At 51.0% G+C, this 70,266-nt stretch overlaps 3 protein-coding genes and 1 non-coding gene across 4 annotated transcripts; 1 reads left to right on the top strand and 3 right to left on the bottom strand.

The window, feature by feature from the left end:
• The first annotated feature begins 17,100 nt into the window (after nucleotides 1–17,100).
• On the top strand, nucleotides 17,101–18,120 carry GPR55 (G protein-coupled receptor 55). The gene has a single exon (XM_059927458.1). It carries the CDS (start codon nucleotides 17,104–17,106, stop codon nucleotides 18,118–18,120), a length of 1,017 nt encoding a protein of 338 aa, XP_059783441.1. The 5' UTR covers nucleotides 17,101–17,103.
• Nucleotides 18,121–26,567: 8,447 nt separating this feature from the next.
• On the bottom strand, nucleotides 26,568–26,981 carry LOC132368727 (protein FAM136A-like). Its single transcript, XM_059927457.1, is given in 1 exon segment — nucleotides 26,568–26,981. A coding segment is annotated over 1 exon segment (414 nt).
• Nucleotides 26,982–47,672: 20,691 nt separating this feature from the next.
• Nucleotides 47,673–47,745, bottom strand: TRNAG-GCC (transfer RNA glycine (anticodon GCC)). The gene has a single exon. It is a non-coding gene; the product is annotated as a tRNA-Gly (tRNA).
• A 3,454-nt stretch (nucleotides 47,746–51,199) lies between these two features.
• Nucleotides 51,200–63,942, bottom strand: ITM2C (integral membrane protein 2C). Its single transcript, XM_059928916.1, has 6 exons — nucleotides 63,698–63,942; nucleotides 55,923–56,063; nucleotides 53,702–53,890; nucleotides 52,885–52,995; nucleotides 52,167–52,317; nucleotides 51,200–51,646 (listed from the first exon to the last, which is right to left on the bottom strand). Exons 1-6 carry the CDS (start codon nucleotides 63,824–63,826, stop codon nucleotides 51,555–51,557), a joined length of 813 nt encoding a protein of 270 aa, XP_059784899.1. The 5' UTR covers nucleotides 63,827–63,942; the 3' UTR covers nucleotides 51,200–51,554.
• Between the last annotated feature and the right edge of the window lie 6,324 nt (nucleotides 63,943–70,266).

Here is a 70,266-nt window from a genome sequence, read left to right as displayed (position 1 = left end):
TGGGTCATCTTGGGTGCGTTGTGTAACTTCGCACGTCTCTGTTTCCACATCCGTGAATTGGAGGTGCTCACGGGCCCTGCCTCGTGGGGCTTTGTGAGGATGCCGTGAGGTGGTGCAGGTGTGCACTGAGCGCCAGACTCAGCAGGTACAAACCTGGACTCGCGGCTTGATGACCAGGTCCAGCTGTGCTCCTGGCGCACATGTGGGCCCGCGACTCGACCTTGCTGCACCTCAGTTTCCTCGTCTGTAAATGAGGCTAATGATAGTATATGCCTCACAGTTTGTTTGGAGAATGAACTGATTTTATTTATAAGGGCGTAGCCCACGGACCGATCCTCAGGACAGGCTGTGTAAATGGTGGATGGTGCTGTCCTGGCATTCTTGAGGTCTCCTTGAGGGGTGGGGTGTCCAGGGACGGAGACTGAGCTACGAGCGGGGAGTGACTGGGAAGATATTTGATGACAATAAGGAGAGGATGTGGAGGGCACCACAGCTGCGGGCAAGAGGCTCTGGGGACAAAGCGTTTTTGTATGAAAATAGGAGGGTCGGCTTCACCCTTAGAGGGACCTGTCAGGCCCTCGGTATTGGAGAAGCTTTTTTATCTTCCCACTCAGGATTAAAAATTTTTTTAATCAAAATTAATTCAAAGATTTCCAGGAAGGAAATGAACACCATGCTGACTCCAGCTGTAGAGGGGTGAAGATGTACTCGTTATTAATCACTGCAAGATGATTCATGGGAACAGAAGGACATACCGTTATACCCCAATTGACAATTTTCATGCAGCAAAGATAAAAATGTGGGTCAGTGGGGGAGGGTTGGGAAGGAATGAAGTGAGGAGAAAACACTCACAAAAAGTAAGTAGGACAGACATTTAGTAACTAAAGTGTGAAAGAGATTATTACGCTCCCAATGGACACGTGGGCTAAGGACAGAGTGCACTTTATGCAACAGGAAATATGAAGAGTAAAGTATTCCAAAACGGTCCACCATTCCCCCTCTCCATCATGTCCCCGGGAAACATACAGTGTAACTGGGAGCTGTGACCTCTGGCAGGTGTCATGGAGCCCCGGAGGCCAGAGGTGAGAAGCCCCCGGGGCCCAGGCAGGAGGGGGACTGGGGCCCTGGTTGCCAAGCTGGAGGCGGAAAGGCCAGAAAGCTCCCTCCATGGTTCAGCCCAGGACACTCTCCCCCTTGAGGGCCAGACCCCCGAGGGGCCTTGGAGAACCTGGACAAGAAAGCCAGGGGTGGTAACTTGGAGGCATCTACGTTCAGACGCTTCCTCGAAGTGCTGGCCCTGCTTACATAAATCACAGAACCCTTCCTCCCTTGCTGGAGGGGAAGCTTTGGATGTCCATCTTTTCTAGAACCCTGTGGTCTTTACAGCCTTCATGGTGAAGGACCCCTGCGGAATTTCGGCGTCTGCCTTGGAGTCCACCTCATCTGACTCCTGCACCCTCGGGGGACTCCAGCTCGCATTAGGGCCACAAGCAGCAACAGGGAGGACAATTGTGGGGAGCCGGGAGCTCTGAAAAAATGGCCAGAGTCATGACAGGAACCGAAGGGAAAGCCCACACCCAGATATCTGAGCATCCAGAACTTTCTGCCTTAACCTTGCACTACATTTCTAGTGAGAGCCGGAAGGGGCGTGTGGGAGGGGAATGGGTGAATCCTAAAGGGTTGCTGTGCCCTAGTAGGTTCTACTTGCTAGTAAGCGTCTTGACCTTGATGCTGTCAGCTACCCACGTGCCCACTTTCAGGGAGGCTGGATGCTGTCGGTCTCTGTGGGTGCTATTAGGGTTCAGCTGATTTGCCAACAACTAGGGGGCCTGGTGGGGTGGTCCTCAGGGACTTGGTTCAGACCCCCCAGAAAGGGTCTCATTTGTGCTCCAGTGGACTGAGTTAGGCAGGCTAAATGCATAGGTTGAGCTTAGGGACAGATCTGTGGCAGAGCCTGGAGGGGTGGCGCTGAGGCTGCCTCCCTGCCTCTCCGTCCTCAGTTTCTCCTGCCCTCCCCTCTCTGTCCAGGCTGCCTCATGTCTGGGACCCCGTCCCCTTCTATCAGGAAGGTTTCACTCTCCACGTTGCTGCTTTCTTTTTCTCCTGAGAGACCCTTGAGGCAGACATAACGTCAATGGGGGCCGAGGGGTCTCAGCATCATGAAGTACCCGACACTTGCTGGTGCTCTGACCCCTGCTGTCATGCCGACTCCTAAAAGCAGTGTTCTGAGGCAGGTCCTGCTGTCTGTCTTGACCACCACTGCCTGGTAAGGAGTTTGTTGACTGAATGAATGTCTGACCCCCAATTTACAGAAGTTAGGCAACGAGCCAAATTTACAAAGCGGCTGCATGGGGAGTGGTTACTGAGCCCGGCCCGCCTGAGGCTCTCGCTGGAATCAGGCTACCTCTGATGACAATGACCCTTCCCTCAAACCACCCGACACCCCCTTCCCTTCCTGATTCCTTCCTGTTACTGCTGTCGCCCTCACCCCACGCTGACCCTGCCACCCGAGTGGGTCTGTCCTGTGTACAGTTCTTGAACTGCCCCAGCCCGCGGTAGCTGGTCCTGATTTGGCTGGGTGTGAGAAGAAAAGCTCTGGACTAGGTCAGAGCATTCTGTTTTATTGGACAGCTTCCTGTATGACATTCTGATCCAGTGCATACGTTCCCTGGGGCCCCTGAGCACCCCTGCCCCTGCTGCTGTCTGGCCGGCCCTCCAGCCCTTCGACTCTACAGAGAAACCCCCGGATCCCCCCAAACGCCACGCTCCTTCCTCCTCGTGACTGCCCTTTGGCTGTTCTCTGTGCTTCTAGAATCTTCCTCCCCCACCTTGTCCCTCGTCCCTGTTCCCTGAGTAGCTCCCCTGGGCGGGGTTGGGAGGCATCCTACATGGCTCTGACCCAGCACTTACAGCCTGCAATGCACACCTTCCCCCCACCGCCTCCCTCCCCCACAGCGGTGGGCAACTCTGGATGGAGCTGGATGGAGAAGCCGGAGCCATGGGTCGGCCCTGGGCAAGTCCCTGCCTGGTCCGCCCCTAACGAGCCAGCGCACTCTGAGTGTCCCTGAACCACACGTTCCCCTGCCAGGGGTCCGCTCCCTTGATGAGGGTCGTTAGCAAAGTCTTCAAGAAAGGGAGGTGGAAGATGACTTGTGTTTGCATTAAAAGGGAGAAAATAAGGACCCACATATGTGTACATGCTTGTATAGAAACTGTGAAAGAAGCTGTAATCAGCGGCACCCTGAGGGTAGGTGGGTGCTGGCTTTGGGGACAATGCTGGGGCACAGACATTTTACTGTATGTTTACATGTGTATTTGAATCACGTGTATGCATTCCTAATTTAAAATAAAAAGCAACAGTAATAAAACACAGAAATATTCATAAAAAAAAGAAGATAGCCAGAACGGGAGGTGGGTAAGGCTCCCTTTGAGGAGGGCCTGAGCAGTGAGTCCTTCTCTGCGGGCCCCTCAAGGCTGACCCCTTCCCAGAGCTCCCACGCTGCAGGCCCTGGACACCTGCCCATCTCCTCCCTGCTGCTTTCCCCACGGGCTCCTGGCCTCCTGCAGCTTTACCCGGGGTCCCCTGGCCCGGCCGCCTCACCTCGGCTTAGATTGGGCCAGGGGCCTGGGGTGGCCTCGCTTGGGGAAGGACTGCCCGGTGCCCCGCCTCGAGCCCAGGCCGGCTTGGGTTCCATGGCCCGGGGCAGTGAGTGAACTTGGTTCTACCCATAGCACAAGCACGAGTGTGATTGGATCGGAGACGGTGAGAACTTAAAGGGTTCTGTCAAGCTCTTCACGGAATGATGTGGATCCCGTGCCCTGGAGGGCCAGGTGACTTGCCCACAGTCACACACAAGCTATGGTTTATACAGAGACGGAGTTTGCTGGGATAAATCACCCCGACCCACTTTGGAGAGTTTCTATTCCTGTAGATGCCGGAAAGCCCCAGCCTGCCAGGCCTGTAGAAACAGCCTGGGCCTCAGTCTTTCGTGGGATCTCCTAGTCCCTCCTGGGCAGGGAGCAGAATCTGCCAGGCTGCGTTTCAGCCCAGACTTTTCTGAATGTCTGGAATCTGCACGGGTTCCTTGCTGAGAGCCACCTGGGGCCCATGGGCGAGTCTTGGCTCTTCCTGCCCTGGAGATGGGCCGCCCCGGGGAAATTTCTGCTCACAGGGCCCTTTGGAGTGATGCAGCCCAAGGCTGACCCAAATCCCTGTAGAGTCCAGGAGCAGAGAAGCTAGGGCCAAGGAGCAACGTCATGGGCATGCCCTGCTGACCGTCCTTGAAGACACGCAGGCAGGGGCTGAGGTCTCCTAGGCTGGACCTTCCCAACCCACAAGTCCTGAAATATGAAGGTGTCCAGCACCACCTTTTTTTCTGTGGGCAGTAGTTCTGAATCCTAAACCCCAGAAGCGCTGGAAGCCGTGACAGCCCTTTTCAGATGCTGGCTGTCCCTGTGTGACGCCAAGCTCAGAATGTCTGCTGTGTGAGATGGTCCCTCCTCTTCCAAAGGCTTCTCACGCCTCGGCTCAGGCAGTGCCTCTTGACATTTTTTGGGGAAGCTGAGTGAATGTGCAGACCCTCTGAGAGGCCACAAGAGCCTAGAGCCTCTTCCTGGCGACATGCCCCCCACCACAGGCCGCATTCTAGCTGCACTTAGAGAGGAGGGACCCCCACGGAGCCCCTCTCCTGACCCGAGAGAAGAAGCCCCTTGGCCAGGCAAGGCTTCTGTGGAGCTGCTTGAAGAGCATCTGGTCCCACCCCCTCATTTCACAGATGAGGAAGCTGAGCCCCAGAGAGGGAAGTGACTCTCGCCAGAGCAGGCTGGTGACCAAGCTGGGAGGAGAAATGACATCTCACAACTCGCTCAGCTGCACTGGACCCCCTAAAGGTAATAGCCCCCGGGCTGCTCAGAAAACCCGACCCACAGAACCACACACTGACCTTGCTCTCTGGGACTGCGGGCGACTTTCCTGAGGTCAACCGGGCCTCCGGGTCCTGGGCTCTGTCCACACCTGCCCCGATTCGACGGGACTTCCCAGACGGCAGGGGCAGTGGCAGCCCCTGGCAGCCTCCGTGACAGCGGCAGCAGCAGCGGAGGGCTGGTTTGTCCCTGATTGCAGGTGACATTTTCTACGAACCCTCAACTTCCTCCTGATTTGACTCAGGGCTGCAGCGTCTTGCCTGAGTGGGGAAACCTCGCCGTAGGCAGTGCAGGAGCCTTCCCCTTGGGAGCTCGGCTTGCGCGCCACCACCCTCCACTGGCCTGGCTGCCTGCTGCCCCGGAATCTGGCCAGGAAAACACAAAGAGCCCAAGATTACAAACTCCAGGAATCACCCTGCAGCCCCTGAGCGAGGTGCTCACGGCAGGCTAGAGCCATGCTTGGGAGTCTAGGCCAGCCACTTGCCAGCTGTGTAACTTCCCTGGCCTCAGTGTACCTCTCTGGGGAATGGGAGCATTAATAGTTTTTTCCTCACGGGGCTCTGGAGAGCAGTAAGTGATGGAAGTGCTTGTCCCCCCTCCCCACCCCAGTAAGCACCCAGCAAGCTTTGGATACCGTTATGTCTTAGAACTAGATTATTCTCGAACCCTCAGAGAGGCTGGGAGGGAAGATACAGCAGCATGGAGAACCCTGAGGAGTCTAGATCTTTCTTAAGAGTGGCGGTGGAGAACGGGAAGCCAGGAAATGTCTGCAGGACTGGCCTGGGCTGAGCTTTGCGCTCCCGGGGCGGTGGAGCTGGGGCAGAGATGTGCACAGTGCAGCCCAGGGCTCCAGGGGAGGCTTGGTGCTCTCAGGTCTGGCCGCTGTCTCAGCTCCACAGGGAACGCCTGTCACCCTGGAGCTGCCGCAGACCAGGTCGTTAATTCAGTCCCTCTTTCATTTAATAAGTCCTTTTTCACGGACTGTTATATCACCTTCCTGAGGTGGTATAGGGGCACAGGAGGCATGGTCCTTGTCCCGGAGTTGCTTGAGGATGGCAGGACACTCACCCCAATGGCACACAGATGCTGTTAACAGCCCCACCCGGCCACAGCAGGGAAATCATATCAGATGATGCGGTGGATCAGGGAAGTGGATTGGAGGAAGGGATGGGGTTTTTAGGAGGGGAGGTGAGTCTGAGGGTATCAGACTCTGTTGGGTGGTGCCAGGCACTGAAAGGAGTGAGGAAGGGGGTGCTGGGGGTTCCTGGATATAGCGGGTGCCCTTGCTGATGATGACGGTGGGGATGGAGTGAGGGAAAGATGGAGAGATGCAGAATGTGAGTTCCAGTGAGGCCCCTCACTACCTGTTTGATCTTGGGTAGACTCTTTAACTTCTGTGAGCCTCACTGTCTTCATCTGTAAAGTGGGCATAATTATAACAGCATCCCAGGAATGTACCAAGTTCTCTCCTTAGAGCACTTAGCACAGAGGGGCCACATCTCAAGCCCCTGGGCTGGCCCCTGCACTCCCCCAGCCTCAGTTCACCCTCACCAAGCTCAGGGTACAGCTACAGCAAAATTCTGGACTCCCAGAGGTTCTGTCTATGTGCTCCATCCCCCCGTGTTCTGTTCTTTCTTAATCGTGCCCCAGAAGCCCAGCTCACACTGTGGTACTAGTAACAGATAACTGCATCCAAGTAAACGTTTATATTCTAACTGTGGCATTCACCACCGCTCCCTCAGAGGAGATTGGGATTTCAGGCAAGGAACTTGGTCCTGGGGAATGTTCCTCTTCAAACGACGTCCCTCAGGCTGTACCAACTCCGCTCAGCCACAGGCTGGCACTCCCATCTCTGAGTTGGCTCACACCACAGTGCTCCCTGAGGATGAGGGATTCGGCAGCACAAGAGAAGCATCTTCTTAGCCTGCAAACCACCTAAGGTTGCATTTTTCCCGTTGCTGGTGTTTTCTGGAAAATCCAGGACTTTCCAGGAAGGAAGGCTGGCTTGGTCTGAGCCACAGCTGCATTTAGATGCCCCCGCTGTATACACACAGGATCAGGGCTGCCCCGACTGGGATGCTGGGTCCTTGAAGATGTGGGCAGACTGGGCCCTGACAGCTGCAGGAATCACAGCACAGAACGGGGCCGAGTTGGCAGTAAGAGAGCCCCTTGGTGAGGCCACGGGCTCCAGGACCCCAGGGCTGGGCAGTGCTGTTTGGATGAGAGAACCCAGACAGAGGCCCCCAGCCGGAGAGAGGCAGGAGCAGAACAGTGGCCTCTGGACTCCCAGCCCAGTCCTTTATCCTGTACGAGATGTTTTCTCTCCTCTTCACTTAACATTAGAAAACGATATATTGATAGAATATTCTATTTCAGGGTTTAAAAAGAAAACCTCTTATATATGTGAATTTTCTTGACAACATTCTGAATAAACAGATATTCTGCCTTTGCTTGCATACCTCTGGGGACAGAGAGCTCATTACATGGCCGTTTGGTCTGCTCTCCGACTTCTGGTAGCAAGATAGATCTGCTTTTTACAGCACCTGGAAACCGTTCCTTTTGTGGCCCTGTGGAGTCATACAGTGGAGCTTGTTTTGAGCCATGGGGACGCTGATATGTCTATTCTTTTATAGATTATGAACAACCCCAGTCCTTCCTTTATGTTCCCAGTCCCTCCGCACGCAGCCCCGGCAGACAGACAGCCTCTGGTGCCTGCGTGATCAGAGCAGTGCAAGGACCACTTGTCACAGGTCCGCCATGCTCCTCTTCTAGATTTTCCGAGTGTAGCTGGGGTTCACCTCGCTTCTCACTGTCTTCCTGTTTACGAGACTACTTAGGAATTATTTTCCTTTCAGCGGTGACTGCATCTGTGTTTTATATATAAATATTTGTTCCTTTCCAATATTTCAGTAATGTACTTCTGATTTTATGTTTGACACATTACTTAAGAGACTGCTTAAGAGAATGCATAAAAATGCTTATTATATATGGTTACCATCACGGTGCTGCAGCAAATAGCTGTGTTTTCTTATTTGCTGCAGCAGATGGATCTGAGAACAGAAGAGTGGAATTGCCATTGCCTTGGGGTCCTTGGCTGGGCCCAGGAATGGGATGAATTTGTTGAAAGACACTTGTCCTCTCCCCAGGAGAGTGTATTCCCTTGATTTATGACTTAGTCCTCACCAATCTGCTAGTTCTGCCTTATTCATTGGGCTCTAAACAGCTCTGTCTACTTGATCTATGATATTCTAAGAGGGGAGCATTAAGGTCTCTACGTACAATTATATTTCTATTTCTACTTTGTTTTGTATTTCTGCTTGTTCCCATCATGGACTTCTTTGCTATGCTCATTGGAACATAAATTTTATGTATTAATTGTTTATTATAACATTTATCTTGTGGGGTTTCTGTGTTACTCTCTCAGTTGTTTTACTAAAAAAAATTACTTTGTCATATTTCCTTCTTTCCTAGTGTTCTGTGTGCCTGATAATCCATAGATGATCTTATCATTTTACTCTATCTATGCCTTTTTGTTTTTTTGTGTGTTTCTTATTGGCACAAGATGATAGAGATTTAATATTTTATCGGCTTCCCCCTTTGATAAGAAGTATTATAGTTAATATAATTGTTAGGGAATATTATAATTTTTATTATAATTGCTACATTTGTCTAAACCTCCATGGGGTTGCCCGTCTGCTTTCTATATTGAGACATTGCAGTTTTTTTTTCACTTTCAGTGTCTACTGTGAATTTTCTCTTCTTTGTCCCTTTAAAATAGACAATTTAACCTAAATACCCACGTTAGAAAATAGTTAAATTTTAATGTCTACATTTGTTTCTATTAATAGCTCTCTAAACTTTGGGAGAACTGTATTTAAACGTCTTCCCTCCCCTTCACCCACTCTCTGGCACTCAATGTTCATCTGGCATTTTGAGCCTCTTTCATATTCTTCTTTCCTCCTTATGCACAATTTTGATGATGTGATGGCTGACCTGCGGACAGAGGAAACTTTGCTTTTTATCGGGTATCGGGTTCTTGCGGCTGTTCTCCGGTCGCTTAGGTGGCACCTGCTTCCTCACCTGTCCAATTCTCTGTCACTCCATGCTTTGTTCCCAAGTCCCTCTGACACTCCAGGTTGAAATCTTTGACCTGGCAAGATTTATGCCTCATCAGCTGAGCATCTGTTAGTTCAATGCATTCCTTTAAATTCTGTGTAAACTTCCCTTCCACTCCCACCTTGCCTCAAGCACACACCCAGATGTTGCTTCTTTTAAGGGAAAGTCAAAAGCTGTTCTTATTTTTCTTCTTCTTCCCCAGCATTTAATACATTAAACAATTTTTAAATTGTTTTCATATTATTATTAGAAAAATACACACACACACAAAAGAGTGAGATAAAGATAAAAGATTTAAAAATCACCCCCCATCTAACTGTTAGAACGCAACCAATGTTTGGCATTTGGAAACTTTTTCTAGGTATTTTTCCCTATGCGTGGGTTTTTTAAATCATATTTGAAATCATTCTGAATGTATAATTCTGTTGTTTGTGGGTTTCTTATTTAATGTAGTCAGTATAAAGATAACATAGGCAGACAAAAATTTTCCATTGAGTAGATTTACCGTAGCGAAATTAAGCTCTTGTTGACATTTAAATGTGTGTGCGTATTTTTTGCTATCAGAAAAAAATATTAGAGTGAACATATTTCTGTACACATTTTTTCCTTCTTTTGCATAATTTACTTAAGGTAAATTTTTAGAAAGACTAATAAGATTTCTAGGGCTTGTAATATAAGTTATCAACGTCCCAAAGTTGGGTACTTATGTGTATGCTCACCAGCATATTGGTGACTGTTTTACGGAACCCTTGCCAGCTTCTTTGATTATATAAGCAAAAATTTTATTTCTTCGAAAATCTTATGGGAATTATTTGTGTTCTTTGCCTGTTTATCTATTGTGGGTCTTGATATTACACATTTTTTAATATTCTTCATAGAGAAGGAACATCATTTATCTAACCAATTTGTTGTACTTCCTTTCCTCCAGTATATTATTTGATGTTAAACTTTTTTAACAAAAAGAAATTTTCTAATTTTGTGCAGTCAAACCTGTCCTGTCTGTTTTCTGATTCTTTTGCTTTTCAGCCATTCTAAGTTGACAAAGGGCTTTTCTTTCCCTCCACTGGCTTTTATAAATTGACCACTAATCTTTCATCTAGTTTTTCTATGGTTTGATTTTTTTGAAATTTAATTTATTAATGAATTCGGAATTTCTTTTGCTACTTGGTGTGAGACGAGGATCTAAAAGTTGGTTTTTACCCCTGAATTGTTCATTGATAGTCTCAGCATCATTTATTGACTAAGATTTCCACTTGCATTATTGATTCAGGGGAATACCTCATTTCTTCTTCTGGGTTCTGTTAATTGTCTAGCACATTATTTGGAACTTCTGGGTGTTGGCAAGTGTCCAATTTCAACAAGAATGCCTCTTTTTTTTTTTTTTAACCATTAAATGTAAAGTTGGATATTAAAGTGAACAGGTTACTCTTTATCAGGTGTAAGAAGTATCCTTCTATTCCTTCATTTAAATGACTTTTGTGGAAAAACTATCACACAATGAGATGGCTTTTTGTTTTTTGCCGTGATGACGTAACGCACAGTATCAACAAATTTCCTGACATTGAAAAGGCCTTACATTTCTATGGTAAATCTGACTTGGTAAAATGATGATTTATAATTTTAATATACTGAGTTCTATCTGGTAATATTTTAACTCAGATGTTTGCATCTATATTCATACATGCATTTGAGCAATTGTTTTTCTCTTTTGTGCTACATTTGTCAAGTTTTGGTATTTGGGTAAATTAGTTTCATAACAGAAATTCATTATTATTATCTTATGTTCTGAAATTGTTTACAGAGTATGAGAATCATCTCGACCTTGAAATTTAAAATATGCTAGAGCCAAAAAAAATTATGCTAGAAACTGTTTATTCTTTGATAACATTCTCAGTTTCATTTATGGTTGTTGGTCTAATCAATACTACTTGTGTTAACTCCTATTAATTGTAGTAAATTATGTTTTGCCCCTAAATTTTCAACTCCTTCAAGGTTTTTTTGTTTTGTTTTGTTTTGTTTTGTTTTTTTACTTCAAGGTTTTTAAATGGATTAGCACACAAGTAATAAGGTCATTTCTTCTCATTTTTTCTTTCTCCTCTATCTAAGCTTACATTGCCTTCTTATTTCTAGTTAGGATTGAATCATTTTTCTCGATCACAGTTATTAGAAGTATTTGTATTGTTTAGTTTACTCTTTACCCCCTCCCCCTGCCAAAGAACCAGCTTTTAAATTTATTGATTCTGGTATTTTCCTCCTTTCTAATTCATTTATTTCTGCTTTTATCTTTATAAAAATTTTCCTTATTTCTCTATTACTTTTTTGTTCTTTTTTTTTCTAAATGCTCAAGTTGACTGTTTCATTCATTTATTTAGTTTCTTTTTTTTTAAAAAAAGTATTCAAGCTGTTAGGGTTATGTGTTTATCTCTGAGAATAGTTCTGGCTGCATCTGTGAATTTTTTTTTTAAAACAACCAATCCAGGGCTTCCCTGGTGGTGCAGTGGTTAAGAATCCGCCTGCCAATGCAGGGAACATGGGTTCGAGCCCTGGTCCAGGAAGATCCCACATGCCACGGAGCAACTAAGCCCGGGCACCACAACTACTGAGCCTGTGCTCTAGAGCCCGCAAGCCACAACTACTGAGCCCGTGTGCCAAAACTACTGAAGCTTGTGCGCCTAGAGCCCGTGCTCCGCAACAAGAGAAGCCACTGCAATGAGAAACCCATGCACTGCAACGAAGAGCAGCCCCTGCTCACCACAACTAGGGAAAGCCCACGTGCAGCAACGAAGACCCAACACAGCCAAAAATAAATAAATAAATAAATAAATAAATAAACAAACAAACAAACAAACCAATTCAGAAAGTTCTTGTCATTCTTGATTATGTCCCATACATTTTGTTTTATAGTCCTGACTTTGCTTTTTTTAAAAAGCCAATTTTTTTATTTCCTAGGTTTCTGTGTATTGTGGTCAGAGTACATAGCCCACATAATATGTTTTTCTTTTTTTTTTAAAGTTTTTTTTGATGTGGACCATTTTTAAAGTCTTTATTGAATTTGTTACAATATTGCTTCTGTTTTATGTTTTGGTTTTTTGGCCGCTGGGCATGTGGGATCTTAGCTCCCTGACCAGGGATTGAACCTGCACCCTCTGCATTGGAAAGTGAAGTCTTAACCACTGGACCACCAGGGAAGTCCCCAATTTCTGCTTTTCTTTTAATGGAAGGTTTTGTTTTTGCTAGGCAGGTAATTCATCTTGACAACTGTTTCTTGGATACTTGAGAAAAATGTGGATTGCCTATTTATTTAAAATCAAATCTAAGAGCTATTAATTAAATTATATTCATTATACTGTTTATATAATTATATATCCTAATTTACATTTTGCCAACTCGATCTGTTCAAATCTATAGTATATTAAAATCTGACACTACCATATCTTTGCCAATGGCTCTTGAATTTTAACATTCGTACTTTATGTACTTTTAGACAACAACCTTCAGTGCATAAGATTACTATATTTGCCTTTACGATCTTTCTTTCATTAATATAAAATAAACTTTTTAATCCTGATATGTAGTTTTATTGCTAATTCTACAGTGCTAGGTATGAATATTGCCACTCTGACTTTCCTTTTGTTTATATTTGTCCTCTATCTCATCGTGGGACTTTTACTTTGAATATTTCTCTGTCATTAAGTAAGTGTGTCCTTTATAAGCAACAAAGAGTCGAATTTTATTTTGTAATTGAACTGAAAATGTTGGTTAATTTAAAAATTTTGAAATTTTCATATTTATTGCTGTGATTTCTATGCTTAGGTACTTTTTCCCATTCTATTTACTTCCTTGCTATTTTGTCTGACTTCTTTGTTTCTTTTTATCTTTTTTAGTGATTTTGAGGATAAGCATCCTGTTTGTAATAGTCAGTGGTTACTTCAAGGTTTAAAAAAATCGTATGCTTTCTGTAAATTTCATGTTAAAAAAAAAACTGAACAATGACTTTTTTTTATAAATTGTCTTCTTCATTTTTTAAAAATAAATTTATTTATTTATTTTTGGCTGCTTTGGGTCTTCGTTGCTGTGTGCAGGCTTTCTCTTGTCGTGGCGAGCAGGGGTTACTCCTTGCTGCGGTGCACGAGCCTCTCATTGTGGCGGCTTCTCTCGTTGCGGAGCCCGGGCTCTACGCATGCGGGCTCAGTAGTTGTGGCATGCAGGCTCAGTAGCTGTGGCTCACGGGCTTAGTTACTCTGCGGCATGTGGGATCTTCCCCGCCCAGGGCTCGAACCCGCGTCCCCTGCATTGGCAGGCGGATTCCTAACCACTGCACCACCAGGGAAGCCCCAGAACAATGACTTTTAATTTCCTTTTATGGAGTGTTTGCCCCGCCTGTGTTCCAGTACTCTCCACCACCCCGGCCTCCTTCAACTCAAGAACATCTTCCTTCTTTGTTAATTTATCTGAGGTATTACAGCTTGCCTTGTTTTAAAGACATGGATGATCTCTTTTACTGTTTTTTCTTTTAAATCTGTAACTATATTCATCATAGCTTCGTTCTCTTTCCAGTTTCCTGCTTTTAATGCTCAGCTCCAAGCTTTCCCACCTAGATGTTTGCATCCTTTGTGGTTAGATCTCTTGGAGATCTAAAGTTCTGCCTCTTGGAGGCAGTTTTCTCCTGGAAGCCACACATACCTGAGTGTGGCTTTCTATGATCTTCACACCTGAACAGCCACCCAACTGGGCATGAAATTCTTGTGCTCAAATTTTCTCCCTCAAAACTTTTCTGGTGTTAATTATTTTTTCAGAGAGGTTTCCAGGAGACTTGGTTGGTTTGTTCACAGATGTTTGTAAGGTTCTATATTAATGACATTTAAAGGTGTAAGTGGGACATCTGGGAGTGGTTTTCTTTCCAAAAATTTTGCATGAAACGTGGCTCCTCTAATCCAAGTTCTCATCGTCTCTGTTGTTCAGTGCAGCCCCACTTCTCAGACACCAGCTGCTGGTGGGTAACAAAGGTCCTCTCAGGCCCTTCACGTCTATTCACAGACCTGATTTGTTTGACCCATGACCTTTCCCCATTCATTCTATTTCCTTCCTAGTATGAGGCTGGGACCAGGGCCCTGGTGACTGACAGCCCAGCTGGGGCCATGCTCACCTTGGACTGCTTCTAGCTAACAACTGGGTTCCAGGGAAGCACTGGTCCTGGGAGATTCCTGCTAGACGTGGAACTTCTCCAATGGGCAACTTGTGCTTAGGGACCCTCCGTCGACCTGGCCCATCATTCTCAGAGCTGCACTGTGGTCTGAAGCTCTTCCTACCCAATCCTTCCATCCCTCTCTCCTTCCACAGGTGTCAGACTGCTCTGTGGCCTGAGGGGCTCTCCCTGTCCACTCCTGTCCCTTTCCCTTTATCCTTCACAGGCCTTTCCCCTGGTAAATCTGTCAAATGTCTAATATTGTCTAAGCATCTGCTTCTCAGCCTCCCACCCACCCACCTTACAGTGTGATCAGTTGATTGCAGTGGATCCCTGAGTTGGCCGGAACAGGAGTTATCAACAGCCCCAGGCAACGGGTCAAGAGTGGGGAGGTTGCTGGCTCCTCCTACCAAGTAGGTTGGTTTTTACTGGCAGCCCATCTTTGAGAAAAAAATGAGTATTTTATCTCTTGCTGCAGCCCGAAGCCTTTTTATCTTATTCCAGTGAAGTTCCTGATCTTTTTATAAAAAAGATTGTTGAAAAGATGGTTTCCTTGAACTTTCAGAGGGAATTCAGAGGATTAATTTTTTAGAGTCTCTGCTCACTCTACCATTAGCTGGAAGTATTTTTTTCAACCTAATTTCTTTTTGCTAGTCCATAGAATGGTTTTCTAGCTTCAAAAATTACCATTTGAAAAGCTCCCATTTGAAGTCATTAAGGGGACTTCCCTGGTGGTCCAGTGGTTAAGACTTCTCACTCCCATTGCAGGGGGCCTGGGTTCGATCCCTGGTCAGGGAACTAGATCCCACATGCCACAACTAAGAGCCCACCGCAACTGAGACCCGGCACAGCCAAGTAAATAAATAAATAAATATTTTTTAAAAATGAAGTAATTCAGCAACTCAAATGTGACCTTTAGGATGGTCCTGCTGAAGGGCGCTGATAGCTGAGTTTTGTCTCTTTTCCACACAAACACCTGGTACAATCCACTCAGACAAATCCCAGCATCCTAGAATGGATGCTTTCCGTCAGGCCATTTTTCTCTGTTTTTCATCGGTTTGTTGAATTCAGCCATGTTGTGGGCTTGAGTTTGGGTTTATCTTTGAGCATCACCGATTTTTTCTTGGCCACTTCAGTTCTGATCTTTGAATCATCAGCGATGTGCGCTGGGTTCACCCATGGGGTCTGCCTGAGCATGACCCAGCCAAAAACAGATGCCCAAGTTCCTTTTTTTGCAGTCTTGTCGAATCTCTTTAAGCACAAGCTTGTATTTGTTCTTATCTTTGTGGTTCTTGGTTTTCTGCTGTTTCTGATGTTGAAGGTGACTTCTCTGAGCCAAATGAGTCTTCCTCTTTGGTGCTGCGACACCTTTCAGTTAGATCGGATTGGGTCCTTGCCTGTTCTTCTCACCATTTTTGAAACTTATCTTGTCGGTTCCAAACTATTCTAGCTATTTTTTGAGATAGTCTTGTTGGATGGTTCGGCATATTTTGTTGGGAGGGGGTAGCCTGCCAGCTTGCATTTAATTTATTCCAGGCATCCTAGGGTTGGGGCAGTTGCACCTGGGGCTTATGCTGCACAACTTCAGGAGGTGCCATTCACACAGACCACAGGAGTCCGGAGCTTTTGATATGAATAAATACATTTTCCTAGATCTCTCATGACATAAACCTATAAGAAAAGTTAGCGCATAGGAAAATATAGAATTTTTGGAAAACCACCAAATCAAATAATGTATATTACATATTTACTATATAGTGTTCAATGGATGAGAGATATATGTGTTTTTTTGTTTTGTTTTTTGCTAGCAGTTAGAGGGGGTTTTGGAATGGCATTCTCTCTAGGGTCTTAAAAGTACTCAGCTCCTTCCTTCCCAAGGGCTTGTGACTTCCCTCTCTCTGCTGGCTTCCAGCTTCCATCTGCAGCCTTGATCCTCTTGTCCCTGAGCCCAGCTCTAATTTTCTACCCGTCCAAAGACCTTTCTTTGCCTTGAGGAGACCTCAAGCCCTTACTTCATTCCCTCTGGGAATGTTCTTTCTTCCATGTTTCTCCAATTTCTGTTTGGTTTTCTCCTCGGAGAACAAGAGGCTGTAGCAGCTTCAGACTTTATCCTCCCAACTCCAAATCCCAAAGAAAAAGTCCCAACCCCCTTCCTAGAAACCCAAGCAAGAGTTTCATTGCTTTTCATCGCCTCTGGGTCAATTGTTCATCCCTGGACCTATAAATGAACCAGTGACGGTGTCCAGGGGAATGTGCTGCACTGATTGCCACCAGCCCTACATTCGGGGGTGGGGTCAGCTCTGTCCAACCTTCGGGGTGGGGGTGGGGTGGAGCAGAGGGGCAACATATAAAGAGGAGCTGGGTCCTGAAAACAGCACTTGAAGCGGTACAATCTGCAGCTCCAGTCAGCCTTGCCCTAGTTTTCATGTTTCCAGTTCTGTGAAGTTCACTCTTTGATGAAACCAGTTTGCGTCAGGGCTTATGTTGTTGTTACTACTTTCAACAGAAAGACTTCTGATTGGAAAAAAGGGACAGATGTTTGTGCACAATTCTGTTTTTATTAAAGATAAAGGCACACACATGTGTGTGTGTGTACAGAAAGAGTCTGGGATTATATATATACTTTATATATATATATATATATATATATATATATATATACACATACACATATATATAAAGTAACAGTGGTTCTATCTGGGCAACAGATTTCGAGGTAATTTTTCTTCCTGTGTCTTCTAATTGTTATTCAAAGAGCATAGATTGCTGTGGGAGAAAGGGGTCATGTTTATGATTCTTGACAAAGTCGTTTGAATCCATCAGTTCTAGAGAGTAAGAGGACCTTCATCTCATCTACTGTTCACGTTGTAGGAAGGAACATGAGCCAGAGTGAGAACTGCTCCTTCCACGATGTGGATGAGCTGATGAAAACCGTGCAGCTGGCTGTCCACATCCCCACCTTCCTCCTCGGTCTGCTCCTCAATCTGCTCGCCATCCGAGGCTTCAGCTCCTTCCTGAAGAAGAGGTGGCCCTGCTACGCTGCCACCTCCATCTACATGATCAACCTGGCGGTCTTTGACCTGCTGCTGGTGCTCTCTCTCCCATTCAAGATGGCCCTGTCTCACGTGAAGGCTCCCCTTCTTCCCTTCTGTACCCTAGTGGAGTGCTTCTACTTCATCAGCATGTATGGGAGCATCTTCACTATCTGCTTCATCAGCCTGGACAGATTCTTGGCCATCCGGTACCCGCTCCTGGTCAGCCACCTCCGGTCCCCCAGGAAGACCTTTGGGATCTGCTGCGCCATCTGGGTCCTGGTGTGGGTGGGGAGCACCCCTATCTACAGCTTCCATGGGAAAGTGGAAGATTACAGGTGCTTCCACAACATGTCTGACGGCACCTGGAGTGCCAAGGTCTTCTACCCTCTTGAGGTCTTCGGCTTCCTCCTCCCCATGAGCATCATGGGCTTCTGCTCCTACAGGAACATCTGCATTCTGGTCGCCCGTCGGGACCACACCCAGGACTGGGGCCAGCAGAAGGCCTGTATCTGGACTATCGCGGCCAGTCTGGCTGTCTTTGTGGTCTCCTTTCTCCCCGTCCACCTGAGTTTCCTCTTGCAGTTCCTGGTGAGGAATGGCTTTATCGTGGAGTGCAGAGCCAAGAAGAACATCATCTTGTTCTTGCAACTGTCCATGTGTTTCTCCAACATCAACTGCTGTCTGGATGTTTTCTGCTACTACTTTGTCATCAAAGAATTCCGCACGGATATGATGGCCCACCAGCCTCCCAGGGCCCAGCTGGTCCTCCAGGACACCATGACCACCATGGCTAAGGGAAGAAAGCTGTGCTTGGAGGAAGGAAACCTCGGTCTGAATTCCACAGCAGATACCTCTTCCTAGGGCTCTGATGTGGTGGGCTGACACATGGCACACTTACTGGTGTGCCCTCCCTCTGACGCTCACTTGAATGCCGTCTTTGCTCACTGTGGCCCCAAAACCTTTCCCCAGCAGCCAGACAACTTGATATAAACACTCAGTGTCTGGGGAGCTCTGAAGAACCTAAGACCCAGGTGAATTCTTGATTTCTAAGCCTAAAAAGCATGCGGTGGAAGAATTGAGAAAGAGAATGAGACCATCTGAATAAGGCTGTTTCTCAGCTCTCCTCTGTCCTTCTGTTAGGCTAGAAGATTCTGGAAAGGAAGAGAGAGAGGAGTTAGGAGAGAGAATCAAGAGGGTTGGCATGGAGGAGAGATGGAGTGGGAGGGATGGACCAAGCTCCTTTTTGGTTTGGGGATCCCGGCGTGGAGCAGTTGTACTTTGTGGTCTCTTCTGGAGCTCTGTTGACCCATGACCTCACAGAGATGCCAGCAGAGTGGGTGACTGGGGAGAGCAAGTATGTGCAGAGAACCCCGAGTTTTCTATGGGCCTTGGAAAGGCCTGGAAGGCCAGCCAAACTTTCCTGTGCCCAGGACAAAGCTGCAGAGGGACTGAGGCGGGCTGGTGTGGACCAGGATTTGTGATGTTGTGGACACTTTGTGAAAATAGTGGGGACAGAGTGGAAAGGCACTGGTGACACCTGAGAGCCACGAGGGGGCAGGATATACCTGGGAAAGGTAGGAGACAGGCCAAGGGCCGGAATTGGACAGCCCCTCCCCCATTGCCACTGGGGCATCCACTGCACTGGCCCAGGGGGAGGAGAGGCAGTAGAGACAAGCCTGGGAGTGGGAAATTTCTGGACATGACCAGTTTGCTCTCTTGAACAGGCTGGGATGTTGCTGATTAGATTCAGTTTCCTTGAGAATGATGAGAAGGAATCAGGCTCGATTCGGTTCAGCCAGAGGAGAACAAGGTGCTTGTCTTGCCCACCTGCGTCCTGGCTGGGCAGCCGGCCACGGTGGCACCGTCCACAGAGAGGTCCCTGTCCAGTGGCTGGGAGGGAGAAGATGAGACAGCCAGGAATAGAGGAACCATCTCGACGACACAGGGCTCTTGGCAGTGCCTCGCTGGAAACTGTAAACGATTGAATCATAGTTTGGACTGGGCTTCTCTAATGCTCTAGAGAAGGGGCAGTGGTGGCAGCTGAAAGCCTGCCAATGACTCAGCTGCTCCAGAGAGTGAAATGATGATCAGGATAAATTGTGGGGTGGTTTGCAAGACGGAGTGAGTGGGATGAGAAGCAACAAATGAGACTTAATGTGAACGGGGGGAAGACTTTAGGAAGAAAAGCAACCACCTCATACCTGCAGGAGAAGAGGCGTCCACCGCTGAGCGGTGGACGGAAGGGAGGGGTGGCCGTGTGGGGGGAAAGAGGGCGATTTAGATAAAACCCTGAGGAAGGAGGAGGTGAGGTTGGGTAACAGTCTCAGGCTTGAAGCGCTGGGGCTCTGTGAGGGGTTGGGGTGTGAGACCGGCAGGAAGGATGGAGGGCAGAGTGGCTTCCTGTCTGAGAATCCTCAATTTGACTGAGAGCCATAGAAGGGCAGAAGCCCCACCTTCTCCCCGCTCCCCTGCGGTCAGTGGTCAGGTGGCACTCTGTGGGGCTGGAGGGAACGGTGAGGAAGAAAGGGTAGAAATGGGTGCAGAGCAGGGATCACGGCCAGGGCCAGAGGCTCCCGCCCCTCAGACTGGGCCTCCATGAACCGGCAGCCAGAGTCAGGAGCTCTGCAGACCCGGAGATGAGTCCCGCCCAGCTGCTCCAAGCCCTGGACACTCCTCCCCCTGCCTACAGGCTGCACAGTCCCATGGCCATCCTGGGCCGAGGCAGACTCGTGCTAGTCTCAGAAAGCCAGACATGTACCCAGCAGGACACTGGGCTGGATGCGGTCAGAGCCCATGGGTGGGTGGAGTTAGGAACCGCCCGCCTCCAATTTCTCTCTTTGCCCTGGGAGCTGGGAGCCTGCCCAGTGGAGCTGAGTGGCGCGGTTCATGCTGCAGTTGTATTTACCAGCGTGCTTAGGGCCAGACAGGCTTCTAAAGAGGAAAGGGATGGTGGGCCCCTGATGACCCATCATCCCCAGTGATGTCTGTAAACATACAGTCTCGTCTTGTAGGCAGCATGACTCTGCCGAGCCAGGTGACAGAGGGCCGGAGGGGAGTATAGCCTCACAAGCTGCGTAACTGTGAGGTGTAGGTCCTTGGAAGGTTGTGGCAGACTGGGGTTGATGTGACCACTGTGGAGGTGAGCCTTGGGAGCCGCTGACTGATCCCAACACACTAGGGGAAGGAGATGGGCCTCTTCTCTCTCCCCAGGAGGGCCCATCCTGGCTTGCATGTCACAGAGGAGCCATCAGGGTCTGTGGGAGTGGGCACGGGTCCAGAGCTGCAGGCTAGGCTGCTCTGTAGGAGGGTCCACACTCTGGGCTAAGTCTGGCCCAAGATCAGCAATCAGGCCCAGTAGGCACAGAAGGGGCAGAGGGTCAGGGTTAAGGTTAGTGTGCTGACGCACCCAGGGCCCACCCTGCAGCAAGTGGCAGTCAGTGAGTTAGGGACAGCTGAACTTAGCTGTGGAAGAGGCTGAAATTTTCACTACTAAAACCAGTGGAGGCTTAGGGACATTGTCTGGCCTTATTTGTACTCCTAATCTGGAAAAATCTGAGATACACAGGGTATATGTACGTGTGTGAAACTGGGACAATTAACTGGAAAAAATAATTTGAATAATCTGATTTGCCAAATAAATAGATTCCTATGATGCTGAGTAACCTTGTCTTGGGCTACCCTTATTGACTTCAGAGAAGAGCTGGTTGCTGATGGCCCTTGTCAGGTGACCCAATAATCTTGGTCAAAGGAACTATGAAGGGACCACGTCGAAGAAGCCACCTGGACACGGAGTCTGGGAGCACAGAGACCCACCCTCTGGCCTGCCCCAGGAGCACAGCTGGGGCCTGTCCCAGGTGACCAGGAGCCAGACCCTGCAGGGTCTAAATGTAGCCCTCACATCCACTTGGGTACTTGGTCCTCTGGGGCAGCAACTGGGCCACACAGACCCCACAGGCTGTGGTCCCTCCAGCTCTGAGTCCGCTCCACCCTGCTCCCGCCATCTTGTCCCACCACCACCATGACACTGGAGCTGCCTCCAAAGGCCCTGACTCCTGTGCACACATTGTGCGGCCCAGCTCAGGAGACCTGTTGACCACTAACAGGCTGAAGACACAGAGCCAGTTCTCCAGAAGTCCTCCACTGATGACCCCTCCCTTCTCTGACCACCCACAGAGTGAGTCCGTTTCTCCCAGGTTATATCTGAGTTTTCCTTCATGGCTCATCCCACGTGAATCCTACTAACCTATCCAGAGCTCCTGGAGAATGTGAACAGCCAGGCCCTGGCCTGGGCCACCCCGTTCTCCTGAGTCCCCCACAGCCCCGTTGTGGCCTGGGTGCCAAGGGATGACTGGGGGCATCCTTGCTCCTTGATGGCTGCTGTGGACTGAACTATGTCTCCCTCCCAAATCCATATGTTGAAGCCCTAACCCCAATGTGATGGTATTTATGGATGGGACCTTTGGAAGATACTTAGGTTTAGATGAGGTCCTGAGGGTGGAGCCCTCATGATGGGATCCGTGCCCTCATAGGATGAGGCACCAGAGTGCCTGCTTCCTCCTGCTGCATGCACTGAATGGGAGCTCCATGAGGACACAGTGAGCAGACAGCCTTCTGCAACGCAAAGAGAGAGCCCTCAGCAGACATCAACCCTGCTGGCACCTTGATCTTGGACTTCCAGCCACCAGAACGGTTGTGAAAGCCAACAGGTCTGTGGTATTTTGTTATGGCAGCCTGAGAAGGCTGATTCAACAGCCATCTTCTGCTGACCCAGAAGCCACCCACATCTGGGCCACATCCCCTCAGGGGCAAGGACTGACCCTCCCTTGGAATATTGGCCCCCAGGGAGCATTTGCATGGAGAATGTTAGTCCACCAACTGCATTTGCCACTGTTTTCCTACTGAGTCTCTCTCTGGGGACCCTGTGAGGCTAAGAGTCACTGTATGAATGCTACGTAGCTGCTACAAGACACGAATGACATTTGTAGTGAGATAACAGCCTTGTTACCACAAATAGTGATTGCACAGATGCTTGAAATGGCTGACACCTGGTGGGCACCTGGAGAGACTAACAGAGGTTAAAAAGGATTCTGTTGAGAGATCAGTGAGGAGAGAAACTGAGAAGAGCAACCGTGTGGGTGTGAGGAGAGTCTGGTGCGCAGAACAGTCACGAGAAAGGGACAGGGACGCCCCTCCCTAGGAACCACGTGGGGATGGTGGTGATACCCACACCAGGCCACCCTCCGTCGACCCTAGAGGGTAGGCTGTGCTGTGCACAGGGACCTTCCAGGGCCACCGTGAGACCCCACTGCCGAGGGCGGAGAGGACTCGAAGACCCACAGGAAAGTGCCACAGAAGATATTTTTGGGGGAACAACCCCTGAAACTACCACTGCAGCCGCCTCTGGCTTTCTTCCACCCAGAGCCGGCTTCTCAAGTGAGCCCAGGACTCAGAGCCGTGAGTGGGCGTTTGAGGGAGAGCGTATGGCAGGCGGGTCAAGGCGGACTCGGGAGCTGGGGGTGGGAGGACAAACAGACGCCCCTCTGCCCCAGTTCAGGCCCCACCCCCTGCCACAAGCCTGCGAGATGTGTCCTCTGCACAAAGCCGCTGCAGGAGGGCCCACAGGACGCTTGATCGGGAGCTAAATGTGGCCCTCGGTGCTTTGAAGTCTCCGAAGCCCTGTCACTTCAAAGCCTGACATCACTTCTGCCGGAGGGGGGGGGGGATGGGCAGGGGCCCTGAGTTCACCTGGAAGCCTCAGCCAGCCTTTGTTCTGGGGGCCTCGCTTGAGCAAGTGTAACCCTGCGAGGGAGGCTGTTGAGACCTGAGGCTCCGAGGGGCACCTACAGTCACGCAAAAGGCACCTCAGGGTGCGTCTGTGTAATGAACGTCTCTGTGAAGTGTGTTCCGCTGCCAGAGACCCCTCTCGGAGGGGGGCTCGGGGCTGCACATCGTGGGCGACGGTGCACAGACACGTGTGCGTGGCTTCTCGTTCAGGGAGGGGTGAGGACCGGTGGAGGCTGCAGAGAGCTTTGCAAAGGTTTGCAGTTATCAGACCTGACCTGGCTAAATGCAGAGGATCCAAGTAGCTGATCCGCATGGATGGCGCCTGAAAGAGGCGTCCAATGACCCAGGGATCGTTGGGTGAGGTCCAGGGCCAAACCAAAGCTCTTGGAGTGGATGGTGGGGTTTCCCTGAAGGGCAGAGAGGCCTCATGGCCACGGGTCTGGGACGGTCAAGGAAGTGTCCAAAGTACTGGCACCAGAGGTGCCAGAGGGAGGTGGGCAGACCTCCCCCCAAGATGTGCCAGATGCTGTTGCCCCTGGATTCTGGGAAGGGCCGCCTCCGATGGCAGAGACAAGCCTCTTGGCTGTGCTTTTCTTCCCGTTTTCCAGTCTGCAGCACAGACTTAAAGTGGGAGCCAGGGTTCAGTTCTCACTGATGGGAATCCAGCATGTGCAGCAGAGTGGAGCACGTGTAAATGCAAACCCAGCAGGCGTCTGGGGGACTCGTCAGCATGTCCTGGGGCAGGAGACCCAGAAGTACTTGCGGAGGGGAAGCTGGCAGAGAATGGACATCTGCACTGATAGGGGCAAACTGATGGTTCTTGGAGTATTAAGAAAATTTGACTTCAGAGGCTGGTACATTTAAGTCACATGGATAAAATAGGGATGAAAATGGATGTAATGGAGCTGGAAACTCTTGCACTCTGCAAAACCCATCCCTAGGGAGGGAATGGCGTATAACCTGCAGGGCTGCCATAACAAAACACCACAGACTGAGGGGTTTAAACAACAGAAATTTATTTCTCACAGTTCTTGAAGTCTACGTTCAGGGTCCAGCAGTGTGTGGTTTCCCACGAGAGCCCTCAGCCGCCTTCTCACTGTGTCCTCACGTGGTGGGGACGGAGGGAGGGAGGAGGACGTGCACGTGAGCTCTGGTGTCTCTTCTTATAAAGACACTGATCCTGTCGGATCGGGGTCTCACTTTTATGACCGCATTTTACCTTAATCACCTCCTAAAGGCCCTATTTCCAAAGCAGTCACATTGGGGGTTCGAGTTTCCACATATAAATTTGGGGGGAGGGGTACCATTCAGTCCATTGCATGCGGATTTGCTCTGTGATCTGGAGCAAAAGAAGTGTTGTGCTTCTTTTGTTTCTTCAAATCGAACGTCACCTGCTCTGAACTCATCAAGCTTTCCTGTAGGATATTCCAGCTCCATCGTCTGGGGCTTCCTCCCTCTCCCAGGACCTGCACAAGTCCTAGGGATGGGGTCCCTCAGTGGCTGCACTATTTACAGGGGCCTCTGAGTCTCAGGTCACACTGGTCACAGCTGTGGCGTCCACTTAACAGGCCCTTCAAACACTTGGGCGTGAAGCTCATCCCCGCAGCCCCGGAGAACTTGGTGTTAAGTGGTCTTTTCCCTTCAAGCCCGAGGCTCCCTTCGGCCATCCTGCCACTCCATGGGGAGGCGGAGTCTTGTCCTGGCTCTTCTCAGGAACCATAACAGCCTGCACCTTCCTATACTTGGGGAGCTGGTGCTCTAACCTCGCTGAGCCCGGCCACACTCCTCTGTACTCCCCACCCACAAAATCCTGCAGGGCTTTCTTTTCCCGACCTCTAGACAAAAAACCTGGCTTCCTTTTCAGGCAGAGGGAATGGAAGAGACTTTCTTTCTTTTTTTTTTTTTTTTTTGGAGGGGGGGAAGAAAAATTGAATCCTGTTTTTTTTTTAATATTTATTTATTTATTTATTTATTTATTTATTTATTTATTTTTGGCTGTGTTGGGTCTTCGTTTCTGTGCGAGGGCTTCCTCTAGTTGTGGCGAGTGGGAGCCCCTCTTCATTGAGGTGTCGTGGCCTCTCTTGTGGCGGAGCACAAGCTCCAGACGCGCAGGCTCAGTAGTTGTGGCTCACGGGCTTAGTTGCTCCGCAGCATGTGGGATCTTCCCAGACCAGGGCTCGAACCCGTGTCCCCTGCCTTGGCAGGCAGACTCTCAACCACTGTGCCACCAGGGAAGCCCAATCCCGTTTATTTTTAAAACCAAACCACTAGGAAAATATATCACAGTCTTGAAACGGCAAACAGACAGGCTATGTTATCATTTCAAGTAACAAGGTCCTTATCAGAACTATAAGGTGCTAGAACTGGAGCAAGAAGAACGCATGTAACAAAGGCCCGGTCAAAAGTAGTAGTTGGTAACAGAGGGCTGTCCTTCTTTTGCACTAAAGGAGTCACAGCTCGTCCCCAAGCTGCTGACTTTTTCTCCCTTGACCTTCGTGTTGCCAAGGGATTGTCTCAATAGAGCTCTGTTATTTCAGGGGGCAAAGTAAGTAATACTGGGTTTAGGCTTTCACTCTATTCTGTTCTTTGAAAACCAGATTTTTCCAAGACCAGTACTTCATAACTCTCTTAATTAAGCAGCCAACAGTTCCTCTTTCACTCTTCATTCCTGAATACTAGCATATGGCACAATCAAAATCTTCTTTGCCTTCAAGGGTGAATGTCACTGCAAGATTGTCCTGTCAGTCTGCTGCAGACAGCCTCAGGGCCCACCATGGCTGCCAGTGAGAGGGAAGGTTTGCTTCCCCTACCGGTGTGATATCGTTTCTTACGTTTCTGCAGGGTCTCCAGGCTGAAAGATGTCATGTGTGAGAATTTTAAGAAATGCACATCCGCATCTTGATGGCCAGAAATGGACTCTTTCAAAATTTTTATCCAAACTACCTCTCCCAACTCTACATCTTAAATAACTTCATGCCCTTGTATATAAAACAAAACCAAGCAAAACAAAACCCCAGAAGCCCCCTTTCCCCTTCTAAATTAGGGACCTCATGGCTTTTGTTTTATTACAGTTTGTGGAAAATGTAGTGGTGATCCTTCTGGTAAACAGGAGGTTGGCAACAATCAGAAACACCTCTCCTCACACTCCACCAGATCATAGGCGGGTTAGATGGACCTGCCAGCCTGTTGGTATCTGTGTACTAAGAGAATCTGGTACTTTGGAGGGCTCTGGTTTGGTACAAGGGAGATTCCCTATTGCCAGGATAAGCCCTGGCCACATGAAATTCAGGCTCACAAAAACTCTCCTGTACTATCTCTGACCCAAATTTTAGCACCGGTGTTTTCCATTTCACTTTCTAGGATTGAAACACAAAGGAACCAGTGTCCAGAGGCAAGTGACCTAGGCCTGAAACTTGCTGCCATCCTTAATTTCCTCATTCATAAACTTTCCTTAAAGACCCAAATCCCTATTCCTCTTTTTGAATAGACTCCTGCCCTCAGCCCCGCTGGCCAGTAGCAGACATCTATTTCCCAACGGATGAGAGACACTCCTTCATCTTCTTGGTCATGGTTGGGGAGAGGTTCATGTGGTCATCCCCACACTTGGTCACGCAACTCTCCAGCCGCCGCTTCACCTGAAGCTCTTTACTCCCCGCATCCATTGAATCTTTGGCTTTGTTGTTGCAATGCATAGTGCACCGGGCCAGGCGGTCCTGGAACTTCTCCAACTCTCGGGTCCCCAGGGCCTGGGCTTGAGCCAGAGGTGCACGGCAGCGCTCAGTGCACTGGTGCACTTGCTGCACGGACACCTGGCTGACCTCACAACAGCCGGCGCTGCACCAGAACCTGAGGCCCTGCATCTTCCGGATGTTCTCTCTCCAGACTCTTCATCAGGGGTCCACCGCCTCCTGCACCCAGAGCTGCTGCAGCTCCGCCATGGTGACCCCACGCTGCTCCCTGCCGCGCCGGCGCCCACATGGATTCCCGCCAGAAGAGGCTTCTTACCAGCTCACCCTTGTCCTCGTGGTCCTGATGGGCAAGTGCCCTCTGTGATCTGTGAATGGAACCCCTTTCAGCTTCAATTCAGTTCAACTGGCATCGTATTTCCTGAGCAGCCACTGTGTGTCCACTCCTGTGTGGGACAAGAAGGCCAGAGCAGGGGGCTGCTAGCCCCTCTGAGGGACTAGTGAACACCTGGGGATCGGAGAACAGGGCCATTTCTGAACCCAAACCGCCTGCAGGCCTTGGGTAGGGCATGTGGTTTCTAAACTTCAGAAAAATCTCAATGGCAGCGTGAATGGCAGGACACGGTGGTCTGATGTGTAAAACGATAAAAGAGGAGCAACCATGGTGGGCGGGTCCCCCGAGCGACTCTACAGAAGCACCCCAACACCAGATGCACATGTGGTGCATCCTGAGGCCTGTGGTCTGAGTGGTCAAGACCGTGGGGCTCCAGTGGTACCCAAAGGCCCCCCCATCACCCACACCTCCTCCCAACCCCACTCTCTCCTCTCGAAGACCTGGCTTCCACCCCAGGCTGGAGCCGCAGAGTGTCCTGCAGGTTGGGTGTCCTGAAAAGCTGTCTCCAAGATGGAGCTCAGCGTGTGGGCGGTTTGTTAAGGAGTGTTCTCAGCACCAACGCCTGTGAAGGGAGGGGACGGAAGCAGTAGGAGTGATGGAGAAGCTGAGCCGGGATGCAGGCCCAACTGCGCCTCAGCCAATGCCCGCGAGACCCCTGCAGCTGTGAGGTCCGTTCAGAGTCGTCCCAAGTTGGAACGGGACTCCAGGCCTGTAGACCCCACGTGACCCAGTCTCAGATGTGGGCCTGGGAATGTGCGACCTTGGATAGGAGGTCCCCTGCGCTGAGGACCTGAGAGCTGGGCAGTAGGTCCTCACTGGAGCGGGGGGCCCGGGCTGCTCGCCTCCACCGAGAGTCAGGCAGGCATGACGCTTGGTGGGCAGCTCAAGCCACTTGGCTGGACCTCCCAGCTGCACTCTGGGAAGGCGTAGGCGGCCCCAGGAAGCAAGTGGCTGAGTCTGAGACGGGGTGGGAAACAACAGAGGGCAGAGTGGGTCGCCTTGTCTCAGAAAGGAGTGCAAAATGGACAGCTAGACAGAGAAAGTCTCCAGGAGCTGAGGCAGCTGGAGACCTAGGTGCACAGGTACGGGGCCTTTAGAGAAATCAGACCCAGGGTCTTTGCCTTGAAGTACCTTTGGGACTCTGTGAGAGCATGGAGTGTGTTCAGGGCAGAGCCCCATCCTGAGTGGGCAGGCCGATGGGGTTGGGGCTACAGGGTGGGCTTGCTCAGTGCCCAGCTGATGCCTCCTTGGCTCCTGGTAGCTGGATGGCACAGAGGATCAGCTGAAAAAGCCACGGTATCAATGATGTGAATGAGTGATGTTCATTGCCAAGGACCAAGTTCAAACATGTCACCTACTCAGGGCTCCCTCCTCCCTCGGTTGGGACACTTGGGAACTGTTATGGACTGAATGTTTGCGTGTCCCCTACCCCAGTTCATTTGTTGAAATCCCACCCCCTCCCCCCAATGTGATGGTATTAGGAGGTGGGGTCTTTGGGATGTGATAAGGTCATGAGTGTGGAGCACACATGAATGGGATTAGTGCCCATATTAGTGCCTGTATTAGTGCCCCAGAGAGCTCCCTTGCTCCTTCCACCATGTGAGGACACAGTGAGAAGTCAGCAGTCCGGGACTAGGAAGACGGCTCTCACTGGACCCCGACCATCCTGGCGCCCTGATCTCGGACTTCCAGCCTCCTGAACTGTGAGAAATAACTGTCTGTTAGCTGTTTAAGCTGCCCAGTCCATGGTATTATGTTACAGCAGCCTGAACTAAGACAGGACTCAGTTTAGTAATTAGTTAGGTTGAGAAAATGTTATTTACCGAAGTTCCCCTTCAGAAAAGAAAGTATTGGGGAAAGTCCTTGGAGGTGAAAATGGGAGGAACTGTCCCAAGAGAGAAAGGGGCCAGGATCTATTGCCTCAGAAAGGAAGGAAGGAGGAAGGGAGACAGGGGAGTGTTAGGAAGCAGGAAAGAACCAGAAGGATGGCAGAGGGCATGTGTGACCTGGTCGATCTCTAGTAAATGATGAAAATCTTGCAGTGCCTGGCGTGAGCAAACGTTGTGGAACCAGGGAAGGAAGTCTTGGTGGCTGATGGCCTGAAGCAGCACGGAAAAGAAAGATGAGGAGGGATGTGAGCCCTGGAGTGCGTGGCTGTCCTGGGGAGGGCCCTGTCCCCCTCGGCCCGTGACACTGGGGTTCCGGTCAGGTTTATCCAGGCCTGCAAGGGGCAGGGAGCCGGGGTGACCCTGGGGGACTGAAGGTTGCCTGGTGCCTATAGGATGAGAGCAGGCCACGGTCACCCCAGGTGGGCTGAACACTGGACCCCCTGAGACCACCTCCCTGCCCTGGCCTGAGCTGGCTATGGCCCGGCCCTCAGCCCTCGAGGGTGAGCTACACTCAGGTCGAGCTCCCTAGGACCTTGGAGGCGGCCTGACTGAAAATGGTGAAATCTCAGTGCTGGGTTGAAAGGTCAAGGCTGACTCCTGGCTCCTACCCTGACCGCTGTGTGCTCACGGCCAAGTGACGTCATTCAGCGCACCAGTGCCTCAGCTTTAAATGGAAATAACAGCTCTGCCTATGATGCGACAACACATAGAAAGTGTCTGGCATGTGGTAAGGGCTCTGTAAACATTAGCTCTTAGAACTGTGGTGAGGTTCTTTTTCTTTTTTTTAAAACAAAACAGTGGCCAGTTGCTCTCTGTATGGCCATGGATCTTTTTTTTTTTTTTTTTTTTTTTTAAATTTATTTATTATTTATTTATTTATGTCTGTGTTGGTCTTCATTTCTGTGCGAGGGCTTTCTCTAGTTGCGGCAAGTGGGGGCCACTCTTCATCGCGGTGCGCGGGCCTCTCATTATCGCGGCCTCTCTTGTTGCGGAGCACAGGCTCCAGATGCGCAGGCTCAGCAATTGTGGCTCACGGGCCCAGTTGCTCTGCGGTATGTGGGATCTTCCCAGACCAGGGCTCGAACCCGTGTCCCCTGCATTGGCAGGCAGATTCTCAACCACTGCGCCACCAGGGAAGCCCCTGGCCATGGATCTTAATCAATTTTGTGTCATGGATTCCTCCTGCAGTCTGGGGAAGCCTGTGGACTTTCCCCAGGATCATAGTTTTAAATGCATGAAGTAAAATACATAGGCTGGTAAAGGAAACCAAATATACTGAAATACAATTATCAGAATTTAAGAATTGTGATATAGCAATATATGTGCTTTATTGAGGCCTTGGATAAAGGAGGTCTAGTGACAGGTTCAATAACTTATCATGATCTTGAATTAGTGATGCGCTGAGCAACATTTTAAAATATCTACAGCAATTGTGGTGCTATATGAAAATAGTTGTGATTTCTATTGGTGACAAAGTCCCAGGCACCGTCTGTACTACTGTGGTGTGATGCCTATAAGCAGAAAGGAAGGAAATGCTAGTTTCAGTTAGTGATTAGTGAAAATAAATACATAATGCTTTTCCCCAGCCAGTTCATGACGCCGCCCCCGGATTCCACTCCTGATCCCCAGGTCAGGAACTCCTGGTTTAGGCAGAGACATAGGGGTACCTGGAACAGACGTTCTTCCTCTGGAGTAGGATCATTTGTGTGCCCTCTTTATTTTAATTTTAGATTTATTTTTTATTAAAGTAACATTGTTTTATATCATCATATGTTTCACGTGTACATTTTATTTCTACTTCTATATACCTTACAGCGTGCTCACCACAAAAAATGTAGTTTCCATCCATCACCATACAGCTGATCCCCTTTACACAATTCTCACCCTCCTCGCCTCTGGTAACCTCTACCTTGTTCCGTGTACCCCCTTGGTTATGCAAATGTGAGCCACCAGGGTGCCAGCCTCTTCCTCTTGGGGTGTGAGCTGTGGCGCTTAGCAGAAGCTGGCCGGCCCCTGCTGGTGTGGGTGAGACTCCCTGGGGCTCTCTGAGAACAAAAACACCCCCATCCCAGCCCTGATCTCTGAGATGCAAAGTCAGGCACACCTGTTCAGGTGAGCGAGGGTGATCCAAGGAGCAGTGGCGGGGAAGAGCAGAGAAGCCCTCCAATTAAATCACCTTGAGTGAAGGGGGATTTTGGCTGATGTGCTATTCTCATTTCAAAGCAGGAGGGCTGAGGCCGGTGTGGAAGGCGGCTGATGCTAATTACCCTTCCCACCCAGCCTCCACGCCCCAGGGGCCGTGCTCTGGGCAGTGATGGCTGAGTGTGGGAAAGCAGACTAAGAAGAGCTGTAATCCTGCACCTAGTGCAGGAAGGGCATCCCCCCCTCCAGGGTAGCAGCATCGTCTGTGAGAGCAAGCTCTAATAGTGACACCTTGTGACAGCGAGGAACAATGGTAGCAGTGGGCTCTTGGGACCCTGGTTCTCCTGGTGTGAAGAAGCAAAGCTGACCTCCCCTTGGACGCTGAGATTTTTGAATAATATGGGGCAACTCTCTTCGTGCCCCAAAGACACACGGGGACTAAAACAATGAATTGGGGCAATAAAAGAAATGTGAACATATTTGTAATCTAAGTTGGTGGAGCAGGTCATACCTGTTACATGATCATCAGATTATTATATATGATATTTTAATGATTACTGTTCCTCCCATGTGTTGCTGTAATAAGTTCCATTCTCAGAGGATGACCTTACCTAACCTTATATGAAAGTTCTCGGGGGCACCTTATTGTCACCCCATAAAGCATCTCCAATCACGCCAGCAGATACAGCCTTCGGTGAGCTTGAGAACTCAGTTTCCCATCCTCCAGCACCCCCTCCCTGCTACTGCTCTCCATCCCACCAGGCCATCTGCTCTTCATCATCAGTCGTTACTCCTCGTTTAACTGCTTGGCCACGTGATTCTTCTTTGTTGGGATATTTACAATGAAACTGGGACAAAGCTGTAACTCAAAGAAGAAGTCAAGAGAGCAAAGGGGAAACACTTTTAGAAATACCTCCTATGCTTCTGAAATTACACAAACCGCCTGCCTGGGTGAGGTACTGCTCCACTTCCCTGTGGAGCATCTGGCATCAGTGCACCTGGGGAGGGGGCGGCACAGGCCAGTGGGAAATCCTTGGGCGGAGAAAGGGACTTGGGTACATTTTAAGTTGCTGTACGTTATAATCCACTAGCCCTGGGCTTCCATAGAGTATCCCGCACTCAATAGCCTATGTCAGTTGTCCTTTATGGGAGAAGGGAATTGGAGAGGTGTTCCGTGTGGGTCAGATATACAGACTTGTAGGACCCAGGACCGTTTCCCCTGGGACTCCTAAGACTATTGTGGGGACACCAGGGTTCCCACTGAATGTGGGATGAAATCACAAGTCTTTCTGTTTGGAGATTAAAGTAAGGGGGATCCCTGGACTTCCCCGGCGGTCCAGTGATTAAGACTTTGCCTTCCAATGCAGGGGGTGTGGGTTCGATCCCTGGCCAGGGAGCTAAGATCCCACATGCCTCACAGCCAAAAAGCCAAAACATAAAATAGAAGTAATATTGTAACAAATTCAATAAAGACTTTAAAAATGGTCCACATCAAAACAAAACTCTTAAAAAAATAAAAAAATAAGGGTGACCCCTTAAAACTGAGGACTTGTTGCTAGAAATAGATATGAACAGGATCTTGCCTTGGAACGGAACTGTTTTACAGATGTGGAAACAGATGTGAATGGAGGTATGAGTGGCGGCAGCTCTCCGATTCCCAGGTGCGGGCTCTTTCCACGACAGCACTCTGGGTCTCTGTGCCTGGCCCTCCCTCCCCTCCCTGAGATCCTCTCGGGGCTCTGCCAACACCCTGAGCCGTCACGGAGTGACCAGTCTGCTCCCAAGGTGGGCGCAGCCCGCCCGCCAGCCTCCCCAGTCAGCATATGGTGGAGAGCAGACTTCTCTCCTGGTCTGTTCTGCCTGATTTGGCCCTCCACCACGCGGTGCACTGGGCACGGAGCTCTAAATAGAAACGGTCCTTCTTAGTTGTCCCTCCCAGCGAGGGCTCTCATCCCCTCTCTGCCTCGCGCACCTGGCACAGGCTGGGCGCACAGCAGAGCCGATAAATACCTGCTGGTTGACAGCTGCAGCAAATCACCGTTGTCCCAGCCCTCACTTCAAACCAGGAGGCAATTGGAGGCTCGACTCCACCTGAATCCTAGGCCCCATAGCACCTGCTGGAGGTAACAGAGAGCCAGGGTTCCCCCCAAAGCCCACATCCCCAACCGGGCGCAAAGAGCCTCGGCCACCCTCGCAGAAGTGATGACAATACCTGGGTGACTGGGATGTCCCACATCACCAGTTATGAATAAGGTCACATGTATCTTAAGGTTAAATAAAAACTCTAAGCCTCCAACATTACAGGAAGGGGCACTTACGGCTTGGGATCAAATGGCCAGTGATTGTGTCACACAGGGATTCAAAAAGTGCTGAATCTGAGTAACTGAGCCTCGAGGGGGGGTCATGGGCTTCGGAAGCCCCTGGTGGCTTAACCTGGCCCAAGGGATGGTGAGGACACAGACACCCAAGAGGCTAGTGAAAAGTTGAGATAAAAATGTTCCATAAAATGTGAAAGCAGAAAGGAGCAACATTTTCGAATTAATGTACTAATTACCTTTTATGAAATTAAAATATGTCTTTAAAAACGCACACATGAACTACTCCCTGAGACATTTAAACAATGGCACACACACCCCTAATAGTCTGTATATTCAAGTTGGATCTTCTCATTTGGGAAAACTATTTCTTTTGCATATGCACCTTCTTAATGGCCAAGTGGGAGATGCCTCATACCCAGGCTTGCCCTAGGTTTGGGCAAATATGGCGTGTGCCCCCGGTTCCTGGAGAAGCCCAGGCCCGGGTAGGTGGAGCAAATCCAGACTCTTCTAATGGGACATGGAAGCAGATAGGGGTGGCATATCCCTGGAGACAATGTCGGGCCTAACGTCCCCCATCCCTGCCACAGCGGAGTGACCCCAGGGCCCAAGGCTGGGGACTCCTGCACCAAACTGCCATCAGTCCTCTCTCGGGGGAGGGAGGCCACGGGAGGCCCAGGTGGATGGCGGCACCTGCAGAGAGGGCCTGAGCTCCGGGTTGCTGGGCATCTCATGTGCAACTTCCAGCTGCTCCTTATTTACTTGGGGGAGCTGGATCTGGTGTCTCTCGCAGGCAGCAAAGAAGCCTCCTGGTAAGAAATGTTTCCGGCTCCAGGATGAGGAAGGTTGGCTGTGGGGAAAGGGGAGAGCAGGGGCTCTGGCGTGCAGGTGGGACTTGGGGATTCTCTCTGATGGGACCGGGAAGGGAGTATTGTATGGTCAGACACTCCCACCAGTCTCAGAGCTGCAGGAGTATAATCTCACCTAATTAGGTATAACCTCACCTAATTCCTTGGGAAACACTGCGTTAGGGTGTTTTGGACAAAAGCTCTCTGGGGTGGTGCAGGCAGCACAGTGCCCATTGACTGCACCCGGGGACGGTGCAGATTCTTCCCTTCCATGAAGATGAGGAGGTCGAGGCCCCCAGGGGGCACTGGGGAGGCCCTGAACACTGAAACCAGGGTGGTCTCCACAACAGAGTGTGGAGGGGGCAGGGGAGCTGCTCCAAGTTCGCTGGGTGCTGGTGGGCAGAGTCTGATGGAGGGTTCTGTCTACCCCGTGCCTGCTGTAGGGGGCACCTGGTCCAGATGTTGCCACTTGAAGGTCAAAGAAGTGATGGGACTCCCCCTCCCCCACATCTCCAGGGTACTCGTACCGCCCTCTGGTCCTGGCTTAGACACGCATCTCTCTGGGAAGACTTCCCTGACCCCCCAGCCTAGATTAGGCCCTTCCTCTGTGTCCCCACGGCGCTCTGGCTTCACATGGATCTGGGGTGCATGAGGGTTGTTGGTTGCTGGGAACTCGCTCAGATCCCTTCAAGAAAAACAGATTTATTATAGGGACTGGATGATGATGATAGTCACACACTTTATAATTTTACTAAAAATTACTGAGTTGTTAAACAAGAAAGAAAGGAAAGGAGGAGTGAAGCTGCTTCATTGGAAGGATGCACGTGGAAATAAAGGCAACAGGACTCAGCCCCACTGCGGGCCCACAGCAAGCCCTCCCCGGGCTGGGCCCCTTGGGGCCATGGCTCAGTGCTTGCAGGGCTGGAGGCCCCAGAAGGTCTCCTGAGTCTGCTCTCCCCTTCAGCCTTTCAGCTCTGTCTCCTGCCAACCCTGTTCCAGCCAGCGGCCATGGTCGCTGCTGGCCAGTCCCCCTATATCAACCACTGGCAGCCTCAGGACGGTCAGGTGTTCACCAACAGGTCCAGCTGACCATGGTGGCGACCATGGGACCACACAGGGCACGACGTGGCAGCCTATGGTGCTGACTCAAGCCAGCAGCAGGGGCCCGATAGGCGTCCTGAGGCTCTGTGAGTCTGTCTCTACCTCTAAGCCTGGGGCTGCCGCCTGCGAAGTCTTATGGGAACACAGTCACGCCCAATTTAACTGTTTGTAGCTGTAATGGCAGAGTTGGGTAGATATGACGGAGACTATAGCGTGTGCAAAGCCAAAAATATTTCTGATCTGGCCCGTTGCGGAAAAGATTTCCTGACCTCTGCTCTGCGCTACAAGCTCTTGAGGGCAGGGACCAGGTCTTGTTCATCCCCGGTAAACACACTTAGAAGAATGACTGACACATAGTCGGAGCTCAACACATTGTGTTAAATGAATAAGTGAATGGTGTCTGGGCTGAATCTGTTCAGGCTGTACCCCTCGCTTTGGAACGAGGCACCCTCCTGCCCATTGGACAGCGTGACCAACGGTGCCAGTTTGCCCAGCACTGCGGGTTTCCTGGGACATGGGATAGTCAGTGGGAAAGCTGACAAAATCTTGGGCAAACCTGGACAATTTGGTCACCTTATGTTCAACAGCCTGGCCACTTTCTATGAGGAATGCCCACCTGCTGCATTTTGGCCAATGAATCCACACGGGTTGCTGGCAGAACTCCATGCCGAGCAGAGACAGGTACACGAGTTAAGTGCCTACATAACAGTAACAGCTTCAAACAACTGGCTAGAAGAGCAAGGCCTGAGGATGGTAGCAAGGGGACTGGAGAGGCAATTGTGATGGGGATCCTGGATGTTAGTGAGTGAAGCAGCTGAGATCTCTTTGGGCCAGGATGTTGAAGAAAGTCTCCCGGGGAGCAGGAGTCCAGCTGGGTCTTGAGTGGATGAGAAGGAATCCATCACTGGTGGAGAAGAAGGAAGGCAATGACTTTATTTGTGTATGAGGCCCCCAGTGTCCATGTTAATTCCCAGGGAAAACTCAGGTGGGCCCCATGGCTGTTCGTGAGCCAGTTTCTGTGGCCAGAAGATGAGGTGCTGACCAGCTAGATGGTCACATGCCCCTCTCAGAGGGGGCAGTGGAGTGCTGATTGTGGCACCAGGAGCACCCCGCAGAGTGGAAGAGATGCTCCAGAAAGGAAATTGAGGCGGCCTGGTTTGGGTCCCTTGGAAAGCAGAGCAGGAAGCAAAGCCCGGGTGCCGCTCCTTTGTTAGGGAAGGTGACCTCAGGGAGCAGGAGAGGGAAAGGGAGTGAGTCTGGGACGGAGAGGGAGCCGGTTCCAGAGTGTGTTGTGGAGCTGACCACAGCTTGGTAACAAATGTAACGGGCTGCTCAGTCCCCCGGGACCATCTTCTGAGAATCTGTCTAGATAACTGTTTCTCAGCAGTCCTGCAGAAGAGAAGGGAGAGAATTTGTGCACAGTCTCCCCTTTCTCGTTGGCTCACATGTAGGGTGTGACTTGCTGGACTTTCCAGTTGCTCATGTGTGGATGCAGCGTCTCACACCCTCACGCCCAGGGCCGCCCGAGAGGCAGGAAGTGTACAGCGTGCACCCGAGGCCAGAGGCTGCTCGGTTGAGGTGGTCCGAATCCACACAGAGGTGGTGGTCTCAGCAATGGCTGGGGCTGGTGGCCAGTGATAAGCAAGAGGGTCCAAAGCGGCCCGAGAGGTGTCGGATCCAGAGGGGACTCGAGAGTGTGCAATGAGATAAGACTCGAGTGCCCACTGTCCTCCACACTGTCTGGTTTCCTGCCTCTGCTGAAGCTGAGACCAGGGCCAACCGGCATTTGCACAGAGAGACAACCAGGGCTGGAACAGTCACTGGGTCATGGGAAGGTCAGCTGTTTCTGGCAAGAACCAAGGGACAGGCCTTAGCAGCCCCCAAAAGAAAAGGCAGGATGACCTCCTCTCGGTGGAATCCAGAGAGGTCTGGAAAGGTTGCTCAGCAGATATTTAATTAAGCTTGAAGAAGTCATAAGCCCCAGGACCCTCGTCATCGCACGTGTAATGGAGAGGTTTGAACAGAGCATTTGGGTGTGGCGATGTGGGAATCCAGAGTTAAATAGTGAGGTCTGAAATTTTGCCAGAGGACCTGGAGGGGCGGCAAGCAGATGGGAGGCTGAACATCCTGGAAGGACCAGGCTCTGCTCAGCCCCGGCTGTGGGTTGAAGGAGGGGGAAGGATGTGGTCTCAAGTCCCCACCTGCAGGACTCTGCTCATCTCACTGTGTCCCCGTCAAGCTCCAGCCCTCCTTTCTCAGTAGGAGCCAGAGGCCATGGAATCCAAGGAGCGGTGTCCCATCCCTTGGCCTTGAGGGAGGGTGAGTGTGTGAGGGTGGCCTTTGGTGGCTGTCTGTGGGGTCTGATCACCATCTCCTTGTGCAGGAATGGCTGAGGCTTCTGTCTGATGGGAACTCGGCCAAGGTCAAAAAGGAAAGTGAAACAAGTAATATCACAAAACTGTGAAAACATCTGGTCTTGAGGACAGAGGATAACATTTAATATGAATCCAACACACAGGTCCCCTGCTTTGCTTGTTTGGGCCACACCCCCATCCCTCATGATACCCTGGACTTCCCCATCATAACACTTAGCACAGTGCCCGATAACTTCCGGTTTGTTCTCTCCTACCAGACCTCGGGCTCTAAGGGGGCAGGGCCTGTTTCTTGTCCACAATCCCATGCCCAGCGCCTGCCACGCTGCAGGCCCTCAGCCATGCTCCGAAAGCCTGTGTTTCGTATCTTGGTCTAGATAGCAGGTCTACCCAGGCCGAGAGGCTGGCTATGAGGTCTGTGAGCTCCCAGAGGGCAAGGCCGTGTCCTGCTTATCGCTGTTCCCATGCCCTGGACAGGACCCTGCACACGGGAAGGCTCAGAGCCATTTATTATTGAGTGAATGACTGACATCACCTCCTCACTCAGCGCCTTTTTGCTTCCATCCCAGCCTGCAGCCGGGTGAGTCAAATGATGTGCAAAAGGCCTTCTCTCAACAGCTTGGAAAACTGGGACGACACCCTCTCTGTGCAGAGGGAGGACTGGATGCGGTGAGGGTTTCCTCGCGACCCCCCGCGGGCAGCGGTGTGGGGCGTTCTCACCTGCTGGATGCCCGCGTGCCCCGAGGAGGGGCGGCCACGCGGTTGCCTCACAGAGCCGGGCATAGAATCCGCCGGGCTTCGCCCGCGGGGGCCCCTGAAGCCCGAGACTTGGTGCAAGTCACTGAAACACTGCTTTTTCCACGCAGTGCTTGTCCCACTTCTGGTGAAGGCGAGTTGCGTTACCAGCAATGACAGGCCAGAGCACAAAGCCAGCTGGAGGAGATCCAACTGGAAACGTTCCTGGTCTCAGAGGCACAGTCTCTGCTCAGCAAAGCCTGGCCCTGGAGCCTTGGTGACAGCGGTCTCCTGGGTAACGGTGGCCAGAATGGGGAGCTCAGGCCCTACGGGGGTCTCTGGAGCCAACTGGGCAGGCTGTGTGGGGCAGCTCTGCGGTGACGGGTTCCCCGAGGGGAGAAGCGACCTGGGTAGGTGCTGGGGCTCCATCCGCACCGCAGGCCAAGGAGGTGGGTGCAGCCTGGGTGGATGGGGGCTGAGATGTCCTCCGTGACGCCTGGGGGGGGCTCTCCCGAAACAGAATGCACCTCACCCCTCCAACGCCACATTGTAAGGTCCCCAGTCACCACAGCCCAGGCCTGCCCTGCCCCCCAGGAACAGGGCATTTCTGAACACCTAGAGAATCAGGTTTTCCCATCTCTTTTGAAATGGGAAAAAAGGAATTTTGCTTCCCAGACTGATTAGAGCTGCCCCATTTCCCAAACCATTTGGTGCTCCATCAGATTGCTGCCAACTGCTTCTAACCGCCTGGATCCAGAGAGGCCTGATGATGCCCCAGGATGGGTCAGCTGTGCCCCCTGCTTCCTACAGAAATGACACAGCCTCGGCCCTGCGGAACGGGGCCTCGGGGCGCTAATGAACTGCCAGGGCTGCCCAGGCAGAGGCTGGGGCAGGGGGTGGTGTGTCCTCTTCCAAGCCTGGACTCACCACTTCTTTCTCTTCTCTGGCTTCGTTCTCTCCCTCCCCAGCTAACTTTACCGTGAAGAGAAGACCTGTGGAGGCCCCCAGGAGGTCGGTTATAGTTTTACAACAATAAATCCCTCTCAATTAGTGGGAGCCCATGGGGAGGGGTTTTGGGTTGGGAGGGGTGGGCAATGTTAGCATCGTTCCACAGGATGTGTCCCAACCTAGGAAAACTGATGGCCTAAACGCAGCCCCTCGCTCGCCCCCCAGCCCAGTGGCGCCGGGAAAAGACCTTCCAGGAGTGAAGCCCAGACCCCCAGGCACTTTGCTGCATGTCCAGGAGAAGGGGAGGAAGGCTGGGGGGGATCTCCGGTGAGGACCCTAGAGGCCAGAGACCAGAGACAGGAGACGTCAGAGGCAGATGCCAAAAGGACTAATGGTGGGAAAAGTTTTCCACCGTCTTCTGGCGGTAACGTGTGCACAGGATTGTCTAATATTAACATTGAATTCTTTTGAGCCATGGGCTACTTATACATTCTTCCAACTATTGTGAGCTCAACTGAGAGCTTATTTAATCCTATCAATAACCAAAGGAGATAGATTCTATTATCTCCAGTTTACAGAGGTGGAAAAAGAGACTTGGGGAGATTAAATAACTTGCTCAAGCTCACTGTGGTAGTTTGTATCCAAAGATGGCCCCAGACAACTTCACCCCTTCAAGTACATGGGTACTAATTCTCCCCTTAAGAGATGGAGTTTATATCTCCTCTTGAATCTGGGTCGGGCTCAGAACTGCTTGACCAATAGAATGAAGAGGAGATGATGTGCTGGGACCTCCAAGCCCAGGCATTAAGAAGGCTTAGGAGCTTTGGCTTCCTCCCTTTTGGAACCCAGCCTCCATGGTGTGGGGAAGCCCTAGCAGTCAGGTGGAGAGGCCCATTTGGAAGAGAGTCAAGGCTCTTGGCTGACTGCCCCAGCTGAGCTCTGAACTGAGGTGAAACTATCTTAGAAGAGGATCTTCTTTCCCCCATTAAGACAACCCAACTCATGACACATAGGGCAAAGTCAAGCCGTCTCCACTGAGCCCTGCGCACATTGTACAATCTTGAGTAAATACCTGTTATTCTGAGCCACGGGTTTTGCAGTGTTTATTACTTAGCAATAGATAACCAAAACAATCACACAGCCAGTAAGGGGCAGAAATGGGATTCAAACCCAGGTCTGGTAGTCCAGAGTTCACTCTCTAACCACTGTCTCCCATGGCTGACCTGCGACCACTGATCTGCAGGGCATCATCTGACCCATCTCCCCGAGATGAGGCTGGCAAACTTCCTTTCACATCCAAGATTCAGGCTGGGCACCCTCAGTTTCCAGGAGCCCCGGAATGTCAGAACCTGCTCCCTCGCACAGCTTCTGGAACTCCCAGCCCAGCCTGGGCTGGGTGCAAAGAGTTGGCCTCAGGTCAGACTCACTGCTCCAGCCCCTCCTCAGCCACAGAACCAGCTGCCTGGGCTGCCCACGGAGGCCCTTCCCACTTCTCCCCGCAAACCCCCTCCAAGTGTAGATGAGGATCCCACAAGCTGAGAGAAAAAGAAGTCAGAGGCAAGTGAGGTTGCCCTGGTCCTCCTGCCCCTCATCACCTGAGGTCAGCTCCAAGGAGGAGACTTGTTACACCCCTTTGGGATCTGAGAAAAGAGGGGGATAGTGCCCCCTAGTCAGACATTCCAAAATAAAGGGCTTGGAAAGGAGGTGGCCCCAAACCAGTCCTGCAACCCCAGGATGCCACCTGGACAGAGCATCTCTAAGGAGAGAATGATCAGCGTCCTACGTACCTTGGCCTTTTGCCAAGTGAGAGGGGCTTCCCTGAGTGTGCCAGAGAACTTGCTATGTGTCCTCTGCGGCTGGGATAGGGGACCCTGAGGACCTGGTGTGTGACAAGCACGTGTAGAGGCTAGCGGTGACGGGCTGTGTCTAGAGCAACCCTAGTGGAGCACAGAGCAAGGGGAGGTGGCTATACCAGGAATGCCCATGTTGCGGAAGCATGGCATCAAAGGGCACATGAATGTCTCAGGAGCTGGCCTGGGATGATGAGACCCAGCCCTAGAAGTCTGGAGCTGGCGGAGCGTTCACCTGCGCTGAGATGCAACAGGAGGTGAGGATGGGGGGATCAAAAGCTCCCACAGGTGCCAAAGTCTCCCATCGGTGGCCTCTCCTGCCCCTTGTCTCCTCCCCCCATCACCCAGCAGCCTGGGGCAGGGAGGAGTGGAAGCACGAGGCAGGGGGTGGGAAGCTGCCGGCAGGGCTCTCCCTGCCTGAACCGGTGGGGCTTCCCTGTGGCGCGGGTCTCCACGGTGGAGGGGGCAGCTCCAGCTTCCATGAACTTTGGAGTCTCCACTGTTTTGCATAATTCCACGCTGCAATGACTGAAATCGGATTTTTGTGGCTAAAAGTGACCCAAGGTATTTTTATTATCTTGGATTGACCTGAAAAACCAAGAAACTGACCTTAGATTTCATCCAAGGTTGAGGGAGAACTGACCCCACAGAGCAGGTTTGAAAAGGAAAAGGGAGAATGAAGTGGTTTTCTGGTTTTACCCACAAGGCTCTCTTGCTCAGTAAATGTGTTACACAAACAAGGAAGAATTCTGGCTAATTTAGCCAGAAAGGGATTTATTGATAGGATACTGGGTAGCTCAGAGAATCACTATGGGCTCAAGGAGCAGCTTCAGCAACTACATGGTGACAAAGGGAACTCCAGAGAGGATGCCACCACCTCCCTCTGCCCACAGGGCACTGGGTGACGCAGTCTTCACGTGTTCCTGGAAATTGTGATAGGAGGCAGCCCCCATCTCCCATCAAAGCCCTGTTGGTGGGGAAAACGCCAAATACAAGCCCGTGACTCAGATGCTGGGCCCTGGAGGAGGGGAGCAGGCAAAAATCTATGAAAAGGGTGAACCCTTAATTGATCACTCTTAAAATGGAAGTAACAGCTGCATTCACCCCCAAATTATCAAGATGACATTTTCTGCCACCAGGCTAAATGAGGATCTGAGAACTAGATTGTTCTACAAGATAGATTATTATAGAAAAATAAAGATACTTTCTTGCATGACTGAGTTTGCAGCTATGAGATTCGTATTCACCCCAGAGACAAGGCAAGAAATGAACAAATGAATCAATGAAAGTCCCTGGCATGTGCTTGTACACAATGGGTCCGGGCTCAGTAAGTGTTGGACAAGGATGCTGGTCAAAGTCATGGTCTTCCCTTCCTCCCCATGCCCCCCACCCAATTGTCTCGCTGCTGCCCAGTTAGGGGCAGGGCCCTTCACTCCTGCGGGGCCAGACAGGGCATGTGAGCACTTGGTCTCACGGATGGGAAGCTCGCTCTGTGCTCTGGGAGCATGTGCAGCACACAGCAAGGGCCAGGAGACCCAGTGGTAGGTGGCAGGGTCGGGGCCACACCGATGCTCTGGACCCACCCCTGGAACGGCACCACCCATCCCTGGTGCCCCCAAGCCCTGGACTCCAAGCCTCCCTTCCAATCCCTCAGCCTCCCTCAGAGGACTCAGCCCCAGGAGGGCCATAGGTGCCATGTCCTCTGGCCCATGGAGGGCGTACCTCTTGTCCCTGTTGCATTTTGCCCTCCCCCGCCCCCCCGCACCATTCCTCCTCACCATCCTTCAAAGCTCAGATGAGTTCCCGGGAAGCCTGCCCTGGCCACTGTTTGGTCTCTCTCCTCTGAGCCCCATGCTGCCAGGCCACATGCAAACCAGTGTTCTTAAAGCTGGAAAAGACTTAGCCTTTTCAGAATGACTTAGTCCAAACTCTCCACTTTAAACAGGGGCAGGTTGAAACCCAGAGACAGTGTTAACCCACTGTAGCTGTACAGCCACACCGGTGGTCAGTGGCAGAGTCCAGACCCCTGGACCCCCAAACTCCAGTGCCCCTTCTCCCTCCTGGGATGCTGCGTGCACTGCCTCGCGTGTCTGCTTCATATGTGGGTGCTGTGCCTCCCCACAAGGGCACGTCCCATGGGGATGGTCTCTTTCTCCTTCTCAGGCGGACAGCAGGTGGTGCCCAGAGCCCACCAGGCATCCCCGGGGTGGGCAGAAGCCAATCCAGCGTTCCCTCCCTAAGCATTTACTGATGCTCTGAGGTCCCGATAAGTAAGACTAGCACCAGTGGGTGGTAACTCCTTCAGGGGGGAAGGCTGAGAATGGTTTCCGTGGAGACCGCCCAGGCTCTGGTTTCCATAGCAACGCTTGCAAGAGGTTACAGCGCTTCCTTATGTCAACTTAACATTTCCAACTGTTTCAGTCTTCAGGCCAAACCTGGAACTAATGCAGAGCTTCCTTTCTAGGATGGGTGACAGACCTCAAGGGCCAGAGGGGAAACAGGTGAAACACTGTGCAGTTAGCTGACAGTGAGGCCACCTCCTCACCTAGCAGGCCCTCCTCCATCCCAGCTGCATGGTATATATCTGCCGAGTCATACACACACTGAAGTGATAAAAAGAGCACATCTTCATGACGTGGAAGGATATAAAGTCTTACAGCTCCCTGCCATCCCTGCCCTCCAGAGGTAACTGGTGTTACAAGGCTTTGAGAATCTTTCCAGAAGTAGTATATGCACCTCCACAGAGCTAGCTTCTAGGAAGTTCACAAATGGTATATATGTGTCTGTGTGTATATATATATATATATTTTTTTTTTTTTTTTTTTCTTGCTCAGCCACCTGCTTTATGCTAATTATAGATCTTGGAGAACTTTACACATCAGCACAAATAGATCTACTTCATTCTTTATAATGGCAACAAAATATTGCATTTCTCTTTTTAAAACTAATTCTTCATCTGAAGGTCTTTGGTTTTCAGGTTCTTGCTATTACAACAATAAACACCCTCGTACATATATTTCTGTATACTTGTCTGAGTATATCCATAGGATAAATTCCCCAGGGTGAAATGGCTGGGTCACATGCATTGCACTTTACAATCTGAGATTTTACAATGTGATTCTTATCAAACGAATTTACTGCCACTATTGACACAAGAAGACTTATACACACTTGGGAAGACTGGGCATTATTAAACTTAAACAAAACAAAACCACAAAACCAATCTCTCCTAATCATACTATGAGACCAGCAAAACTTTAACACAAAAGCCTGACAAGGACAGTATGAGAAAGGAAAATTACAGGTCAGTCTTACTAATAAACATATACCTAAAACTCCTAAACAAAATATTAGCAAACAGAATACTATAGCATAGAAACAAGGTAATACATCATGATCAGATCAGTTATTAATGCTACTCACCTCATTAACAAATTAACAAGGGAAAAACATGTAGTCATATCAATAAATGCAGAAAAAACATTTGATAAAAGAATTCAACATACATCGTTGACTGACGCGGGTTCGATCCCTGGTCGGGGAAATAAGATCCCACATGCCACGGGGCAGCTAAACCTTTGCGCCACAACTTCTGAGCTCACGTGCCTCAACTGGAGCCCGCATGCCCTGGAGGCTGCGCGCCACAACTAGAGAGAGAAAACCCGCACACCACAACTAGAGAGAAGCCTGTGCACTGCAACGAAGAGCCCGCATGCCTTAACTAAGACCCGACACAGCCAAACATATAAAATAAATAAATAAATAATAAATAAATCTTTAAAAAACCCACATACATTCCTGATTAAAAATAAAAACTAGAAATAGAAGACAACTTCTTTAATTAACCTCAAAAAGAATATTCTCCCAAAAGGGAACCCTCCTGCACTGTAGGTGGGAATGTAAATTGATACAGCCTCTATGGAGAACAGTATGGAGGTTCCTTAAAAAACTAAAAATAGAACTACCATATGACCCAGCAATCCCTCTACTGGGCATATACCCTGAGAAAACCATAATTGAAAAAGAGTCATGTACCCCAATGTTCATTGCAGCACTATTTACAATAGCGAGGACATGGAAGCAACCTAAGTGTCCATCGACAGATGAATGGATAAAGATGTGGCACATATATACAATGGAATATTACTCAGCCATAAAAAGGAACAAAACTGAGTTCTTTGTAATGAGGTAGATGGATCTAGAGACTGTCATACAGAGTGAAGTAAGTCAGAAAAACAAATACCGTACGCTAACGCACATGTGTGGAATCTAAGAAAATGGTACTGATGAACCTAGTGGCAGGGCAGGAATAAAGATTCAGACGTAGAGAACGGACTTGAGGACATTGGGGGGAAAGGGAAGCTGGGATGAAGTGAGAGAGTAGCATTGACATATATACACTACCAAATGTAAAATGGATGGCTCATGGGAAGCTGCTGCATAGCACAGGGAGATCAGCTCGATGCTTTGTGACGACCTAAAGGGGTGGGATAGGGAGGGTGGGAGGGAGGCTCAAGAGGGAGGGGATATGGGGATATATGTGTATGTATAGCTGATTCACTTTGTTGTACAGCAGAAACTAACACAACATTGTAAAGCAATTACACTCCAATAAAGATAAAAAAAAAAAAAAAAGAGTATTCTCCCAATATCTATACTAGAGCTACACTCATAGTGAATTCCCTTTAAAGTCAAGAACAAAACAAGATTTGTAACTATTTCCATGGTACCAGAGCTCCTAGTCAGGGAGGTAAGATAAGAAAAAGAAATAAAAGTTTTAATTATTTGAATGGAAGAAACAAAAAGTATTTGTAATCAATACAATTGCTTATATCGAAAACACAAAAAAACTTTGGGTAACCTCTCAGAATAAGAAAGATGGCTTGGCAAATTTGCTGGATCAATAGTCAAAAATAAGTTACATTTCTACACACTAGCAACAAAGAGTTATAATTATTAATTATAATATCAACAGTATAAGAGATTTAGGAATCAATGTAATGAAAGCTGTGCAAGACCTCTACTGATAAAAGTATGAAACTGTATTGGAAGATATTAAAAATCCAAATAAATTTAAAAAATACCATGTTCATGGATCAGGACACTCAGTATTATAACAATTTCAATTCTCCCCAAGTGGATCTATAGATTTAATATGAGTCCAATAAAAACCTCAACAGAACGTTTTGTAGAACTTGATAAATTGTTTCTGAAATGCATATGAAAGCAAAAGCCTAAGAATAGTCATGGCACTGCTGGAGAAAATTAAGGTGGGAGACTTGCACAGTCAGATGTGCATGTCTTATTTTAACTGTGGTTATGGCTCAAAGAATAAACCCAATAGGACGGACTAGAGAGCCCAGAAATAGACCTTATGCATATGGAAACTAGATCATTGCAGACACACACTGCAGCTCAGTGAGGAAAGGAAAAAAAATCCACCACAAAGAGAACGAATGATTATTTCTACCTCACACCATACCTGGGAATAAATTCCAGGGGATTTTAAAATGTAATATACAAAACTTTAAAAGGAATAGAAGAAAATATAGGATAATCTCTTTTCATTCTTGGGATAGGAAGGATTTCTGAAACAAGGTGCACAAAACCCTAACCATAAAGAAAAAGATGGATACATTTGACTACATTAAAATCAATAATTTCTGCTTGGGAATTCCCCAGTGATCTAGTGGCTAGGACTCCGAGCTTTCACTGCCGAGGGCCCGGGTTTAATCCCTGGTTGGGGAACTAAGATCCTGCAAGCCGTGTGGCATGGCCAAACAAAAAACAACAACAAAAAAATCAATAATTTCTGCTCATCAAAGAGGCCACAACGAAAAGTGAGAAGACAAGTCACAAACTTGGGTAAGGTATTTGCCACACGTCAATGATAAAATATATAAAGAACTTCTACAAGTTAATAAGAAGAAAATGAAGCATCCAATAGAAAAATAGGCCAGAGAACACAAACAGGCATTTTATATAAAAGGTCCAATACACATATGAAACTTGACTCACTTTCCTAGTAATCAGGGAAGTGAAAATTAAAACCAGAATGCAATACCATTTTACTCTCAATCTATTGACAAAAAATCCCAAGTGTTGTTAATATTAAGTGTTGGCAAGAACTTGGAACAAGGAGGATGCCTATGCAGCACAGGTGGGAATGTGAATTGGTTCAACGCATAAGAAACAATCTGGAAGAGTTTTTTTTAAAAATATTTATTTATTTATTTACTTGGTTGCGCTGGGTCTTAACTGCGGCAGGCGGGCTCCTTCAGTTGCGACTCAAGGGCTCCTTAGTTGCTGCACGTGGGCTCCTAAGTTGTGGCATGCATGTGGGATCCAATTCCCTGGCCAGGGATTGAACCTGGGCCCCCTGCATTGGCAGCACGGAGCCTTAACCACTGTGCCACCAGGGAAGTCCCCAATCTGGTAGAATTTTTGTGAGTTGTCCATTTGCATACTATGTGGCCCAAAGATTCCCTCTCTAGGGAATACAGGTGTATATAATAGAGAAAACCTTGCAGAGGTGAACAGAAGCCTTGTAGAAGAAATGTTCATTAACGCATTGTTGTAATAATAGTAAAAAATCAGAAAGAACCCAAATATTCATTGTTAGAATAGGCAATTAAATTATATATTCACATAGTGGATTGATACACAGCAGTACAAATGAATTAAATACTATTACAGGTGTCAACATGGCTGAATCTTAGAAATATAAGGTTGAGGGGAGGAAAGCAAATCAGAGAATAATACATGTATTTTATTACTACTTTTATAGTATTCAAATCCAAGCAATACTACATTAAGAGCTTCATAGATATGTGGTTATAAAGACTTTTAAAGCAAAGCAGAGAAGCTCAGGATAGGCGTTACCTGGATTCGTTAATTAATATACAAAGATTGGCTTAATACATGGAAAATTGGTATATCTGCATGATTATCTTTGGATCTAAAAATAGATGTATCTTTAATGTCCCTCATAGGATATAGAGGTGGGGGGTGGAAGTAGAGGCTGGGATGATGTGGGAGCCTCTGAACATGGGAGCCAACAGTTCATTTCACCCCTGAGCATGAATGCTTCTCCCCATATTGGGAGGTGGTCTACTTCTCCTCCACTTAAATCAGGGCTACTTTGGTGACTTGCTTTGACCAATAATGCATTAAAGTAATATTCTGGATCTTCGGATTCCAGGCTTTAAAAGGACTGGCAGTTTACCCTTCCCCTCACTTGGAGCTCAGTTGCCAAGCTGTAAGGAAGGCCGGGGTATTGATTGGCACCCATTTGTAGCCATACACTGGACAGTAGGGGCCATTTTGGATGGTCCAGCCCAGCGAAGCCTCCAGCTGAGTGCAAAGCACGAGGGAGCAGCTAGCCCACAAGGGCTAACAACAGTCAGTGTGGAACTCAGCCATCCTGCAGAATCAAGTTCTGGGGTGGCTTGTTATGCAGAAGCAAGGGGAGAGGGACATGCAAAGAATTCAGTGATATTGGCAGTCTTCTGTTTCGTGGGTTGGCTGTGGGGTCATTGTACTTCATAACTTACATGCTGGTGATTTAAATATAGTATTCTGTACGTATTAAATGTTTCACAATATAAAATATGAAACCCCCCCCAATTTATCAGATTGTTATCTCCCTAGTTTTGATTTGTATTTTCTATGCAACTGTGATTAAACATCTGTTCATGTTTGAGCAATGAACCATTTGTATTTCTCTGTGAACTGCCTGCTCCTATTCTTTGCCCCTTTATCTATTGGGTTATTCATTTTTTCATATCGATTTATAAGAACTTAGCATATTAAGGAAAATAGCCCTTTTATGTCCTGTGTTTCTAAAATATCTCCCCCAGCTTGCCACTTATAAAACTTTTGACTTTGTGGTATGTTCTGTTGCACATAAATTTTAATTTTTTATTAGTCCAAGTTATTATTACTGGTAGGTATCACGCTTAAAAAGATTACCCTCCTCCAAGATGATCTTTTAAATCATCTCAAGTACTTTTAAGATTCATTTCATACTTAAAACCTTTGAATTAATTTTGTTACAGGGAAGCAGGACCCAGGTTCATTTCTTGTCAACATGACTAGCCAGTTCCAACAAAAAGAACCCACACATACCCCACTAACCTGAATTTCCTTGTACTTAAATCAACTTCTGGGCACTCCATTGTGCCTCATTGATCTTTTCCTTTGCTACACCAAACTCTTTACTTTATATTTGGAGACTGTTCTGCCCCCCTTTTCAGGATTTACCTGGCTATCCCCCATGTTTACTTTCCCCAAATAACTGAATGTGTCAGTTAAAGAATAAACCCTATTGGCATTTTAATTGTGACTGCGTTGCATTTAGATTGGGAAATGTAACAGAACCCAACATCTCTGCAAGATTGCCTTTGAATCTGAGAACAAGGTGTGTCTGCAATAATTTGAATCTTTTACATCCTTCGCAGGATTACCGAGTCTGTGAGCCAAGGGTGTAGACACCCATCCTTACCCCCAGGGCAGGACCCAGCTCGCACCTCTGGGGTCCACTCAGCCAAGGCTCCAGGCAGCTCCCACACCCTTCTTCTCTGCAGCATGTGACCCTGTGACTCATGCCAAACCCTACCTCAGATCCACCGAGATGGTTACTAATCGCCCAGAGAGTGTGGCGAACACGACACCGTCGTCCTTGTGCTTAAGGACAAGCAATAATGATGTCATCTTCCGTGTAGAACTGAACGGGTGGTTTATAGGCACTTAAAAGCAGCCAGACCTTGGGCAAGTTGCATGATCTGCGGTCCCTTTCCTCCTCCCTTGCCTGTAAAATGTGAATCTACCTGGCGGGGAGTGACAGAACGAAGGGGACACCTACGTTCCTTGGCTGAACCTCGGAGCAGGCCCACCTCTTCAGGGACCAGACGCCGAGCCCTGCGTGAGCTTCTCCTTCCTGCCGCTCCCACCACGCCCACCTGCACCCCCCCCCCCCCGGACACCTGCCTAGCCTACGGGTTGGAGGCGCACCCGTCACCAAGCCGACACCCCGCCCCGCGCCCCCCACCCGCCTTTCCCAAGCCAGAATCACAAGTCAAAGATGTGTATTGTTCTACAGACACTTCTGAAAAGAGATCTAATTGAGAAAATATACAAGGCATTTAAGAGTTTCATCTCCAGCGAGCACCGAAGTCTGACTGGAGGCGTCGGAGCCCTCCTCTTCGGGGCTCAGGGCTGAGAAGGTTAGCACATCGAATCATCAGTAAAAACATGCAAAAGTGAGAAGGAAACGGAAAATAACGCTGTGTTCCCCCAAAGCGGAGGGGGACGGAATTTCAGAACAAGGAGGCAGGGTGTACAAGTACCAGGTGGCTCTCCCTCCCTTCCCCCGGTTTTCCTCTCAAACGGCCCCGAGCTGGAGAAAGCGGGGAGCCCCGCCCACTGGGCAGGACCCACGGCGCATCCCTGCTCAGTGTTCAGCCCGCAGGGCTGGCCGTGGACAGGAAGAGATCCCCCCACTTCTGCCCTGTTCCTTCCCTGGCTGTGTCCGCGGGGACCCCGCTTGTGCTCCTGGGGGGCCAGGGCCCCCAGCCCTGGCTCCTTCCTTCTTTGGTTCCACCCGGAGATTGTTGTGCTTGACGGATTCATCCCACCCCGCAAACTCCAGGCTCCCACTGGTGGGCTGAAGGCACTGACAGGAGTCCTGGGGAGACCCCCAGGACAGCCACCTTCCCTTGTGCTCTGGGCGGGTCCACCCCTGGGTACGTTCCCTCCAGCCTCAGCTCAGGCCCGGGAGTCAGGACAGGGGAGGAAGTGCGCTGTGCACGGAAAAAGCCTCTCGGGCCTTTCCCAGCTGTGCAGACGTTCCTGAACCCCCCTCCACCCCCTGCCCCCAGCCCGCCCCTCGCCAGAGCCCCAGCATGCCTGGCCCTTCCCTCCAGTCCTCCCCCTTGGGCTGCCACTGCAGCTGTGGGCCAGGCCCCCGGGGACCTGACCTCAGATGGTGGTCACAGAAACCATCTTGGGGCGCCCCCTCCATCCCCCAGACCCAGGAGGGCAGCAGAGGGTGAGGCCTTGAGAGGTTACAGCTCTGGTACAGGGAGGCGGGCAGGGCTGGAGAGAAACGGGAAGACACGTCACATCTATGGAAAGGCGTCCAAAGTACAAGCTAAGCGAGGGGAAGGGCCAGAGTGGCCAGAAGAGAAAATGGAAGAGGGCAGGGGCGGGGCCTGGAGGGAGGGGCGGGGCTTCACGCCACCCCGCAGATGAGCGTCTCCACCACGAAGGTGTTCTCGAAGTGGCGGATGGCGTTGCAGTTCTTGGCCCCTCGCTTGTTGATCCCTGGGAGAGAACAGAGAAATCCCAGTGAGGCCTGTGTGCTGGCCTAGAACTGGCTGGGCCACAAAGGCCACCAGCCTCAGAGCCTGAGCAGGGCCTCAGGACCCGGGCCGGGGAGGAGGAGGCCCAGGAAGCGAAACCCTGCTTCACCCAGAGGCAGCGCAGTAAGGCGGCATGAGCTCGAAAGCTGGAGTCAGACCTCCCAGCTCTGCCACCTTCTTGCTGTGTGACCTCAGGGGTGTTTCTTAACCTCTCTGTGCCTCCATTTCCTCATCTTTAAAAGGGGCGGCAAGCATAATGATGACAAGGATGAGGACGATGATAACTTACACTCTCTTAGGAGGACGTAAAGAGTGTAAAGCAGTGCCTGGCACAGAGTAAGTGCTCATTAGCTGTTATTACTGCTGCTACAGTCTGAGCTCTCTGACAGCTGGTCTTCAGCTACGGGGCCAGGCACTGCCAGAGGGTGGCCGTGGTTTGGAGCTCAGGGCAGGGGCCAAGGTGGGTGGAGTCAGCCACTCACGCCTCCGGGTGGCCCTGCGCCGCAGCCGGTAGGTGTCCTTCCCGCTGCACAGGTGGTAGATGAAGGAGCCCAGGGCCTCCTTGTCACTGACGTGCTCCGTGACCACCATCTCCTCCTGGATGATGTACGTCTGCGGGAGGTAGGTCCCCCTCTGCAAAGGGAGCGGCCCCAGCACTGGGTCAGTACCAGGGCTCGCTGCTTTCGGTCCCCGACTGCCCACTGCCCTCGCCTCCCTCCTTCTGCACTTGAGCCCCCAGCGCCTGCAGTGCCCATCCAACACGCCCACCCCCTCATCCAGAGGCCGCATGGCACGCCTTTCTGACGTCCCCAGGCACTTCCTGCACCTGCACCTGCACTGCCGTGAGTCACGTGTGTGCGAGTCTGGTCTCCCACCCTAGGGGGAGCGCCCCTCGGGGGCAGGGTCCCCATCTCCTCCCTGCACTGCTGACACGGGGCGAAGTGGGGCATGGCCATGAACACTAAGGAAGCTGGTCTTGGGGTTCTTCCCAAGTGAGGGAGGCAGAAGGGGGAGGCTGGGGGGGGGTGTGTGCAGAAAGGAGAGGTGTTGACTCTGAATGTGGGAGAAGGGAGCTGGAGGCGGGGGGACCAACCTGGGGTGCTGGGCCCAGCTGACAGCAACGCCCAGGCCCCCCATCCTTCCCTTGTCTCATGGAGGGGGGGCAAGGGAGGGACAAGATGCTGTCGGGGCCCCGCTCACCTTCACGTTCATGAGGAGCTCCCAGAAGTTGCGAGGGGGCAGCACGATGGTGGTGTTGAGCTCAATGACATAGCACTTGTCCAGGGAGATGTCGTGATAGGCAGTGAGACCCTGAACAGGAAGAGGGGGCCGCGTCAGTCTCCGCAGGCGAGGGACTGGCCCCGGCGGGCTGTACGAGGCACGAACCCCACCGCGCCCACCGCGCCCGTGACGCACCCAGATTCCTCAGCACCGGGGCGGGGCCCCCTTCTCCCGCTCCTCTCCTAGCCTGTGTTTGTAGCAGGTTCCACTCACTAGATGAAAACACTATTAAATGCTTCGGTCGTGACAAGGATTCTTCTTGGGGGTATACAGCTGAGGTTCGAATTTCAGGGCAACGTCCCACCTGTGCATCTCACCAAAGCTGGGAGGTCCCGCCACCCCTATGGACAGCCTGGACCCCCAGCGAGAGATGCTCCTCCCAGCGCCGTGTGCTGCATCTCGGTAAGATGTCAACACGGAAATAGCTCAGTAAAAAGGAACACTGGCCTCGCCCGTTACAGCCAGCAGCTGTCAGGTGGCCAAGGAGAAAATCAACCATGACTAGTTCACATTCAGTGACAACCGCATGACGTATATGATAAAAGCGGTCTCTTTAAATCCCTGATTGACCTAAACCATAGATATCTACTCCATGGTTTATATGACACGGTATGTACTCCAAGTTTGTACAAGGGGCGTGGGCATTCTCCTTTCACACCTGTTCCTCCTTGTGGCGCCCTCCTCGCCGCCCCCGCCCCGGTCCCTGGCCGGCCTCACCCGCGGGAAGTCGCCTCACCCGCTGGAAGTCGTGGATGATGTCTGCGGGGTCACCGCCCCCAAACTGGGGCACCGGCACGTTGATGCGCTCGTAGTTCTCCTCGAGGTAGATCTTTACGTCCTCCTCCAGCTCCATGCGAGTGCGGACCTGGGAGGACAGGGAGTCCTCGTAGAGGACGCCACAGTGGAAGAAGTTGTCTCGGGCCAGCTGAGCAAGGCGGGGGGGCGGGGGGAGGGAGGGAGAGAGAGAGAGGGGGAGAGAGAGAGAGAGAGAGAGAGAGAGAGAGAGAGAGAGTGAGTCTGGTCACACAGCGCCCTCCGTGAGACCACTGCTGCCTGCCGAACCACTCCCAGCTCTGAAGGCCTGGGGAGGCAGGGAGGATGGGTCTGTGACACCCATTTCACAGATGGAGAAACTAAGAAACATGGGGAATCAGGGAGGGTGAGCCGGGTCTGCCAGTTCCTAGGAGGATGACCTCTCTGGGCCTCAGTTTCCCCATCTGTAAAACAAGGTGACCCCTCAGGCCCCTTCTGGCCTCCGAGTCCATGAGTCTATGGCTGGGAAATGGGGCAGACCAGTGGGGGGACAGACACCTGAGAAAGAGCCTGGGGTCGGAGGGGTGTCCTCAGGGGCAAACAGGGGGACTCTGGATTGGACAGGCTGGGCCCTGCAGGGTGCCACCCTCCGCCACCACCAAGGGGTGCTCGCCCGCCCTTCTTGCCCCCTTTGCGAGGCCCTGCAGACCTTGGAGGGCACGGGAGGAAGGGGTAGGAGCCGAGAGGCAGCCCTGTTATCAGATTCTGGTGGCACCGGGTCCAACCTCAAGCAAGGACCCACCACCTTCCCTGGATCCTGTGCTTCCTGAGAAACCTACACAAACACGGTGTCCCCTATCTGAGGGGCACGCCTAATCACTCCATCAGTAAGGGAAGGGAGGCAGCCTGGCATGACTGAGGCTGCGTGACTGACCGGCAGACCGCGGGCCCCTCCTGCTTCTCCAGGGCCTCCTCCAGGTCCGGCCCATGATGGGCAGACACGCTTTTCTCTGTTTTAGTGTAAGCTGTCCCAGAAGGATGAATCATCACACATGAATCATACTGTTCCAGGGCGTAGACCCAGAGGCTGCTCTGAGGTTCCCCTACTCCCTGGGAATTGGGGTGGGGTGAGGAACCCCAAGAGGGCATGAGGGGGGCTGGGATCAGAGGGGAGGTCCAGGGCAGGGCCACAGCCGCAACATGAAAAGTCCCCAGAAAGTGAGAACCAGGAACAGGTGGGGAAGCAGGCCATGGACGGAGGGCAGCTGAGGTTTCCAGGGTAAGGTCACATGGACTGCAAACTCTTCAGTCATTTCCACCGTAGAAAAACTGGATGACAACAAAGTCAAAGCCCAGTGCTTGAGGGTGGGAAAAGGTCACTTGGGTCATAAATGACTGGCAATTCCCAACCTTTTTGTCACCGAGATTCCCCATTCGTTATGTTTATGGTTATTCTATTAGGCAACCTTTCATTTAACTACTTTCAGTTCTGAGAGCTTGGTGGCCCTGCCTCCCTCCCCAGGCCTGGGCTGATCGCAAGGTTGCTGTGACCACGACCAGTTCTTTGGCCCAGCTTCGTGCACAGATTGGTTGTGTGAGCAGATAACCAGGGTGTGATCGTAGGTGGAGGTGACCGTCTATAAGCCACCCTCCACCCTTCACGGTTTATAGCCCAAATGTCCACACGTGGAATGTAAGTCCTTAGAGCAAGACCCATGGGCACAGGGGCTGGGCTCTGAAGGGACTGCAGAGTTCCAATTTCTGTTGCACCTGAGTTTCTGGTGCTAATGCCCTGGGGTGACGCTGTGGGAAGGGGCTGTGGGCCTCACAGCCCAGATTCCGATCCCGGCTCCCCCATCACCGACTGTGCTCCTGGGAGAGCTCCCTGTCAGCCTCAGATGCATCCAAAGAGAGAGGTAAGGACACTCCTCCGGAGCCCGTGGCAGTCAGAGGACGGGGACCCGGTCCTGTCTCCTGGACCACGACCAGGGAGGAGAAGGATGCAGGTCTTCTGGGCTTGCCCTCCCACCTAGGGGTCATGTCCAGGGCTTCCTGCTGCCCCCTCCTCACAGCCCCGAGCACCTGGCTCTGCGCCGTTCACAGTGCCCGCTCCTGCCAGCTCCCACCCACCGCAAACACTCGCCCTTCCCTCTCTGAAACGCCACTCTTTCTCCAAGGCCCCGCCTCCCTCCGCCCCGCCTCACCTGAGCGAGGAAGAAGTATCTGTAGATGTAGACAGAGGCGAACACGAGGCCCATGAGCAGCACGACCATGCCCATCGACAGGTAGCACAAGCCGCCCACAGAGCTCCCCTTCTTGTAGCGGTGGTAGGGGGGCCGCTCCTCCTGGGGACAGCAGTGCAGGGTCAGCCCCGTGGTGGTCCCGCACCCCTGGGAATGCCCGCCACCCCTTTCCGGAAATGAGACCTCACGCTGCTGGCTGGGAAGGAGCCTTGGAGCAAAGGGAGCGGGGGACAACGCTCAGGACACACAGAGCATTGTCTCTGGAAGGAAAGGAAAGCATTACCAGGACCCCCGGCTGTTCCCAACTAAAGAGAAACGGAGCCCCACCTTGGACCCACGGGGACTAAGCAAGCATGTTTTGAATCACCCACGCCATTAGTCCCCTTCGTTATGCCACTTGTGACCACAGTAGATTCTCTCGAACGTAGAGAGGGGGGAGGCACAGACATGGCCTTGGTGACTGAGCCAGGCCCAGGAACCTGTAGGAGCTGGAGTCACTGGGCGGGCGGGAGCCGCTGCTCTGGGCAGTGGGGACCAAGGAAGGCTTTTGAGGTAGGAAGTGACAAGATGCACCTGAAAGCTGGAGTGCCCAGAGGGACCGGAATGGGGACAGCGGGGGTGGGGACAGCGGGGGTGGGGAGCCTGCTGGGCTCTTCCGCGGAAGCTGCGGCGGGAAACGATGGCTGACCGGTGGGGACAGGGCCCTGGGAGGCCCACGGGGTCTGTGCACGCAAGCGCGCGCCCTCCGGCAGCCCTGGGCAGAGGTCAGCCTGCCGGGGCGGCGATGGCTTCACACGGGCACTGGTGTCGAGCAGGCCGTCAGGAGCAGGGCCCGCAGGGCGAAGTCTGGAGGCTTCCGGAAGCCTCTGCCAGGAGGGAAACGTGGCTGCCGGCAGGGAGGCCAGGGCGGGAGGTTCCTGGAAAAACCCTCTGGGGAGCCAGACTCAGGTTCGGGACGGCAGCTGCAGGACCAAGAAGCAGCAAGCCAAGCTGACCCAGCTCCAGTCCACACATGTCTGGGCCAGTGGATGGAGGTGTGTGTAAAACTCAGCAGCCCCGCTCTCCCTGGAGCACTGGACTGAGAATCTCCTGACTCAGGCTCTTCCCAGCTGTGTGACCTCGGCCGTCGCTTGTCTTTATGCCCTTCCTCGCCGGCACCCCTGCCCTAACCCGGGCCTCCTTCACACTGGAGATGTTGCAAAAGCCCCAGGCCTGGCTCTGCCTCTGGGATCCATCATTCAGTCCCTCCTCCACGGTGTCCGGATGCAGCCGGGCGAGGGTAGAGGCCAGTGCCCCCGCCAACCTCAAGGAGCTGTGGCAGAGGTGGGGGGCAGGCGGGGAGCCTGGACCTTCTCACTCCGGCTCCGCCGCTAACCGTCTGCTTAGCCCTCTGTGGCTGCTTCCACTCTTCCTTCATCCTGCTTAGCGGGAGGTCGGGCAGTGGGGACATGGTTCAGGTCCAAGTTACCCAGGACAGGCCTTTATTCTCAGGGCACACGGGGGGCCCAGGCTGGTAGGGGTGGGGTGCAGAGCCTGCTGTGCTTGGGGCACGTGGGGGCGTGGGACCTGGGCCTCAGGGAGCAGAGGCGCATGCCGTCAGAGTGGGTGACGCCTCCCTGCTTGGAGCCCTCCTCTCTCCCCACACCCTTCCCGCAGGAAAAGGGGAGAAAATGCCTGAAAGACACACCCCGCCCCCCATCACGAGGCACATGTATCACCAGGCCAGTGGCCCGCAGCCTCCAGCACCATGGGATGGAGACACAGGATGGAGAGGTGACCCGGCCCATCCCATACCCCCTCACAGGCTGGGCCATCTGCAGGCCTGGGGCCTCTCCCCACCCTGGCCCCGCTGCAGGGGTGCTGCGATCGAAACTGGAGAAGCACCTGGTGAGACCACCCCCCTGGCTGGCATCTCCTCGGCATGCTGGGGCTCCCTGGGGGCAATAACCAAGGTCACTGGCACACTTGGGTGGCCACTGCCCACAGGGCCTCCAGGGACAGCTGCCAGTGGGAGGGGGTGGGGGACTGCAAGCGTTTTGACTTTCCAACAGGCTCCCGGGATCAGCCCAGGACGGGGCGACCCGATGACCAAGCTCTGCCAGCGTCTCGCAGGAACAAGCCACCCAGGGGCTCCAGCCATCCTCAGTGGGTCCTAAGGAAAGGTGGGTGACGCAGAAGAAAGGCCAGGCGCCACACCCACTGGGAATCCTGCCCTGGGGGCACAACATTTGTATTCAGCGAGACCAGTGGGGCTGCAGGGACCCGGAGGCCCCCAGCAGCGGCTGCGATCCGTGCGTGGGAGCATCCCAGCCTGCTGACCCTCCGACCCTCTGCTGGTCCTCCTGTGAAATGTGAGCAGACTCTTCCTGACACGGTTTTGTTGGGATTAAAGGAGACAGAGACCCTGAAAGCCCTTTGTAAAGGATAAAGTGTTAGATAAAAATAGCAGATCTTTATCAGCTAAAGCTCTCCTTTTTTTTTTTTGAGGGCCACCACCAGCCAGCTGTCGAGGCTGCACAGTGGCCATGCTTTGCTCCTGCGTTTGTTCGTTCGGGAAAACCAGAGAAGCAAAAGCAAGCTTATGAGAATCGCTTTTAAAAAACCCAGAAAACAAAAAAAAGTCAATGGGCTACAAAGCAAGAGCCCGAGGGCCAGCTCCGCAATTGAAGCTCACAGACAAGGCGAGGCCTACCAGTTTTATAGCTGCCTTTCTGCTCCCGGCTGGGTCAGGTGTTTCTATGTGCCTGGGAGAGGGGCCGGGCAGGGGGGCCAGGCTGCCCCAGGTGGGGAGGAGGAGGTCAGGGAGGACGGAGAGTGAGGAGCGGCTCCAGAGGAAAATGAGGCAAGGCTAATGTGGCTGAGGACAGTCTCCAGCCGGGACCCCTGGATGCCACCCTGTGTCCTCACACGCCTCTGTGGGGGTCCCTGTGAAGGCTGGGGATGCCCCCCTTTCCCAGAGCAGTGGACAGTGGCTTCCTATCCTGCTCCTACTGACACCTCTAGGGCACACCCACGGCTCAGGCCCTGCTCCCCTCCCTACCCGACACCCCTTGGCCTGGCATGCGGAGGCCAAGCCCCCAGAAGCATCATGGCTGAGCAGGGGGTATGGAAGGGAAAGCAGGCCCAGAGGCTGCTGGTGTCCCGGCTTCGAGACAGAGGCACTGGGACTGGGACGTAAAGCCCCACGTGGGCGGGAGGCCCCTGAATCCTGCCCTCGTTGTCAGTGCTTGAAAGGTCAGCCCTCAGAGGCCTCTGGGAAGCCTGTAGGCAGCCTGGGCTGGAACCTGAGGCCTCACCCCTTAGGATCCTGGGGGGCTTCCAGAAAGTAGAAAAATACTGTTTCCACGGCAACTGGGCTTCCTGAGCCACAGGCCTCGCTGTGCACTCGTGTGGGGCACGTGGGCCACATGTCCGGGGACCCGAGAGGGGCCCAGGCCTCGGCCTGCCTGTTTCACGGAGCCTGCGGTGGAGCTCCTTAAATGATTAGGTGAAGCCAGGGCCCGAAGAGTCAGGGGGAACTCAGCCAACTTAAGCATTAGCTCAGAAGACCCGCAGGGCTCACGGACAGAGCTCCCCAGCTACCTTCCCTCGGTAACGATGTCGAAATTAACTGCAAGCAGATTAACTACAGTCGCAGGCTGCTCGGAGGAGGCTAGCAGGGAGCCAGAAACGCAGCCGCAGCAGCCCCGGGCAGGCGGCTGGGGGCGGGTCTCGCCTCACCTCCCCAGCGCCAGTGCCCCCTCCTCAGCATCTTCCTTTCCCAGGCTGCAGACCACAAAGGCAAGGGCACCAGAGAGCGAGACAGACAGACAAGCCTAGCAGGGGTCGGGGGGGCTGGGCCTCTGCCCACCGAGCACGCAGAGCTGCGCTCAGAGGTACAGACGTCAGCTGGGTAAATGCGGACAAGGCATCGTGAACCTGCCATCAGGGAAACCCACTCCTGCCCTGTGACCCACTGGTGCCCACGGTGCAGGCCGTGTGAGGAGGAAGGGCGTGGACCCCGAGACACTCTCCACAGAGCTCTGCTCTGCGCTGCTTGGCTGGGCCAGGCAGATTCCCTCTTCTGTTCTGTTCCTGGCAGTCAAGGTGAGACCCCAGAGAACAAAGGCTGGGGAGGACGAGAAGCAGAGCTGCGGCTGGAAGGGCTCTCCTGGGGGAGACACAGCTCAGAGACACTGCAGGGGCTGCGCCTTGCTGCTCTTACCATAAACATTTTTTTTATGGGAAGAGAAACTCATCCTCTGTGGCAATCTGCTGACAGCCTTGAAACATGCAAGGATGGGCCGCGGGGAGAACAGAGAAGAGAGGGAAATGAGAGAGAAAGCAGAAAAGCCACTGTGGCACAAGTCCAGACGCCACAGCCCCTCAGGGAAGGCCCAGGGCAGGCGGGCAAAGGGCAGGACTGCCCTTTCCTCTTGGCCCAGGCCACAGGGCTGGCGGGGATGGGGCACTGGGGCAGGACCCTCCCCCAACCACTCCAGGAGACTCAGCTCCCTCCTGCCGAGGACCTGAGGCCAGGACGAGGAAAGTGAAATCTGATCCCCAGGTATGCGGGCTGGGGGAGGGGGTGACACAGGGGCCATTAATCAAAGGCAAAAGCCAAGGAGAAAATTACAGCGCTGAGACGACTGTATTGAACATGTTTCTCTTCTCTTGCAGGCCCCCAGGCCCGACTGTTCACGAGTCTCTACATGCCCACACCTGGCTGTGTGTGTGTGTGTGTGTGTGTGCTTGCGTGCGCACACATGGGGGAGCAAAGACACAGGCAGATGGTGGGGAGAGGGGAACTGGGCTGAGAGGCCCAGGGCAGGCCAGGGGGCCTCCAAAGGGGAAGAATGACCCGGCCAGAGCGTACTAAGAGGGGGTGCTTCCCGCGCAGCCCACTTTCCAGGCTGGCTTGCTGCCAGCTGCCCATCAGCGCAGCATTATCTGGGAGGCAAGCACCACGTGGGGAGGGTGGGCAGCTGGAGGCGCAGCTGGGCCCTCACACCCATCCCTTCCTGGCCCACCGAGGCACTTCCTTCCAGCGGCACGTCTGGGGACAAAATCCTCCTTGTTTCAGTTTTCACTCAGAAGCAGGGGGAGGCCCAGTGTGAGAGTGCTCCTGCCGCCCTACCCTGGCCCCTGGGGCCTGCACACAGGTTGAAATTTTATTAGGACAGCTAGAGGGTGGGTCATTGGTGAAAGGCACTCGTGAACTCATCTGTTCATCGAGTGGTTCTTCCAGGGCTTTAAATCTTATTTTCGAGTCCAGTTCAGTAACCAAGGAGGGTTCCAGGGTCACCCCCAGCCAGAACAGACCTTCTGATAAGCTTTCCTGTGGCAGGCCCATCAGCACGGGACAAACCCAAATGCCCCGTCTTGAAGCAGCTCCTGGGGCCTCCCAGTCTGCCTGCCCCGGGCTGACGCTGTCCTGGGCTACTGTGAATGCCGGGCGCCTGCCGAGCTTACTGGGCGAGGTAGGAGGCAAGAATGGGGGTGCTTGCTCTACGTCGGGCACTGGATGTGGGGGAAACGTACCCACTGGCCAGGCGAGGCCACAAGAGGCTCACAGAAGTGAACTCTCTTCCCAAGGCTCCGATTCCACCAGGCGACTGGCAGAGCCAACATGCGACACCCAAAAGCCTCCCCTGATCCCCTGAGGGCCAGTGAGCTGTGAAAGTTTACTAATAAGCAGATCTGTCCTAAAGGGGCTGGGATTTTAATCCTCCTCCTGGGGCCCCATCGCTCCCCCTTGCCAATTAAGAGAGCCAGGGGACCCTACTCAACTAACAAGGTCTGGGGGGGAGGCACACTCAACAGGCTCGAAGCCAATGAAAACAGCACAGGAAAAATGTTGATATTTCCATTTCACGCTGGATGAGGGGGAAGAGAGGACGCTTGACTTTGGAGCCAGAAGCGGGATGTCAGTTACCGCCAAGGTGATGCTGGCATCTGCCATCCCGCCTGACACCATCAGCAGGCTGCTGCCAGAGAATGTGCCACTCCTGTGAAATTCGGCAGACCTTCGGATGGAGTTTGAAATCCATCCTTCTACTGTCTGGCTGGTCCTCCCTCCTGCCCGAATCCTACAGCTTTTGGAGGCAGGGTCCAGTTTTCCAGGCCTCATCTGGGTGCCCGGCCCTGGGAGTAGCAGCTGGGAGAAGACAGGGGTGAGTGTGCTGCCTTGGGCCCCCAGCCCTGCACCCTCCAGGGGCTAAGTGGAAGGGAGGAAGGAGGTTTAAAGGGCCTCCTGCAAACTTTTAAAGCTGCAGGCCATGCCTTCAGCTATGAAGTGTCCCCCCCCCCCCCAGCCATCTAAGCATCAGAAGAAGATGGAGCTGCTCTGGTGGGGGCTGCAGAGCACCCCCCCTCCCCCCGCAAACCCAGCCCCGGGGGTCACTGATGCTGCAGCGACCACACCAGGGCAGGGGAGCGTGCCAAGGCTCTTCCTGGAACTCCCCACTTAGGTATCTTTGCTCTGGCTATAACACCCACCTCTGAGGACCCTCTCCTGTGTCCTCTCTTCCAGGGCACAGGTCATCCTGAAGCACCCACCCTCCCATACCCCCAAGCAAGGTTTAGTTTGAGCCATCAACTTGGGGAGGGGCCTTGGAGCTGAGGAAGACTTCCCATAAGCCAGCAACGGGAAGGGGGAGGGGGGGGGGACGGGAGCTTGGCGCGCCCCAAGAACGCCAGGAGCGACGGCCGCGTGGAAGCAGCGTAGACGCCTCTACCGAGGCACCACAGAGCCAGGCTGGACCAGCTCTCTCTCCCTCCCCTCCTTGCCCGCCACGCGTCCTGCCCCCTCTGGGCCCTCCCCCGGTCGGACTCCACGCAGCTCAGACAGTTTTCCACGGCGGAAATGCCTCCTCTCCCCCAGGCCGGAGGGAAAGAGGAGGAGGGGAGGCCACTGGAGGGGGCGGGGTGCACCGAGGCCCGCCTCCACAAAGCGCAGCCTGGGTGCTAGAGGGCACCAGGGCACCGCGGGGTGGAGGGGGTAGCCCAGTGCGCGAGGGAGCCGGGAGGGGAAGGAAGAGGGCAGGAAGGCCCAGGCGGCAGCGGGGGGTTGGGGGGCGGTGGGATCAGGGCACCCAAGCCTCGTAACCCCGAATCTCGAATCCCGGACGTGCGGCCAGGCGGATTCTGGTTTATCTCCATTTCACGTATCATCACTTTCTGGTCCACCAATTCAGGTGCAGACTAACAGCACATCCCTTGCCCCCAGCAGTCCCCCGTTTGGGACGCAATCAATAGTCCCGCCCCCTTCGTTGGCACCAGACCCCCTCTCCCCATTCCCCACCAATCACAACCCACCGCCCTACTTTGGGGAAACAATGTCCAACCCTCCTCCCATCCCCCACCTGGGGACTCGACCCGCGGCCCCTCCTCCATGATTGGAACCAGACACACATACCCCCACCGACATTCCTCGAACCTCTCCGGACCAGCTCCCTCCCCTATTCTGGGGCCAGGCGCCTAGGGCTCGGTCCACTTTTGGAAGAGACCTTGAGCGCTTCCTCACCTGGGACCAGCGACTCGGACCCCCTCCCATTCTTCAGACTTAGGCTTTCGGCTGCCGCTAAAGGCCAGGACCCAAGGCCCCTCCCCACTTTGGGATGGCTGACCCATTCCGGAATCCCACTCCCGCTCCGCTCGAGGCTCCGGGGTCCCGATGCGCCTCGGGTAGTCGCCGGAGCCGGAAAGGCGCGCTTTGACCCCCCCGTCCCCTGCCTGAGACCCCCGGTCCCTCTCACCCGAGCCGGCGTCAGCAGGATCTCAGCGGCTGGGGAGGGCGCCGGGGCCGAGGCCGAAGCCTTGTCGGCCTTGTCGGCCTTGTCGCCCTTGATACCGGCCACCGCGGGCTGGAAGCTGATCTTCACCATGGCTGCGCCGGGCCGCGCGTCCGCCCTGCAGCCTCCGGCCGTGCAGCCGCTCTCTGTGCAGCCTCTATCTGTACCGCAGCCGCTCGGCTCTCCGCAGGCACCGGAAGTTTGGATCGCGTTGGGTCCTTTTCTCTAACCCCACCCCCAGCCCGCCCCGCCCCCGCCCCCCCAAGGGAGGGCCTTGGCGTCCTGCGCGCCTGCGCCCCCTTCCCGCCAGCGGGGCTCGCAGTGACCCCTGCCGGGCGCGCTGCTCCGTCCTGGGGAAGTCTAAGGTTCCCTTAACCACTCACTCACTCACTCCATCCATCCATCGCATCCATCCATCCAATCAGGCATGGACTCAGTCCCCATCGCTGCTTTATCCCTTCCAGCTGCCTCTCCAAGACCAGCATCTCCAGAACATACAGTTTTTGTTAAAACCGTGTTTGCCAGGCAAATGTATCTTCTAGACAAGTTCCCGGTGCCCTCTATCCCACTTCATACCCTCCTCTTTGGAAATGCTGGAGCCCCCACTGAACCTGCTCACACAGCTCCCTCCTCCCGCTTCCTTTTCCGACGTGTCCTGGGCCCTGGCAGGAGGCTTCAGGGCCAGGTGCCCAACTGCTTGCCTTTATCCTGCATCCTGCATCCATCTACACATCTTTCATTCTCCATCATCCTTTTTCCTTCATCCTTAATTCCTGCAGAACCTTCCTGGGCGTGCATGCGGAGGACACTGGGAGCAGAGAAATGAAGGCAGCCCCTGCTCTTTGACTCTCTTGTGTAACCTGTGGCCTCAGTTGCTGAGTGACGGGTCCTGCTGGCCATTTCTCACCCACCCAGGAGGATTATGGCAAGTGTGATGGGAAGATCCGCAGGGCAGGGTGTCTGGAGGCTCAGTCCCCATCTTACTTGGGATGCCTTTGGGCTGCTCCACCGCGCCCTCACCTGTGACTCCTCCCACTCCCCATCAACCCAGCTGAGGAGCCAGCATTGGCCCCAGTAGGAAGGTCTCCTGGAATCAACCCCTGCAACAGTTCATTTTAAAACTAAAACCCCAAATGTGAACTTTTACATGTGTTTTACCTCTTTCCCCAAATTGAGTAGTTGAGTGCCGTTCTTAAAAAAGATCTGGTTTATTACAATTGAAAGCACTGGTTATTTAAGACTTAATGATGGTAATTAAGCCCTAGAAGTTCAGTGGAGTGGCTTACTGAAAATGCAATGGTCTCAGACAAGTGTATACCCACGACCCTCCGAGTTCTATCAGCTCCCCAGAACTTATTCATCTTGTAAATGAAAGTTTGTACCCTTTGACCAACCTCTCCTTATTTCCTCCACCCCCCAGCCTGTGGTAACCACCATGCTGTCTCTGGTTCTATGAGTTAGACTGTTTAAGGTTCTACATACAAATGAGTTCACGCGTAGTATTTGTCTTTCTCTGTCTGGTTTACTTCACTTAGCATAACATCCTCCAGGTTCATCCATGTTGTTCACAAATGGCAGGATTTTCTTCATTTTTACAGCTAAATAGTATTCTATTTTATATATACACACATCTTCTTTATCCAGTCATCCATCAATGGACACTTAGGTTGTTTCCATGTCTTGGCTATTGTGAATAATGCTGCAGTGAACATGGGAGTGCGGATATCTTTTCAAGATACTGATTTCATTTCCTTTGGCTATATCCCCAGTAGTGGAATTGCCAGATCATATGCTAGTTCTATTTTTAATTTTTTGAGGCACCTTCATACTGTTTTCCATAATGGCTATACCTGCTAAGTATATCAAAGAGAGCATTCTGCTGAAAAATATCAGTAGAAAGAGACAAATCTCTGGAAAATCTAATTAATAAATAAGAGAGAAGATATTAATACATTTCTATATCCTATAGAAAGAAGATGTAACTATAGACAAGGTGGATATTACAAATTATAATGTATTTTACATACAATCATATCTAATATATATATTTTGAAGTGATGATTTTATGGAAACGTATAAATGGCCAAAACGGACTCAAGGAGTAGAAGGGGACTTCCCTGGTGGCACAGTGGTCAAGAATCCGCCTGCCAATGCAGGAGACATGGGTTTGAGCCCTGGTCCAGCAAGATCCCACATGCCGTGGAGCAACTAAGCCTGTGAACCACAATTACTGAGCCTGCACTCTAGAGCCTGCATACCACAACTACTGAGCCCGCATGCTGCAACTACTGAGCCTGTGCTCTAGGGCTCGCGAGCCACAACTACTGAGCCCTCGTGCCACAACTACTGAGCCCGCACCCCTAGAGCCGGTGCTCCGCAACAAGAGAAGCCACCGCAATGAGAAGCCCATGCACCACAACGAAGAGTAGCCCCCGCTCACCGCAACAAGAGAAAGTCCGCGCACAGCAACAAAGACGCAACGCAGCCAAAAATTAGAGAAAAAAAGAAGTAGAAGATCACAATGCCCTATAATAAAGGAAACTACTGGAAAAAGTTCTCAAGCAATTATCTCAAAAAATGGTTCTGAGCAGCCAGACCACTTAACTGGATAATTCTTTCCAACTAAAGCAAAAGTTAATTCCACTGATGCTTTGATTAGTTTTAGGTATAGACTATATCTTCTGATACAAAAATCTGACAAATAAAAGAGAAAAACATAATTTTAGTTATGAATAGAGATACAAAAATTCAGCAGTACCTCACAAGAACAGTGAAATGTCATGTAGGACTTCTCCTAAGAATAAAGACACAGATTTCGTGTTTGGAAATCTATTTGGGGAGAAATTGCTTTGTAAAATAATGCTAAAAAGTAATAGTTATTCAAACTTGAAAAGCAGAGAAAAGCATAAAGAAACAAAACAACTATTATGACAAAACCCACAATAACCACTGTTAGTGTTCTGTTATTTTTTCTCCAATATTTTTTACTCTCTGTGTGTATGTTTGTGCTGTGTTTTTTTTACAAAACTGGAACCACATTTTGTGTGTATGCCTGTGTGTGTGTGTGTGTTCTCAACTGAGGGCAATTTTGACCCTCAGGGAACACTTAGCAATGTTTGGTGACATTTTCGGTTGTCACAGTGGGGGAGGAGGAGGGGGCAGGGTAGGTGCTACCAGCCTCTAGTGGGCAGAGAAGCAAGAGATACAGCTGAACATCCTTTAATGCACAAGACAAAAAATTATCCAGTGTAAAATGTCAATAGTGCCAAGGTCGAGAAACCCTGATTAATATCCTGTCATTTTTCTTTTAAAAATAATTTCAGCGTTTTCTCATGTGGTACGCAGAATACCCACCCACCCCCGCTCCCCATATCCTAATTTCTGGACCCTGTGAATTTGTTACCTTGCATGGTGAAAGGAACTTTGCAGATGTAATTAAGGTTATGAACCTTAAAATAGGGAGATTATCGTGGATTATCTGTGCGAGCCCAGTCTAATCACACAAGCCCTTAAAAGCAGAGAACTTTCTCCGGTTAGAGTGAGAAAGATGTGGCAGAAGGAGGATGGAGATTTGAACTATGAGAAGGACTGGATGTGCCGTTGCTGGTTTGAAGATGATGTGGGCTGGAGGCAGGTGTTGTCAGGGAAACAGGTGCCCTTAAAGCCAGGAGAGAGGCTCCCAGCCGAGAGCAAGAAAACGGAGACCTCCGTCCTACACCCACACAGAACTGAATTCTGCCAACAACCTGAGTGAGCCTGGGAGAACATACCCCTCCAGAGCCTCCAGATAAGTAGCCCAAGCTGACTGGAACCTTGCTTTTGACCTTGTGAGACTAGGCACAGAGGAAACAGCAGAGCCCACCTGTACTGTTGACATACAGAACTCTGAGATGGGGAAGCTGTGTTGCACTAAATTTATGATAATATGTTACAGCAACAATATAAAACAAATACATCTGGCATGACTAAAAATTGTCTCATATTCATGAACCTCTTTGTGCGTAAATCTTTGTCTCATCTCATAGACTTTTTTTTCAAACATTGCCGTGGTCCTCTCCAGAATTTTTTTTTTTTCAATTTATCATCAGCCATATTTGTGAGAAGTGGCTATACTACCTTTGGTGAAGTCATTTAAAATGTGTCTTTTAATTTGATAAGTAAAAACATATACCTCAACATTATAATTTTTTAAATTGGAGTATAGTTGATTTACAATATTGTGTTAGTTTCAGGTGTACAGCATAGTGATTCAGTTATTTTTTCTGATTATATTCCATTATAGGTTATTACAAGATATCGAATATATTTTCCTGTGCTATACAGTAAATCCTTGTTGCTTATCTATTTTATGTAGAGTAGTTTTTAATCTGTTAATCCCATACTCCTGATTTGCCCCCCGCCACCACTTCAGTAACCGTAAGTTTGTTTTCTACATCTGTGAGTCTGCTCCTGTTTTGTATATAGATTCATTTGTATTATTTTTTAGATTCCACATATAAGTGATATATAGCATTTGTCTTTCTCTTTCTGACTTCACTAATCATGATACTCTCTAGGTCCATCATGTTGCTGCAAATGGCAATATTTCATTCTTTTTTATGGCTGAGTAATATCCCATTGTATATATACCACATCTTCTTAAGCCAGTCGTCTGTTGATGGGCTCTTGGGTTGTTTCCATGTCTTGGCTATTGTAAATGGTACTGCTATGAACCCTGGGGTGCATGTATCTTTCCAAATTAGAGTTTTCATTTTTTTCTGGATGTATACTCAAGAGCGGGGTTGCTGGATCATATGGTAGCTCTATTCAATAATATAACATTTTGTCAATTTTTTATTCAAAACATTTAAAGTGCCAGATATTTGCTAATTACGTATTTTTTAAAAGAACTACGTCTTAGATTTATCAATTCTGTTTTTTTCTGTTTTCTAGTTACTTTATTTCTGCCTTTTATAAGGTGAATATTCTTTTTTCTTCAGATTTGTTCTGTTCTTCTTTTTAACGTTTTTTTTTTTTATTACTAGTGAAGATAAAACATTTGTTCTCATGTTCATTATGTCTCTGCCTACCAATTGGGGGAAATATTACCTATTTCATAGGTAATAATGATTAAGTGAGAACATTAGGCTTAAATGAGATAATAAACAGCACAGAACTGGAGGTATCATAACTCAAATAACTTTCTGCTGCCGGTTATTGTTGGGATTACTTTCAGTTTTTCACTATTATAAACAATGCTGCAGTGAACATCCTCACTACTCTTCACAAAGGGCGTCCAGTTCAAACCCCACCAGCTCTGCCACTACTGCTGCTTCCTCTCTGTAGCCTCCCCAGTTGGTGGGGGGGTGGGTGGGAGGTAGGTTCCATTTAAATCATTTGAAAAAGAGTAGTACTATTTTATCTGAATTTTTCAGAACACGGCTCAGAAAAAATAAAAATATCATCAACAGGTATATGAATTTGAAATATATTTTGAATCATGTTTTTTTTAACCCATCACGTTATATGAGACTTAATTTCTAGTAAAATTTTTTAAAATTTACAATGGAAATACCTTGTTTGTCTGAGGATGCAGTAAATATTTGCATATTGGAGAAATTTCAGACAGTATAGGAAGTCAGCTGTATTAGTTAGCGAGGGCGGCCATAACAAAGTATCACACATTGAGTGGCTCAAACAATGGAAATTTTTTGTTTCATAGTTCATAGTTTCATAGTGCCCTGGTTGGTTTCTTCTGAGGTCTGGAAGGGAGAATCTTTTCCATGCCTCTCCCCAGGTTCTGCTGATTTACTGGCAATCTTTGGCGTTCCTTGGTGTGCAAAAGCATCCCCCAATCTCTGCCTTCATCCTCACATGGAGTTTTCCATATGTATGTCCGTGTCCAAATTTCCCCTTTAATAAGGGCACCTATCATATTCGATTAAGGCCCATCTTCATCAGCTCATCTTAACTAATTACATCTGCAACAACTCTGTTTCCAAATAAGGTCCTATTCTGAGGTACTGAGGGTTAGGACTCCAACATATGAATTTGGGGGACACAATTCAACCCATAGCAGCAGCCTTGTCCAAAATTACGTTTCGCTAGGATAACTTCTGTTATCAGTATCAATACACAATTGGTGTATATTCTTCTAGGCCTTCTCTACATGCATATATATACTCACAAAGTTTATCTTGTAAAAAATGGAATTATGCAGTTTTCTAATCTGCTTTTTTCAGTTAACAAAATGTTCTGAACAGCTTTCCACGTCATCAAATACAGACTGTAGTTTAATGAGTGTATAGAATTGTATCCTTTGATGTGCCATATGTTATTGATTGAAGAATATTCCAAAATTTTGCTCTTCCAAGCAAAGCAGCCATGAAGATACTTGTATGCTGTGTGCTCCCCTGCTTCCTAGCTTGCTATTTTCCGAAGATACATTGCTACAAGTGGGTCTGCTGCTTTAAAGGGCCTACCTCTCACAAAATATGTTGATACATATTGACAACCTGCCCTTCAGAAAAGCTGTGACTGTTTATACTCCCTTC

This window comes from Balaenoptera ricei, chromosome 7 (genome assembly GCF_028023285.1).
Source record: "Balaenoptera ricei isolate mBalRic1 chromosome 7, mBalRic1.hap2, whole genome shotgun sequence".
NCBI lineage: Eukaryota > Metazoa > Chordata > Mammalia > Artiodactyla > Balaenopteridae > Balaenoptera > Balaenoptera ricei.
The sequence above is the reverse complement of the archived record's forward strand: the minus strand, read 5'-3'. Positions and strand labels throughout refer to the sequence as shown.

Bases quoted from the DNA above. Each gene is read 5' to 3' on its own strand.
- GPR55 (XM_059927458.1), top strand. From the start codon at position 17,104: ATGAGCCAGAGTGAGAACTGCTCCTTCCACGATGTGGATGAGCTGATG.
- ITM2C (XM_059928916.1), bottom strand. From the start codon at position 63,826: ATGGTGAAGATCAGCTTCCAGCCCGCGGTGGCCGGTATCAAGGGCGAC. The intron at 56,064-63,697 runs GTGAGAGGGACC...TGCTGTCCCCAG, and splicing joins TCCTGCTGACGCCGGCTCGG to GAGGAGCGGCCCCCCTACCA. The intron at 51,647-52,166 runs GTGAGTGGCTGA...GTTCTCTCCCAG, and splicing joins GCGCAGGGCCACCCGGAGGC to GGATCAACAAGCGAGGGGCC.